The 72089-nt window shown below is 43.3% G+C and overlaps 2 protein-coding genes across 3 annotated transcripts in view; both read left to right on the top strand.

Annotated features, from left to right (window-relative positions):
- Positions 1 to 11009, top strand: part of cfap157 (cilia and flagella associated protein 157) — an 11186-nt gene extending 177 nt beyond the window's left edge. Inside the window, exons 1-9 of one of the 2 annotated variants that reach the window (XM_071403692.1) lie at positions 1 to 73; positions 486 to 757; positions 2538 to 2691; positions 2784 to 3051; positions 3213 to 3343; positions 3902 to 4052; positions 8037 to 8215; positions 9744 to 9902; positions 10147 to 11009. The exon at positions 1 to 73 is cut by the window's left edge and continues 177 nt beyond it. In XM_071403692.1, the coding sequence (XP_071259793.1) occupies positions 1 to 73; positions 486 to 757; positions 2538 to 2691; positions 2784 to 3051; positions 3213 to 3343; positions 3902 to 4052; positions 8037 to 8215; positions 9744 to 9902; positions 10147 to 10282 (1523 nt within the window). In that variant the 3' untranslated portion in view covers positions 10283 to 11009. Of the gene's footprint in view, positions 74 to 485; positions 758 to 2537; positions 2692 to 2783; positions 3052 to 3212; positions 3344 to 3901; positions 4053 to 8036; positions 8216 to 9743; positions 9903 to 10141 lie in introns of both variants that reach the window. The other variant, XM_071403691.1, reaches the window with a different exon arrangement.
- Positions 11010 to 15756: 4747 nt separating this feature from the next.
- Positions 15757 to 65108, top strand: LOC139577003 (spermatid perinuclear RNA-binding protein-like). Its single transcript, XM_071403689.1, has 18 exons — positions 15757 to 15986; positions 21059 to 21232; positions 29491 to 29729; positions 29950 to 30115; positions 30735 to 30879; positions 34504 to 34589; positions 37262 to 37357; positions 40860 to 40971; positions 41138 to 41235; positions 49259 to 49364; positions 49465 to 49548; positions 53938 to 54146; positions 55630 to 55794; positions 58490 to 58624; positions 58798 to 58938; positions 59049 to 59175; positions 59906 to 59956; positions 60820 to 65108. The coding sequence occupies exons 2-18, from the start codon at positions 21230 to 21232 to the stop codon at positions 60906 to 60908; spliced, it is 2052 nt and encodes a 683-aa protein (XP_071259790.1). The 5' UTR covers positions 15757 to 15986; positions 21059 to 21229; the 3' UTR covers positions 60909 to 65108.
- The last annotated feature ends 6981 nt before the right edge of the window (positions 65109 to 72089 follow it).

The raw sequence follows: 72089 nt of genomic DNA, 5'->3' as shown, positions 1-72089 counted from the left end.
ACGACGCATTGTCTGAAGGTGGAAAAGATTTCTACCGGTCGCAGATACGAGACTTGGAGGAACAATTGGAAAAGTGAGAGTTTTCTTTGGGTGGTCCGCACAGATCATTTCTATTCATATTTAGTCTAATCTCTGATCCTCTGAATAATAAATAATGTTGCGAGTCAACACGCACTGACACTATCAGATTATTGTTGGAACAATAGTTGGATAATATAACCACATAATGACAAAATAGAACCCATTGCCGTTACGAAAACTGCGGTGCATGTGCGTAAAATAGGCAATCTAACACGAATCAGTTAGGACTAATGCAAATCATTAAAATATGTGTTATTTATAAAATACTGCACATTTAACGTTAAAACAAAACACACCATAATAATATGAAACTAAATCATGTTAATTCCAAGCTTGTACCCTTCCAATCAAGTTTCCATGACTGAATCCCACTCTCATCCTATTTTCTCACCTCATATTTGCAGATATCAGCACAAATGTGATGAGTTGGAGGTGCAACAGAAGGACTTCTCCTCTCAGTATTTCACCATTGAGAAGGAGAAGAAAGACATTGTGCTCTACCTGAAGCGCTCCCTGGCCCAGAAGGAGGATGAGCTCACACACTTGTTGGAGAGACTGGTGGGACTGCAGCAGGCCAAGGATGCTGAGAAGGACTCCTTTGAGCTGCAGCTCAGTCAACTTCGCCAAGAGTTCCAGGAGAACAAGGACAAGCTCACCTCAGAGAACATGGTCCTTGGTAAGATACTAAGAACCTCGACACCATAACATTCCATCCACATGATCCACCACCAGACTTTTATTTAAAACCAGCTCAAAAATATCTGATCAAACTTTGATAATTTACAGTTGAAGTTGGAAGTTTACATACACCATAGCCAAATACATTTAAACTCAGTTCTTCACAATTCCTGAAATTTAATCCTAGTAAAAACTCCCTGTCCTAGGTCAGTTAGGATCACCACTTTATTTTAAGAATGTGAAATGCCAGAATAATAGTCGAGAGAATGATTTATTTCAGCTTTTATTTATTTCATCACATTCCCAGTGGGTCAGAAGTTTACACACACTCAATTAGTATTTGGTAGCATTGCCTTTAAATTGTTTAACTTGGGTCAAACATTTCGGGTAGCCTTCCACAAGCTTCCCACAATAAGTTCTGTGAATTCTGGCCCATTCCTCCTGACAGAGCTGGTGTAACTGAGTCAGGTTTGTAGGCCTCCTTGCTCGCGCACACTTTTTCAGTTCTGCCCATAAATGTTCTATAGGATTGAGGTCAGGGCTTTGTGATGGCCTCTCCAATACCTTGACTTTGTTGTCCTTAAGCCATTTTGCCACAACTTTGGAAGTATGCTTGGGGTCATTGTCCATTTGGAAGACCCATTTGCGACCAAGCTTTAACTTCCTGACTGATGTCTTGAGATGTTGCTTCAATATATCCACATCATTTTCCTTTCCTCATGATGCCATCTATTTTGTGAAGTGCACCAGTCTCTCCTGCAGCAAAGCACCCCCACAACATGATGCTGCCACAACCCGTGCTTCACGGTTGGGATGGTGTTCTTCGGCTTGCAAGCGTCCCCCTTTTTCCTCCAAACATAACGATGGTCATTATGGTCAAACAGTTCAATTTTTGTTTCATCAGACCAGAGGACATTTCTCCAAAAAGTACAATCTTTGTCCCCATGTGCAGTTGCACCGTAGTCTGGCTTTTTTATGGCGGTTTTGGAGCAGTGGCTTCTTCCTTGCTAAGCGGTTTTTCAGGTTGTGTCGATATAGGACTCATTTTATTGTGGATATAGATACTTTTGTACCTGTTTCCTCCAGCATCTTCACAAGGTCCTTTGCTGTTGTTCTGGGATTGATTTGCACTTTTCGCACCAAAGTACATCTATCTCTAGGAGACAGAACGCGTCTTCTTCCTGAGCGGTTGACGGCTGCATGGTCCCATGGTGTTTATACTTGCGTACTATTGTTTGTACAGATGAAAATGGTACCTTCAGGCGTTTGGAAATTGCTCCCAAGGATGAACCAGACTTGTGGAGGTCTACAATATTTTTTCTGAGGTCTTGGCTGATTTCTTTTGATTTTCCCATGATGTCAAGCAAAGAGGCAATGAGTTTAAAGGTAGGCCTTGAAATACATCCACAGGTACACCTCCAATTGACTCAAATTATGTCAATTAGCCTATCAGAAGCTTCTAAAGCCGTGACATCATTTTCTGGAATTTTCCAAGCTGTTTAAAGGCACAGTCAACTTAGTGTATGTAAACTTCTGACCCACTGGAATTGTGATACAGTGAATTATAAGTGAAATAATCTGTCCGTAAACAATTGTTGGAAAAATGACTTGTGTCATGCACAAAGTAGATGTCCTAACCGACTTGCCAAAACTATAGTTTGTTAACAAGCAAATTTGTGGAGTCGTTGAGAAACAAGTTTAAATGACTCCAATCTAAGTGTATGTAAACTTCCGACTTCAACTGTAATTGAATTACTCCTAACACCATCCACATGCAGCGGGTAAGCTAGCAGCTCTCGAGGAGTTCCGTGTGCAGAAGGAGGAGCTGATGGCCCACTTGGAAGGCCTGGAGGAGCAGCTTGGGAAGCAGAGACAGGAGCACCACACAGTCATCTACAGCCTGGAGAGGAAGGCTGTGCTGGACAATGACAGGTCAATGCCATTATGTTAAGAAGCCATTTGTACACTGTATGATCTGGTCATAAGCTCCTGCTCATGCTGTCCTCCCTCCCTGCTCCCTCTAGACTAAAGAAGGAGATGCAGCAGCACGTGGCGGCGGTGGCAGCCGAGTTTCGGCGCGTGTCGGACAGGAAGATGCCAGAGACGACCATGAGGGCCATCCATGAGAATGTGTCTGTGACGGCCCAGCTTAGTCAGCTGTCAGACAAGAGCAAGCAGCTGCTGGAGGAGAACGAGGATCTGAGGGATAGAGAGAAGCATATCCGCAGAGAGATGGAGGTCCTGGAGCCCTTGTTCAACAAGATGACCCGTAAGAGCCTCAGCAACCAGAAGGTACTGGGGAGAGATAAGGGGTGAGAGCGATGATTGTCAGCTTGCATGATTTTGGTGTATCAACATCTCCACATGATAATGACAGGACCTGTCTGAAGCCTGATTTGATTGCTGACAGGTTACCATGCTCTTCCTCTCTGCTCCTCTTCTCTTTTCATCAGGTGATCCATCAGCTCACAGAGAAGTGTAAGCAGATGCAGGCTGAGCTGGAGGAGTATGCTAGGGCTCAAGAGGAGCATCAACAACTGCAGAAGGATCATGTCGTACTGCTGGCAGAAATGCATGCCCTAAGGTCTGATGTTTCCATTCAGAATTCAAGAAGACTCCAGAGTTCCTGTTCTCTACATCAGGGGTCCACAATTCTGGTCCTGGTAAACCGCAGTGTCTGCTGGTTTTGTTCCTTGTCATTCAGTGACTGTTCTCTGAGCAGTCAGTGTAATTTACTGATCAATGCCTTGGAGAAACCAAAACCAGCAGGACTGCGGCCCTGTACATGATTTAATTAGTATTTTGCCTGGCTAACTGACATTAATGTGTAACAATGATACAGTATATCTTATTCATGTCAGACAAATAAATAATAATTAATTCAGCCTGTGACGGTGACATTTAAATGTCAGGTGCTCCCCTAGTCAGTTTATTGTTACATGAAGGCCTCAAATGCCAGCGACGAGTGAGAGATATGTTCAATTAACAGTCAAACTAATTCTCACAAAATCTATTGAATTTCAATGGAACTGCATGCATGGAACTTCCTGAAAAGTATGATTCCTGTCTTTTGTTTTTAAGCCATTTGATATTGAAGAACTGAATTAGTAAATAACCCCAAATTTCTGGTTTGTTCCTACAGGCAGGTGCAGGCCTCTCTGTTGGAGGAGACAGGGAGGAACTGTGCCGAGGCAAACAGGCTGGGGAGAGAGCTGGAGGAGGAGAGGGACGTGAGAGGACAACTGGAGACCATCCTACAGGCGGCTGCATTCGCCCTGAAACAGGCCCTCATGGTAAAGAAGTGCCTGGAATCAAAATCATAGCAGTGTAAACCAAAGGCGGTCGGTGCCGATTAAGATGAGGGAGGATTTTTTTATGAGCATGGCCTTATTTCTATTACAGCATATTGGATGACTCATTCATATTCCATTCACCCAGTTCAATGTAACATCAATAGGTTTAGGCTACTACATGATTCTGTAACGGTCGTCGTTGCATGAAGGAGGATCGGACCAAAGCGCAGCGTGGTAAGTGTTCATGATATTTATTAAATCAACAAACACTCGAACAAAATAAACAAAGTGAGAAACGAAACCGAAACAGTCCTGTCAGGTGCAGAACACTAAACAGAAAACAACTACCCACAAAACACAGGTGGGAAAAGGCTACCTAAGTATGGTTCCCAATCAGAGACAATGATAGACAGCTGTCCCTGATTGAGAACCATACCCGGCCAAAACAAAGAAATACAAAACATAGAAAAATGAACATAGAATGCCCACCCAAATCACACCCTGACCAAACCAAAATAGAGACATAAAAAGCTCTCTAAGGTCAGGGCGTGACAGTACCCCCCCTCAAATGTCACTATAACCATCATGAGGTTGCTACAACCTAACCTATGAATTAAAGTTTACAACGTAGGTGCACAGGTCGAGAGAAATTTGAGTAATCAAGGTGACAGACATCGACACATTCAGTACCGCCTTGCACAATCTTGCCTGCATCTAGCTGAACTAGGGTGTAATCATTAGTCCAACAGTTGCAAACGAGAGTTTCTATTGAACAAATTCAGGTATATTTATCCACGTTCCGTTTGCTTCGTTTAAGAAAGGGTTTTCAACAGAATAGGCGGAATGAATACACCCCTGATCACACGCAAACACAGTTCACTTTCATAGCAGCCGCATGCAAACAGCATGATCCCTTTGATCGTTGCATAATTCCTTCTCTCATCTACGCGCTCTCCTCTTCTCACCTTTTTCCTTCACTTGTGGACTTCAGTGCACAACACATCAGCTGTCTGTGACCAGGCGAGAAAACCTTTCAAAAGCCAAACCCTCATATCATAACCGCTAACCACTACACACAGCCTACATCGTTGTCACCATATTAGCTAAAGTCAAGTCAACATAGCTACTAAAACAAACGTGTTAGTAAACTAGCTACAATCATGCATCAGTGTACAGTTAGAAAGCAGTTTAGCAGTTACACCAGCGGGCCCCGGTGGCAATACATTTATAAAACTAAAAGCTTACCTTGACTTGGAAGAGTTCCAGTGCTGGATAGCCATAGCCAGCTAGGTAACATAGCATGGAAAAATACAAAATATAGCTCCCTCTTTCTTGCTGCTCCTTCATTTTTGAAGAAATTTATTTGTATTGTCTTTCTCTCTCTTTGAGTCAACCACATGTTATGCACTGCAGTGCTAGCTAGCTGTAGCTTATACTTTCAGTACTAGATTCATACTCTGATCCTTTGATTGGGTGGACAAGAGCTCTGATAGGTTGGAGGACGTCTTTTGGAAGTTGTCATAATTACTGTGTAAGTCTATGGAAGGGGGTGAGAACCACGAGCCTCCTAGGTTTTGTATTGAAGTCAATGTACCCAGAGGAGGACTGAAACTAGGTGTCCTCCGGCTACACCATGGTGCTATCCTACAGAGTGCTGCTGAGGCTACTATAGACCTTCATTGCAAAATAGTGTGTTTTAATCAATTATTTGGTGTCATGTGTGACAAGATGGAGGCGGAGAACAAGGCTGATGTTTTACGTATTCCTAACCAGTTATGCTTTCAAGGAGCGGGACTCTAACCCGGAAAGCTTATATGAAATCCCGCTATGCCCTCCGAAGAACCATCAAACAAGCAAAGCATCAATACAGGACTAAGATCAAACCGTACAACACTGGCTCTGATGCTCGTTGGATGTGGCAGGGCTTGCAAACCATTACAGACTACAAAGGGAAGCACAGCCGAAATTTGCCCAGTGACACCAGCCTACCAGATGAGCTAAACTACTTCTATGCTCGATTCGAGGCAAATAACACTGAAACATGCATGAGAGCACCAGCTGTTCCGAAAGACTGTGTGATCAGGCTCTCCCCAGCCGATGTAAGACCTTTAAACAGGTTAACATTCACAAGGCCGCAGGGCTAGACGGATTACCAGGACGTGTACTGTGCGAGCATGCGCTGACCAACTGGCAAGTGTCTTCACTGACAATTTCAACCTCTCCCTGTCCGAGTCTGTAATACCAACATGTTTTAAGCAGACCAGCATAGTCCCTGTGCCCAAGAACACTAAGGTAACCTGCTAAATGACTACCGATCCGTAGCACTGAAGTCTGTAGCCATGAAGTGCTTTGAAAGGCTGGTCATTGCTCACATCAACACCATTATCCCAGAAACTCTAGACCCACTCCAATTTGCATACCACCCTGACAGATTCACAGATGATGCAATCTCTATTGCACTCCACACTGCCCTTTCCCACCTGGACAAAAGAAACATCTATGTGAGAATGCTATTCATTGACTACAGCTCAGCGTTCAACACCATAGTGCCCTCAAAGCTAATCAATAAGCTAAGGACCCTGGGACTAAACACCTCCCTCTGCAACTGGATCCAGGTGGTAAGGGTAGGTAACAACACATCCTCCACTTTGATCTTCAACACCGGGGCCCCTCAGGGGTGCGTGCTCAGTCCTCTGCTGTACTCCCTGTTCACCCATGACTGCACTGCCAGGCACAACTCCAACACCATCATTAAGTTTGCCGATGACACAACAGTGGTAGGCCTGATCAATGACGAGAGAGCCTATAGGGAGGAGGTCAGAGACCTGGCCGTGTGGTGCCAGGACAATAACCTCTCCCTCAACATGATCAAGACAAAGGAGATGATTGTGGACTACAGGAAAAAGAGGACCGAGCACGCCCCCATTCTCATCGACGGGGCTGTAGGGGAGCAGGTTGAGAGCTTCAAGTTCCTTGGTGTCCACATTACCAACAAACTAACATGGTCCCAGCACACCAAGACAGACGTGAAGAGGGCATGACAAAACCTATTCCCCCTCAGGAGACTGAAAAGATTTGGCATGGGTCCTCAGATCCTCAAAAGGTTTTACAGCTGCACCATCGAGAGCATCCTGACTAGCTGCATCACTGCCTGGTATGGAAACTGCTCGGCCTCCGACCGCAAGGCACTACAGAGGGTAGTGTGTACGGCCCAGTACATCACCGGGGCCAAGCTTCCTGCCATCCAGGACCTCTATACCAGGCGGTGTCAGAGGAAGGCCCTAAACATTTTCAAAGACTCCAGCCACCCTAGTCATAGATTGTTCTCTATGCTACTGCATGGCAAGCGGTACCGGAGCGTCAAGTCTAGGTCCAAGAGGCTTCTAAACAGCTTCTGGGTAGCCATTTGATTAGATATTCAAATGGCTACCCAGACAATATGCATTGCCCCCTCTTTTACACCGCCGCTATTGTTATTTTACTGCTGCTCTTTAATTACATGTTACTTTTATTTCTTATTCACATATATTTTTTTAACTGCATTGTTGGTTAGGGGCTCGTAAGTAAGCATTTCACTGTAAGGTTTACACCTGTTGTATTTGGCGCATGTGACTAATACGATTTGATTTGAATATATTTAGTATAGTTTTATCTAAAAAAGACTTAACTTATTTTTTCAATTGAGATTTTTTCTGAAATTCACTGAGGATGGTTCTACCCTTCCTCCACTGGTGTAAACATTGCATGCGTGTAGATAGTCTTCTATGTATTATAAACTGTTTCCTGAAGCAATTATTGTGTCATTACATTGTAGTTATGAGTCAGAATTTTGTTACTTTAGTTATAAACACTTGTGTAAAATGTTTCCACGTTGAGATGAGTAATTAACACTTGTGGTTAAATTTACCTCACACTTGCTCACCAGTTGGAAATATCACATTGCGATTAGTAGCACTAACGTAAGTCCTTCGCCTATCATAACAGGAAGTGCCTAAAGAGGAGGACTCTGAGGTGAAGACTCTGGTCCGGAGGAACCAAATGATGCAGAAGCTGTTGGCTGTGTTGGACAGTGCTGCTCTGCTGGGGAAAGGGCCTGCCATGAAGGACTTCATTCCAGAGGGAGACTCCCTCCACGAGCTCAAGACCGGCCCTGGCCCAGGAAGGTACTGGAGGCTGCCTACATACTGCCTTCCTCTCATCTAATGCTAGTGTAGCAGATGTGAGCTAGTGCACTAGTAACCATTGTGCAGGTTTACTCTGTACATTAGCACTGTCTTGGAGAAAGCTGTCAATACAGAACTACAGCAACATAATTATTCCATAACAATGGAATTACTGTTTATTGTTTATTTTAAAAAAAATTATGTTGCAAGAGTTAGTACATTGTTTACATATGGTATGATTATCAAGAAGCTCAAGATACACTACATGGTCAACATCATCCAACATCACATTCCAAAATCATGGGCATTATAATGGAGTTGGTCCCCACTTTGCTACTATAACAGCCTCCACTCTTCTGGGAAGGCTTTCCACTAGATGTTGGAACATTGCTGCAGGGACTTGCTTCCATTCAGCCACAAGAACATTAGTGAGGTCGGGCACAGATGTTGGGCGATTAGGCCTGGCTCGCAGTCAGTGTTCCAAATCATCCCAAAGGTGTTCGATGGGTTTGAGGTCAGGGCTCTGTGCAGGCCAGTCAAGTTTTTCCACACAGATCTCGACAAACCATTTCTGTATGGAGCTCGCTTGTCCACGGGGGCATTGTCATGCTGAAACAGGATGACAATGCAGGATGAAGCAAACTGTTGCCACAAAGCACAGAATAGTCTAGAATGTAATTGTATGATGGCGTTAAGATTTCCCTTCACTGGAACTAAAGGGCCCAAACCATGAAAAACAGCCCCATACCATTATTCCTCCTCCACCAAACTTTACATTTGGCACTATGCATTCGGGTAGGTAGTGTTCTCCTGGCATCTGCCAAACCCAGATTCGTCCATCGGTCTGCCAGATGGTGAAGCACAATTCATCACTCCAGAGAATGCGTTTCCACTGCTCCAGAGTCCAATGGCGGTGAGCTTTACACCACTCCAGCCGACATTTGTCATTGCACATGGTGATCGTAGGCTTGTGTCCAGCTGCTCGGCTATGGAAACCCATTTCATGAAACTCCAGACGAACAGCTCTTGTGCTGACGTTGCTTCCAGAGGCAGTTTGGAACTCGGTAGTGAGTGTTGCAATCGAGGACAGACAATTTTTACGCGGTACGCGCTTCAGCACTCAGCAGTCCTGTTCTGTGAGTTTATGTGGCCTACCACTTCGTGGCTGAGCCGTTGTTGTGCCTAGTCATTTCCACTTCACAATAACAGCACTTAGTGTTGACCAGGGCAGCTCTAGCAGGGCAGAAATTTGTTGAACTGACTTGTTGGAAAGGTGGCATCCTATGACAGTGCCACGTTGAAAGTCACTGAGCTCTTCAGTAAGGCCATTCTACTGCCAATGTTTGTCTATGGAGATTGCATGGCATGTGCTCGATTTTATACACCTGTCAGCAACGGTTGTGGCTAAAATAGCCAAATCCACCAATTTTGAAGGAGTGTCTACATACTTTTGTATATATAGTGTATTTCTCTAGCTCACTATGTTTCTTAAATGACATGCATACTTGTCTCCTACACCCTCCTCCAGATCATCAGGGCTTCTTGGTCCTCTTCTCAAGGACACCACCCAGCTGTCTCACTTCAAGACAGGAGACCTGGGCCTCGTACCACGGCGGACACACAACTACAGCAACATCCTGTCCAAGATGGGACCCCTCTCCAAGAGCACCCGCCTTCAACTGCACAGGTGATTGAGCTGCATTTTATGCTTGCCAAAAATACTCTTAGATTAGGAAATGCAATGACGTCAGTGTATATATTAATATATATTGTAACTTAGTTACAGTAGATACAGAGAGTGGGGAATTTTTCATTTATTAATTCAATGGTCAGAAGTATGTTTTATGTTAAGTGGATTTTTTAAATGTAAACATGTAAACCGATTTGTGTCAATGTATTGGTGACCATAGCGCCTCTGTTTGTCAGGAAAGTCTCACCACCCCAGAAGAGGACCAGCCCATCCAAACCCTCTGGTCCAAAGAGCCTGGCTCCTCCGCTCAGGGACCATCCCAGAGGGAGCCTGCTTTCCCCCCACAGGCCCTTTCCAACCAGGGGCAGCGCCGCTGAACCCAACCTCAGATAGGCAGGACTGGGACTGGGATTTAAACCCCTTTTAATGGGACATTTCAACAAAAAATAAATGTTGCTACATGGTTATGCTCACTTTTTGGAATGACATGACTAATGCTGTTTCTTTTCCAGCCACTAGGTGGCAGGAGCAACTCTTAGAATATGTTGTACTGAAGCAGACAAAAACCAGACACTATACTTTTATCTCTAGAAATCTAATAAAGGCTCTGTTATTTTGTGTTATCATTTAGGTCAAATTCATTTGGAGACTAAAGCCAAACAATAAACATTTGAAATGTATACTCAAAATAATAAAGGTGGGAAAAAAATGAAAAAAAGATCAAGACATACTGTCACAAAGCCAATTGTCCATCTACTAAATCCAATATGTAGTTCATGAAGTAATAAACAGAGGAAAATACTTTAAAATGGCTGATCTTTATAAGGCTGACTTTACAAGGTTCAATGGTTGTTATGAGGGCAGAATGTGGGCTGTTGTACGGTACATCTGCCCATCTGTTACATTAAGTGAAGTCTGGTGTTTGACATTGTCAAAGTCTCTATAATGCAAATAAACACAAAGTCTATGAGGACATCTGGTTTATCAAATTAAAATGGGCCCTTCACTGCATTACCATCTGCCTTTTGAGATGTAAGCTTGTTAATTTATTAGGGTTTCATTTTCACTTGTTCAGACGAATAAAAGCTGTCATTGCACACCATGTACACTATACCTATCAAATCATTTTTAGACCTTCACAAGTTCCTAGGGTGTTAGAAACATATGATCATAGAGAGGATATTCTCCATGGAATATATATTTTAATAATGAGACAATGGCAATCTCACAGACCTTTTATTGTAGAGCTGACATGACGTCCTGATTTTATGCATTGACGTATTGATTAAATCCTGATGTTCTTATTCTCTAAACTCTTTGTCTTTGTATCCCTTTCTGATGGATGCAACGTTTTTTTTGAAGTGACACTACGGGACCCCAGATGATGTGAAACAATGGTGCTTGTGTTTCAACAGCAGCAATGTTTACATCTTTGTCATATTAAAGCTATGTGACTAGATGCATGTGAATAAGGGAATGTGGATGGGGACATTTCTTAGATATCTTTTTGTGAGCTCATTGCAAACATTTTGGGACTACTACCCTGTAAATGTGCAGCTGCATCGTATCTCTTTTTCACTGTCATAATTCAACATGCTTTTCATGATGTCTTTACCCGTCAAAGCTAGTTAAAAATATCTCTCCCTAAATTAATCAGTGTCTCATTTGTAGGGACATATAATTTGATGGGTCATGAGAAGACATCACAGGCAATAGCTATTTTTAATTGGTGTGATTTATCACCTTCCTCTGCAGTAATTCCCAGGTGAACATACCTGTCTTCTCAGCCCTGAAAATGATTTATTTCTTGGGCCAGTGAGGTTTTGAGAATGTAGATGTTTCCTTGCTGGATCCACACAATGTTTTGTCCCAGGCTGGACTATTAAAATGGATCCTGCCTCATTTTGCTGCTTGGAACCACCTAGGTGCAACTAGAGCTTAAAGGAAAACAAAAGGTTTGTATGAGCTGGCCAATGTCCTCTTTTATTTCCCTTCAACAGCAGACAGATGGACCTCTCAGTTCCTTTTAAAAGGCAGTCAGGCTGCATCTGAAATGGCATCCTATTCCCTATGTAGTGCACCACTTTTGTGCACATAGGGAATAGGTTGTGGGCCTTGGTCAAATGTAGTGCATTAAAAAGGTAACAGGGTTCCATTTCAGATTCAGAGCTATCAGAAGCTGTTATCACATTTTTTTTCAGTGTTTTGAAGTGTTGCTGCCTTATTTTTAAAACAGATTGGTAAGCTACCCACCGTTAGTCTGGCTGACACCAAACTCGAAGTCTTCCTGATTACAGTCTGGAATGGCTCCTTTATGTTGTAGACACAATGCATTGATAATGAAGGAGGCTGTGTTTTTTCTGATTGAGTGAGAAAGACAGGAGAACCAAACACCCACATGGACAGCCACACAGCCCCTGAGTACCGCCCCCTTCCAAAACAACTGTTGAATTTTCAAATCTAAACAATGAGAGGTCTCAACCCCAGGAAAAAAAAACTTTGAGAGAACCAAAGCTCAAGACAATTTCTGTGTGAATATTGCACCATCAACGGTCTCCTGTCCATACCAGTGTGTAACAGCACTCCCTTGCTGTGTACCACGTGGGTCGCATCAGCCAGGCTAACCCAGTGTAGGATGCACTCAGAAAAAAGGGTTACAAACGAGTTCTTCGACTGTCCCCATAGGAGGACCCTTTGGGTTTCATGTAGAACCCTCTGTGGAAAGGGTTCTTCAAAGGGTTATCCCATGGGGACAGCCGAAGAACCCTTTTAGGTTCTAGATAGCACCTTTTTTTCTTAGTGTGGGCATCTATACTAGATGCATGAGTGGCAACTGAACTGCAGTCTACTGAGACTGAGGCATTGGCATAGCAATCAAGTACATGGTTATTTTTATACCGTGCTCTCCAGCCATGCTTCAATTATGTATGTTTTCAGTATTGATGATACTTCAATGATGCATGAGTTCAGTACAGGTTTTGATTGAATGGATCAGGGATCTCTCATAGTCTTCACTCCTCAATCATACATTTTTCAATGGCTAGTGCGTTAGGTCAGTGCATGGTGTTTATAGCATCAGGGCTGTGAGTTCAAAGCTCTCATTGGCCACTTATGCTGAATATATGTGTCACTGTCAGTGTTGCCAGTACTGTAATTTGCTTTGGATAAAAGTGTCCATAATGATATTATTATCATATTATTGTCAGCTGAACAGCAGTGAGGTGTGTTAGCCATCCATCCTCTTTCCCTCCCTATAGCTGCAGTCATTTCCTCTTGACCTTGAATGCCCATGAAGCAGCAGAGTAGTTGTGAACATGCAGCAGCCCATCAAATATTTATACCCAGATCTAATTCAGGACTTCATGTGGTTTTCCTTTGATTTGGGGCCAGGGTCCATCTCTCTTGGGGTTGAGTAAAGTAAAAAGAAACAAATCTGTACGACTGCTCCAGCTTGCTTCAGAGTAAACATGGAGGAAAAGGGAATTTCTGGAGGAATGTATTTTATTAGATTTGTTTTTTATCTCCAATTCACATAGAAATCTGTTTTAAATACTCAAGCTCATTCGAAACATTGAGACGACCTCAATTGACTGGGAACCGCGATATCATTCACATCCCCTCCCTTCCACATCAACATGCTTCCTCCTTCTGTATCACATATTACAGCTTTTAATGTTACATGTAATGTGCTCACTGGCCTGGTAGAACCCCCCCCCCCCCAATGCAGTTGATGCCCTGTCATCACTCCAGTAGCAATCCCCTGTTGATTTAGCAGAGTGCTCTGCTCTGTTGCCTCTCTCTGTCCTGATCCCCTGATCCCCTGATCCCCTGATTGAACTCACAGCAGAGGTGAAGGCCAAGCTGCTGTGTAGGTATCTGGTAAGGAAAGACCAGGAGAAATTCTACAGTGGGTTGGATTGAAAAATAAATAAATAGGGTGACAGTGAAGATGACACTGATAAAGAGAGAATGAGCGAAATGTTTGTGTCAGAGAGAAAAAAGAGATTGGGGGTAGAGAGAGGGAGAGATGGAGAGGAAGCGAGAGAGAGAGGGAGAGAGAGAGAGAGGGAGAGGGAGGAATAAAGCAAGGCTGATCTCTGACATCTGGATGGGCTGTTCAGTGTTGTTGTTATTAGTTGTGTCACAGAGTTTCTAAACCCAGAGGCGCAACATCGCGAGACATCCGGGATCGCTTGCGAAGCCGTTATGAGTTCCCCTCTGCCGACCCCGAGCACCCCCTAGCCCCTAGTGCAGGCGACTGCCGACTGACTGTTCTACAAATCACCTTGCATCATAAATAACTCCTCAATCATTTTAAATCAGTCAATTTACCCATGATACATCACCCTTTGATGATCTCGAACACGGCCAATGACATCACATGATTAGTTGGACTAGACACACGTTTCATACCTGTTTATACCTGAGTTTTAATTTAGCTTTTGATAGAGGAATATGTCATGAAAATGAACTACATACAGACAATAATTGTAAGAGCCTGGAGATACTGCTGCTATTGACTTCAACAGAAATTTTGACAGCTACGATAAAGCCAGACAGTATCAGCCAGGTGTGTCTGCAGAAACACTCGGTGCTGGTGTGTGAAATCACACACTACAGGATAAGATGAAACACATTGCACTTCTATGTACTTTCTTTTTCACCTCATTTTGTAAGTGTTGAAAATAGCTGTTCCTTGTCTACTATCCTACAGAACACTCAGATGGTCGTATACGGTTCCTATAATTGCAGTGTTTAGCATTGAAAGATTCAATCATAGGAGTTATTATTTTTCGGACATCGTTGTATACACGCCGCATTCCATAACCTGTAGATATGAAGATGTGATGTGACTTGATTAATACCAGAGACACAACTACCTGTTTATCTAAGCACTGCAATGTGTCCTGTCTATACGCATTGTCAAACCCCTGCATGTTAGCTGATCTTGTTCTGTGGTGCAATGGCTGTCTCACCTTGAGGTACACCTGCTGCTGTCTGACGCAGGTTGAGAACACGTCATACTCCCTCCAGCCGAGCCTTCTGCTGATGGAGCTGAACCACAAGCAATCTCACTGCACTGAAATGAGACCGTTCTATAGCACAGTACTGTGCTATCATATGAAACAAGATACTATTATAATATGACAATTGAAAACCATAACGTCTAGCACAGTGAATCAAACAGTCATGGGCTTTCAGTGTATGAATGATCCTACACTGGCGATCAAGCAAAAAGCAAACTATTGATCCTTTGTTTCTTGATGATATTGCAGGCTAAGAGTCAATATCACCAATGCCTGCGTGTGTATGTGTGTGTGTGTGTCTGTGTGTTTGGAGGTGATGCACACGGGCTTAAATTATCAGCTGTCAGAGTGAGGCCAATAACTCATTCTTATAATCAGAGTGTATGTGAAAGGAGTGTGCAAGAGACTCTCAGCTGAAACTAAATACTAATGGTTGTTATTTAACAAACTGTATAATTATGCCTATTACTAATAGATGTCTATTACATCCACCCCTGACATTTTCCTACCATTTAGGTTTGACATTATGTCCTGGTCTTATTGTGCAAGGGTGGATGTAATTATTGTGCTGATTTACTTTGTTTTTAATAAGTAACACTGGTTAGTACCATGTCGTTTCTGTATGCCTAGCCTATGTTTTATTGGCTTGTTCGAGGTTGTGACTAATTACCACTGTGAAATGTTGGGACAAAAAGCAAGCACCCACTACTTATTTTCAGTCATATTAATTCTCACACAATCATATAGGCCTAGTCCAATTCTCCAAGGCATAATTTGTTTACCAAATGCAGTCATATGTCTTGCGTTTTAGCGCTGAACAACCATAACGCGCGTGCGCAACTATCCCGCTCTTCGTTGCTGCCACGGTCAGTGAGTGCGGCTGACACAGTTGTGACCAAAAAACAAGCGTGTGCTGTCGGGTGCTGAATCCACGTTGTCCCAAACCGAGATGAAAACGGAGTTGGTTGTGCAAACACGAAGTCCTACCAGTAAAAAGCTACCATTGAAATATTTGGGATGTGTTACCTTGGTTTGGTTCAAGAACTGTAACTATGTAAGTATTTACTCAATGCCAAATTTTGCTTGAAATAGCGCAGGCAAGGATGGATATCCTGCTGCACTGTTGGTCAGGGGTGCTGCTAGCAACTTAACAAGGCAGCATACAAATTCCGAACGTTTTCTAAACATGATAGGTAGCTACTTGTTATTTCCCCCTTTATATGACATGCACTCTTCTGGATGTTTTTATTTTCCAGTGACGTTCAGTGATCTAATCATTGATGTCTGTCAATGTAGGAAGCCATGCCATTTGGCTAGCTAGTTAACGTAATATCAGAATTCAAAAGGATTGTCAGAAACAAATTGAAAAGAGAACGACATGAACTTTTATGTTGGTTCGAGTTTTTGTATATTTATATTTTCACTTGCGGTTGTTTGATATATAAGTACACCTGTCATATCCATGCAACGTATCTCAATTTACTCCTGAAAGTTGTAATAGTAGAATGCACAAGGTACACTTTCAAATTGGGTAGTGCATCATCAGTTTTCTTCTTGTCATTATATACCTTAGAGAGCTATTTATAACTTGTCAGAAATGTACAGATCAACTTGCCCATGTCTGCAAAATAAATGTTGCTCTGTTTTTTTTGTCCATAGATGTTACAGTAATGTTTGTCACTCAAATAACACATGAACGCACATAAGACATGGCAAAACTGCAACATTTTATCTGCACCCCATGACAAAATGTGTAGAATTGCATAAAATGAGCTTTAAACCTGCAAAATGTTTTCCGCCAACAAGATGAGTGTGAACAGTTTTGGAATGTTCCCCAATGCTGGAAGGGGGCCCTGAGTGAAAACGTTTGGGAACCCCTGCTGTACAAGACTGTAGACTTGGGCGATATGAATGAAAATCCATATCTGGATAAAAAAAACATTTAAATTACCCTTTAAACCACTGCTACTACTAGTTTGATTGTAGCCATTAACAATCACCCATATTAGTAAACCTAAGGAACGATATCAGCAAAATGCCTGCGATAAGTGTTCGTTATGGTCGGTGTCGATAATGTTTGTTTTATCGTCCCAGCTTTACTGCAGAGTAAGCAGCAGAGTGCACAGACTGTAGCAGGTACTGGTCCTTGCCTATAGAATGGAAACAGTAACCGGAGCCTAATTTCCTCAGGCTTCCTGGCCCAGTCAAGCTAAACTAAACGGGCATAGAGTGCACGGCTTGTAAATGAGAAGTGTGTGAGTGACATTTTGTTTTGCAATTAGTGTTATATGTCTTGTGTATACAGAATACACCACTGTTTTCTCAACCACACATCTAACAGTGAGGCTACTGTCAACAGTGCCGAGGTGGCGGTGATGCACTTTTTGCTTGCCAGTCTTTTTGGGTGTTACTTTTTCAGTAATAGGAGAAGCCATACTATAACCAGCAGATATGTAATTGAAGAGCAGGATAGATGGATAGAAATTCGATTGGAAGGTTGAAAGGAAGAGTCCAGTAATGGACACCTCGGACTCGTAATATGACCCGTTTGAAATTGATTAATTGCATTCCATTGATCAACGGTACATCTACAATGACCACTAAACCATCTCAATGATTCTGTTTTTTTTCTCAATCCTTTTCACAATACATGATGGGTTGTCTGTTTGTGGGTGTGCATTGTTATACATTTTGAAAGCACCCAAATTCCCTGTTATCAACATATTCCAGTGTTCCATGCCCAAGGCTCCGCTGCTCAGAAGGGGATGTTTTGGAATTCAGTCGCTTCATAGCCTAACTGTTAAACTGAAACCATATCTGCCTCAGCTAAGTGTTGGCAGTCATCAAGGCCTAATCGATGGAATGTTCTCTCTCTCAACCTTGATGGGTAAGATGTCTTAAGATATTATTGCTGAATTGCTGTTTTTTATCTCCTCTTACACACACACACACGCGCGCGCACACACAATCTTTGAAGATTATTGTTGGTTTATTGTTGGGTGGCTGAATCCCAGACATCAAAGACAGTATCCCATAATGACTAATAAAATGTTGATCACTAGGTGTGCTCTTAGACATGACGCCCCCCCCCCCACCTTTCTACTCTCCACACACAGGGAGGAGGATGCCTGAAACAAGTGTATATGGTGTGGAATAGCGAAGTCTTACTTAGAACACTCATTTGGCCTTGTCTGAAATATGTGCTTTGCCCAAAGAGACGGCAGAATTGAATGACCTCGGGGCTTCTTTCTTCCTCAACTATTTAATGTGCTATGAAAACAGTTTGAGCGTGTGTGGGCAGATTATTCTCTACTGCACCTGTAAGAGGTTTGCAATGCATTATCATGCTCAGTTTGTAGTTACACTACTAGCCAGTGGCCACATTGTTTACCAAATTCCCAAATGAAGCTCCATATAAAGGCTCGTATTTGCCTCGTTACTGTCACAATGGTAGGCTAGGTTTGGAGCAGGTGTGGGCATAAATATGCCTACCTGAGGTGATGTCAAACCTCAGATAAACACCAGCTAGCTACGCCTCGACAGACTCTTTCCTTTGTTCTCCTCATATGTCTTCTTCAGCACTGTAATGTACTGCTCATGAAGTCTGCCTCTAACTGTTTTCAGCATCACTGACATAGGACCTTCAGAGCCAAAGAGGATTCTTTACTGACTGTTTTACTGGCACTGAAATATTCATGCCAGCGTTTTTGAACAGGCACAACGTTCTCCTCTTTCACTGTGTTTTGAACAAGCACCAAGAGGCTCTCCTCTTTCTGACACATTTAGCTCTCCCTTCAGCTCTCCCATGGAGGACTTTCTAGGTCCCTTGGGGTAGTCACTGACTCGCTGGTTGCTGCAGGCTAGTTAGTTGAAGGTTTGGTAGTGGTGGTGACAGTGGTTGAGTCTTTTACCTTGGCACCAGCTAAGTGGTAAAGCTATGTGAGCAGTGGTTTAAACTTTAGACACGCGCACGTAATCCAGAGTTGTTGTTGTAAAGATATCCCCCCAAGGTTGGCCTGCTGCTAGTCCAATGGACTTGGTGGATAATAGTCTCACGGATGGTGAATCTGAATCTGAAGCTCTGTATTGGCTTCTATCTCGAGGTCTACTAGCCTATATGTAAGCTGTCCTGATTGTGTCCACTTGATCTGCATGAAAGTTGTGTGTTTTGGGCACAGATTCATCTATGGTAGTCTCTCTGCCTTGTCCATGTAGGCCTACTTGCACAGTTTGCTGCCTGTTTGCTCTCTGTCCTCCCCAGTACTGTCATCAGAGCCAATGTGGCTCTGTCTGATGAGGTGTAGTGGATGGGACTGTGATTGCTGCTGTTCAGTGCTCACTCATGCATGTGAACATGATGTTTCCATTACCTGGGAAATAGACAATGATAGCTCTCAGGTCAGGACAGGGGTACTCTGCTGCAGCTCCTATAGACTCATAGACCCAAACCCAACCTTAACATTCAGATTTCTTACTGTGGTGTGTGTGAATAGGAAATCAGCTAGGCCTGAAACGAGGACACGAGCGTGCACACACGAACATGCATACACACGTCCTTTCTGAGCTGCTTTTAGGAACAGACCTTGATAAGAGCATTGTACGTATGCTGTATGCCTACAGCACATCGCACTGTTTTCTCATAGATCCATTAATGTATTAACGAAGGCATAATCCTAAATATAAAGTGTGTTTTCCTTTCAAGCCGACATTTCATAACAGATGCAGTTGTTTGTGCAGTCCCCATCAGGGACGTGTTGCCCAGTCTGACACAGCGGGACTCCATAAATACGCTTTTGAGAACAGATGAAACATTTGAGGGAACCACAACATCTTCTAGGCCAGTTGTTTCATTCAAATGAACATGCAAATTAAGTTACATTACTATAAGAATAGACAAAACTGTCCTCATGTAGCCTGTAAGTGAGTGGACTGGATAGTCCTTGGGCAGATGGTTTGGCCTTTGGAGAAGGAGATCTCCTGTGTCACTCTATCAAGACACTTTAGACTACTTTATCAATCTCGTTGAATAAGAGCAGTTGTTAGCTAACCAAAATGGAGAGCTCTATGCCTTGCTCGCTGCTCAAATTGTGTACCACTTAGCCTAATCTGTTTTTTAAAAAGCAGCCAGCTGTGCCTCTGTTACATAATGGCTAATTTCCCAGACAGATTAAAGCTTCCCCCCTGGACTAAATTGCACTAAGTTACTTTAAAATAGTTGGTTTCATGAACATGGATTAGGACTTTGTGTACTCTTAAGTCCCGGAATTTGACTAGTCCCCTAGTGCAGATTTGACAGTTAAATATTTTTTTTTGTCCAGTTATTTAAGATCTGACTCCAGGACTGTGTGATCCAAGGTTAGTTATGGAATTGGCGTAAGTCATAACTTTGAAATCACGTTAACAATGTGATTTACTAAGTGAGAAGTTGACATTGTCATACATCAAATGTTGAGCGACGCACCATTTGAAGTGGATAGCTATAGGCTAAATAGGCCTTTTTCAGTGAGCGCCCATCTGTCCTGGCCAGTAACATGGTGCAGACAGAATGTCATTTGGAAGAAGTGCTCTGCCAACATAAAACCCCAGCTCATAAAGTCTACTGCAGTGAAAATGACCTAAATAAACACAACCCCAAAATAAACCTCCCTGGGTTCACATAACCTTCCCCAAATAGAGGACAGGAAGGGGAAGAGCAGACAGACCACTTCTCTAAAAGTTGGAAATGAGGCTACCTGAGCAGTGACATCCTGGGTTTTAGATTTCAAGATCCTACACCGTTTGCTACCCTGGATCGGAGTACCCCTCTGACGATTTGTAAAACGCAAACACATTCTAACTGTTCCGATTGGTCCCAGAAACCGATGGATTGGGCCAGAGCCAGAACACACGTGGGTAAAGAGCCGTTAGGAAAATTCGGCATTGGCTTTGATACTCTGATTGGGTAGAGATTATCTAATCGCTAATTACTTTTTTTTTGTATAATACTCCTCATTTTGACATCACACCAACTAACTTCAGTGATTACAGTCTCAGACTGAAGTATGTAGCGAACGACAGAGCAGCAGAAGAATTCCATTTGTCGTCAGGCAATACAGTGTGCTAAATGCCTATCATTGTATCCCACAGCTTTTTCCACAGCTGTGCTGATTTACCTGTATCTCTGCCCCGTGGGACACAAGCTATCTGACGGGTCAGAGTTGACTGCATGAGGAGGCAGAGTTAAGGGAACCTGGTCCTGACCTAGACCCCAACCAGTCACACTTCTAGACCAGAGGTCTGTGGTCCTCTCCTCTAGAGATGGTGAGTGTTCTCTGTCTGTGTGTGTCTGAGGAGGCTGGTGGGAGGAGTTATAAGAGGACAACTCATAATGGCTGTAATGGATTCAATGGAATGGTACAAAACACATGGAAACAACGTGTTTGACTCCGTTCCATTGAATCCATTCCAGCCATTACAATGTGTCCGTCCTCCTATAGCTCCTCCCATCAGCCTCTGGTGTGCCTGTCTGAGTGTGAGGATGTCTGAGGTGGCAATCTTTGTCTGTGGCTATATTGTATTTTGGGTCTGACGGTCTGTGTGTATGTTTCTGTATGTCAGGTCTTGCATAAAGACAGGTTGTTTGAGAGGAAAGAGACAGGTGATGTGTAATGTATGTGTTGTGGTTGTTGATGTGTATCCCTCTCTCTGATGTAGAGGTGTGATTTTCCCTGCAGTGTTAATTTCACTTTAGTGAAATTTAACGAGACGATAATTCCATGTGAGACTAACGGACATTCAAGTAGACATGAAACTCTCATCTGTTTTGTCCAATCATAAGCATGCATCCCTGTGCAGAATATATCATGCAATCTTCTCATTGACTGATAACGTCTTTCTGTTTCACAGGATTTTTGCGTTGATCTGGCTCTCCCACACGCACACAGCTCCCGGACACTTCAGTCACTCGTCTCGGTCTCTTTTGAACTGATTATTTTGAATTGCTGCACAGCCGGGACAGTTCAATTGTAACAAACTAACCTCAATTAGAAACAATCATTTATTTGAAAGTCTTTGCTTTCATATATGCTACTTTTGCTCTGATCACATCGTAAGCTCTATTTTGCCATGTGCGCTGTCATTTATCTGCGAGTTGCCGTTGCCTTTTCTGATTGGAAAAACAAATAGTTTTCGCTGAAATATTCGGAGTACAGTAATACTTCTGGCTTTGTTGGAAGGCTCATATTCTCCCCTTCAAAAGGAAATCAATGTTATTTACCCCCCTCCGACGTATATTATCTTGAGAAAATCTGAGCTAAATTGAACCTGTAGGCTTTATATCCTATAGCCTGTGGTTAATTTTGGCTGGCGTTGGTTACAATGTTGTTACTTAAGGAATATGGATAATAGGCTGAGTGTGCACATGATGCAAGTAAGAGGTAAATCTAAATTATTTAATGGGGGGAAAATGCACTGACTAAAACTAGACAGTAAATAACTAAAACAAAGGATGAAATTACTAAAGTGACTAAGACCAAAGTATATTTTAAGACTTAAACTAAGAATAAAACTGAATCTAAAATAGCTGCTAAAAGTAGCCCTTTACACCTTTGAAAATTGGAGATTTGGATAAGCGTCTCAATAGTAACGCATTAGCTGTACCGGAATATTATATAAATGACATCAGCGCCCAGGCTGTGCTCTTCACATCGCTGTATGGGTTTTGACTGACAGCCGTTCTGAAATTGAGCACCTCACACGATAAGAAGTTGCCCCCATCTCTCCCGCTAATTGGGCAACTTTTGCAAAAAAAAATTGTCTGAGTGAGGAAAATGCTATAAATTAAGAGGACTCGATATATTTTGAAAGATGATACGTTGAGGATTATAATAAATACCTGCTTTGATGTCATACAGTGCCTTCAGAAAGTATTCATATCCCTTGACCTATTCCACATTTTGTTGTTATAGCCTGAATTTAAAATGAATTATATTTATTTTTCTTCTTACCAATCTACAATACCCCCATAACAACAAAGTGGGAAAACACTACTCAATACCCCATTACAACAAAGTGGGAAAAAAATTTTTGGGACATTTTGGCAAATGTATTAAATGAAATCAATCAATCAATCAATCAATTTTATTTTATATAGCCCTTCGTACATCAGCTAATATCTCGAAGTGCTGTACAGACACCCAGCCTAAAACCCCAAACAGCTAGTAATGCAGGTGTAGAAGCACGGTGGCTAGGAAAAACTCCCTAGAAAGGCCAAAACCTAGGAAGAAACCTAGAGAGGAACCAGGCTATGAGGGGTGGCCAGTCCTCTTCTGGCTGTGCCGGGTGGAGATTATAACAGAACTATGCCAAGATGTTCAAAAATGTTCATAAGTGACAAGCATGGTCAAATAATAATCAGGAATAAATCTCAGTTGGCTTTTCATAGCCGATCATTAAGAGTTGAAAACAGCAGGTCTGGGACAGGTAGGGGTTCCATAACCGCAGGCAGAACAGTTGAAACTGGAATAGCAGCAAGGCCAGGCGGACTGGGGACAGCAAGGAGTCACCACGGCCGATAGTCCCGACGTATGGTCCTAGGGCTCAGGTCCTCCGAGAGAAAGAAAGAGAGAAGGAGAAAATTAGAGAGAGCCAAGATTTTCAAAATGTTCATAAATGACAAGCATGGTCAAATAATAATCAGGAATAAATCTCAGTTGGCTTTTCATAGCCGATCATTAAGAGTTGAAAACAGCAGGTCTGGGACAGGTAGGGGTTCCGTAACCGCAGGCAGAACAGTTGAAACTGGAATAGCAGCAAGGCCAGGCGGACTGGGGACAGCAAGGTGTCATCATGCCCGGTAGTCCTGACGTATGGTCCTAGGGCTCAGGTTCTCAGAGAGAAAGAGAGAACGAGAGAATTAGAGAGAGCATACTTAAATTCACACAGGACACTGGATAAGACAGGAGAAGTACTCCAGGTAACCAACTGACCCTAGCCCCCCGACACATAAACTACTGCAGCATAAATACTGGAGGCTGAGACAGGAGCGGTCAGGAGACACTGTGGCCCCATCCGAAGAAACCCCCGGACAGGGCCAAACAGGAAGGATATAACCCCACCCACTTTGCCAAAGCACAGCCCCCGCACCACTAGAGGGAAATCCTCAACCACCAACTTACAATCCTGAGACAAGGCCGAGTATAGCCCACAAAGGTCTCCACCACAGCACAAACCAAGGGGGGGCGCCAACCCAGACAGGAAGATCACGTCAGTAACTCAACCCACTCAAGTGACGCACCCCTCCTAGGGACGGCATGAAAGAGCACCAGCAAGCCAGTGACTCAGCCCCTGTAACAGGGTTAGAGGCAGAGAATCCCAGTGGAGAGAGGGGAACCGGCCTGGCAGAGACAGCAAGGGCGGTTCGTTGCTCCAGAGCCTTTCCGTTCACCTTCACACTCCTGGGCCAGACTACACTCAATCATATGACCTACTGAAGAGATAAGTCTTCAGTAAAGACTTAAAGGTTGAGACCGAATCTGCGTCTCTCACATGGGTAGGCAGACTGTTCCATAAAAATGGAGATCTATAGGAGAAAGCCCTGCCTCCCGCTGTTTGCTTAGAAATTCTAGGGACAATTAGGAGGCCTGCGTCTTGTGACCATAGCGTACGTATTGGTATGTACGGCAGGACCAACTCGGAAAGATAGGTAGGAGCAAGCCCATGTAACGCTTTATAGGTTAACAGTAAAACCTTGAAATCAGCCCTTGCCTTAACAGGAAGCCAGTGTAGGGAAGCTAGCACTGGAGTAATATGATCAAATTTCTTGGTTCTAGTCAGGATTCTAGCAGCCGTATTTAGCACTAACTGAAGTTTATTTAGTGCTTTATCCGGGTAGCCGGAAAGTAGAGCATTGCAGTAGTCTAACCTAGAAGTAACAAATGCATGGATTAATTTTTCTGCATCATTTTTGGACAGAAAATTTCTGATTTTTGCAATGTTACGTAGATGGAAAAAAGCTGTCCTTGAAACAGTCTTGATATGTTCGTCAAAAGAGAGATCAGGGTCAAGAGTAACGCCGAGGTCCTTCACAGTTTTATTTGAGACGACTTTACAACCATCAAGATGAATTGTCAGATTTAACAGAAGATCTCTTTGTTTCTTGGGACCTAGAACAAGCATCTCTGTTTTGTCCGAGTTTAAAAGTAGAAAGTTTTCAGCCATCCACTTCCTTATGTCTGAAACACAGGCTTCTAGCGAGGGCAATTTTGGGGCTTCACCATGTTTCATTGAAATGTACAGCTGTGTGTCATCCGCATAGCAGTGAAAGTTAACATTATGTTTTCGAATAACATCCCCAAGAGGTAAAATATATAGTGAAAACAATAGTGGTCCTAAAACGGAACCTTGAGGAACACCGAAATGTACAGTTGATTTGTCAGAGGACAGACCATTCACAGAGACAAACTGATATCTTTCCGACAGGTAAGATCTAAACCAGGCCAGAACTTGTCCGTGTAGACCAATTTGGGTTTCCAGTCTCTCCAAAAGAATGTGGTGATCGATGGTGTCAAAGGCAGCACTAAGGTCTAGTAGCACGAGGACAGATGCAGAGCCTCGGTCTGACGCCATTAAAAGGTCATTTACCACCTTCACAAGTGCAGTCTCAGTGCTATGATGGGGTCTAAAACCAGACTGAAGCATTTCGTATACATTGTTTGTCTTCAGAAAGGCAGTGAGTTGCTGCGCAACAGCTTTTTCTAAAATCTTTGAGAGGAATGGAAGATTCGATATAGGCCGATAGTTTTTTATATTTTCCGGATCAAGGTTTGGCTTTTTCAAGAGAGGCTTTATCACTGCCACTTTTAGTGAGTTTGGTACACATCCGGTGGATAGAGAGCTGTTTATTATGTTCAACATAGGAGGGCCAAGCACAGGAAGCAGCTCCTTCAGCAGTTTAGTAGGAATAGGATCCAGTATGCAGCTTGAAGGTTTAGAGGCCATGATTATTTTCATCATTGTGTCAAGAGATATAGTAGTAAAACACTTAAGTGTCTCTCCCGATCCCAGGCCCTCGCAGAGCTGTGCAGATCCAGGACAGCTAAGCCCTGGAGGAATACGCAGATTCAAAGAGGAGTCCGTAATTTGCTTTCTAATGGTCATGATCTTTTCCTCAAAGAAGTTCATGAATTTATTACTGCTGAAGTGAAAGCCATCCTCTCTTGGGGAATGCTGCTTTTTAGTTAGTTTCGCAACAGTATCAAAAAGAAATTTTGGATTGTTCTTATTTTCCTCGATTAAGTTGGAAAAGTAGGATGATCGAGCAGCAGTGAGGGCTCTTCGGTACTGCACGGTACTGTCTTTCCAAGCTAGTCGGAAGACTTCCAGTTTGGTGTGGCGCCATTTCCGTTCCAATTTCCTGGAAGCTTGCTTCAAAGCTCGGGTATTTTCTGTATACCAGGGAGCTAGTTTCTTATGACAAATGTTTTTCGTTTTTAGGGGTGCAACTGCATCTAGGGTATTGCGCAAGGTTAAATTGAGTTCCTCAGTTAGGTGGTTAACTGATTTTTGTCCTCTGACGTCCTTGGGTAGGCAGAAGGAGTCTGGAAGGGCATCAAGGAATTTGTGTTGTCTGAGAATTTATAGCACGACTTTTGATGCTCCTTGGTTGGGGTCTGAGCAGATTATTTGTTGCGATTGCAAACGTAATAAAATGGTGGTCCGATAGTCCAGGATTATGTGGAAAAACATTAAGATCTACAACATTTATTCCATGGGACAAAACTAGGTCCAGAGTATGACTGTGGCAGTGAGTAGGTCCAGAGACATGTTGGACAAAACCCACTGAGTCGATGATGGCTCCGAAAGACTTTTGGAGTGGGTCTGTGGACTTCTCCATGTGAATATTAAAATCACCAAAAATTAGAATATGATCTGCTATGACTACAAGGTCTGATAGGAATTCAGGAAACTCAGAGAGGAACGCTGTATATGGCCCAGGAGGCCTGTAAACAGTAGCTATAAAAAGTGAATGAGTAGGCTGCATAGATTTCATGACTAGAAGCTCAAAAGACGAAAACGCCATTTTTTTGGGGGTAAATTGAAATTTGCTATCGTAAATGTTAGCAACACCTCCGCCTTTGCGGGATGCACGGGGGATATGGTCACTAGTGTAACCAGGAGGTGAGGCCTCATTTAACACAGTAAATTCATCAGGCTTAAGCCATGTTTCAGTCAGGCCAATCACATCAAGATTATGATCAGTGATTAGTTCATTGACTATGACTGCCTTTGAAGTGAGGGATTTAACATTAAGTAACCCTATTTTGAGATGTGAGGTATCACGCTCTCTTTCAATAATGGCAGGAATGGAGGAGGTCTTTATCCTAATAAGATTGCTAAGGCGAACACCGCCATGTTTAGTTTTGCCCAACCTAGGTCGAGGCACAGACACAGTCTCAATGGGTATGGCTGAGCTGACTACACTGACTGTGCTATTGGCAGACTCCACTAAGCTGGCAGGTTGGCTAACAGCCTGCTGCCTGGCCTGCACCCTATTTCATTGTGGGGCTAGAGGAGTTAGAGCCCTATCTATGTTGGTAGATAAGATGAGAGCACCCCTCCAGCTAGGATGGAGTCCGTCACTCCTCAGCAGGTCAGGCTTGGTCCTGTTTGTGGGTGAGTCCCAGAAAGAGGGCCAATTATCTACAAATTCTATCTTTTACAGAAATATCTCACAGAAATACAGAAATATCTCATTTACATAAGTATTCACACCCCTGAGTCACTACATGTTAGAATCAATCTTTCTAAGTAAGTCCCTCTAAGAGCTTTCCACACCTTCATTGTGCAACATTTGCCCATTTTTTATTATTTTCAAAATTCTTCAATCTCTCATTTGGTTGTTGATCATTGCTAGATAACCATGCTCCATCCGCAGTCCTTTACGATTACAAGCAAACCCATAACATGACACAGTCACCACTATGGAGTTGTACTTAGTAATGTGTTGTATTAGAATTACTCCAAACATTAGACCTTTGTATTAAGGACCAAAAAGTTAATCGCTTTGCCACATTTTTTGCAGTATTACTTTAGTGCCTTGATGCATGTTTTGGAATATATGTTGTATTCTGTACGTGTTTCCTTTTTAGGTTAGTATTGTGGAGTAACTACGATGTTGATCCATCCTCAGTTTTTTCCTATCACAGCTATTTAAACTTTAACTGTTTTAAAGTCCCCATTGGCCTCATGGTGAAATAAATCTCTGATCGGTTTCCTTCCTCTCCGGCAACTCAGGAACTGAGCAAAATGTAATTCCTCTAACATTATGGGGTATTGTGTGTGTGTAGGCCATTGATATAAAAAAAGCTATTTATTCCATGTTAAATTCAGGCTGTAACTCAACAAAATGTGGAAAAAGTCAAGGGGTGTGAATACTTTCTGAAGCAAGCCAAACAGTCCAAATGTGCACTTTTGGACGCAGATGTACAAGATCAGGAACAGGCCGCCTACCTCACATGGGTCAGGAAGCAGGGCGCATTTGGACTAAGCTACAAATATTCCCTGGGGTGGTTTGGCATTAAAAATGATTTGTAGATCAATGACTGTCAACACAGTTACATGATTAGTTCAACATTGAAGGAGAGGAAGCATCAGTTGTCCCAAAACACGGGGTATTTTCGGAAGGTAGAATGTAATATATATATTTTTTTATATGTGTATGTATGTGTGAATTGGCGATTCGTAACGTTTGAATCGATTTTCTGACCAATGCATGCTACATTTGGATCGGTTTGGGCTCCGCGGACCGATGCAGTCAACTTTGAATCGGGGACCGATACGTATCAGTGAATTGTTACACCCCTAATGTTACTATGTATCCACTAGTATTTTCTGATTTTGTTATCAACAAATGCGGCAAAGTACAGTAAATGTAAAATGAACAGTAATGTTTGAATTCAGTCTTGTCACGTGAACTATTGTCCTCAACTTTGGTCTAATAATTTTCCCATAATCACAACTTTTCCCTTTCAATTGCTACCATGATTATGCATATGCTTTTCATATTTGTTCTCTAAGAATATAGTTTAGCCCTATCTCTATAAGCTAATTCTCATGAGTGTAAAGTGTTAACACTGATGCAGACAGGCAGTGCAATGTATGTTTCCCATGCCACTAAAGCCCATTTGAATTGAATAGAGAGGGGGAGAGCGATGGAGAGGAATAGAGACTGACCTTGGGCTCAAAGCTCCACATGGTGCTCTCTACTGTGTGCAGTTAGGCTTGCAAATCGGCACACATTAGCTGACGCAGCTTATTTCTAGGCAAGCACGCTATCCCTACGAACATGTCGTAATGTTAATATTGTATAGAGCAATATTGGCTTTTTAAGTAGGACAAATGGAAATATGCCGCAGCACCTGTTGCTAGGAGGTGTTACTGTCAAGTATATGCAGTGTAAGATGGCTTGTCTGGTTCAGCAAACAAATGCCTAACTGTAATTGGCAAAGTCATTTGGAGTTTTTCTTCAGACTTTTTACAAGGATCATGTTCTCAATGACTTTGTTCTTCCTTCCTCTCAGAGGTCCATCCGATTGTTTGCCAATGACGACCGCCACGTCATGGCAAAGCACGCCAACATCTACCCTTCGCCAGAGGAGCTGGAAGCTGTCCAGAAGCTGGTGTCCACCGTGGAATGTGCTCTCAAGCAGGTATCAGACTGGATGGACAACCTCAACACCTCCCTAAGCAAGGTCCCGACCCCCACCACCAGCGACGCCAAGGATGTTGAAGACTCTACCGGCAGCCGCAGGACCACAAAGTGAGTCTTCCTCTCCCATGTTGCAAAAGCTTGAGACACTCTACATGGTAGGTTTTAACAAAGCACTTATACATTTACTGCCACCTATGTTCTGGTGAAAATGTGTGGGCTACATCAATTTAATTTTGAGCGTCTGAAAGCAAAACATTTGAGTAAAAAATGACATCCTTAGAAACTAGTGTTATGTGGTTGATCTACTGCTCTGCTCTATCCTCACCAGGCCCCAGAATGCGTCGATCCTGTGTGGGGTGATGCGTGTTGGTCTTGTGGCTAAAGGCCTCCTGGTTAAAGGAGACATGGACTTGGAGCTGGTCCTGATGTGCAGAGACAAACCCACCAAGCTACTGCTGTACACTGTCAGCGCCAACCTGCCAGTGCAACTACAGGTCTGTTTTCACTCAAGCATTTTACATGAGCAAACTAACTAACATTTAAAAATTGATGGGATGGCACATTATCCTAATTTAAAAAAAACTATTTTTACAATTTTCCAATGCGAGTTTTGAATACCACTACTTTAGGTCGTGCAGATCTGAGCCTACCACCATTGCTTTCTGTAATATAGTGCAGACCTAACTACATCCACAACTGCAGTCTCTAGTGCATTGCAGAGCTGACTACTGTACTGTACATGGTCTCCTCGTCCTCCCCATCAGCCAGTTAAATACCGCTCCAGCCTGCTGTGAAGGTTATCATCAAGGGACGATTCTATTAGCACCTTTCGGCTTCACAGCACAGGGGGTGGAGATAGGTTGTCACAGAAGTAGAGCGATGATGCATTCTTCAAAGGAACTAGCTACAAGACTAGATAGTACACCTGAATCTTTCTCCCTTTGAACATAATCACTACAAAATAAAATGCCATGCATAGAAAATTGAATTGGAAGTTTCTTAGTATGTTGCCTGTAAAGTTGAAACATTAGTAATATAATAGTGTGTGTGTGATGTTGAACGTACCACAGCTGGCTTATGATCTGCCTCAACCCTGGTTGGTTGCCCTTTCAGACGCTGACAGAGGACAAGTATGAGGTGCAGTCGAGTGTGTCGGAGTCAGCCATCCAGGTGGTCAACACCAACAACCCCAAATTCACCCTGAAGATTACCCTGTCCTCTCTGGCCATGAGAGAAAAACACACTGCCACAGAACAAGGTATTTACCCCTTCTGTTTGTCCTTGCCATGAGATGTTTTTTCTCTCTTATTTAACTTTTTAATAGAGTTTAAAAGTATATTATGTTGTTTCCAGCTGAAACAGTTTTATGTTTTAATTGTTTGGTAAAATTCATACATTAATATCTTTAATTCCTTAAAGATGTACACAGTAAAACTTTAACCCTTATTTCCGTTGTGGTCTTCTCCTTAAATTAGCAAGGCAGAGTTGAGAGAGGGAGTGGAGGGAGAGCAAAGGAAGAGGAGGGAGATGGCAGGAATGAGGGTAGTACAAAGCAGAGGTGAAAGATAAGGGGAATGGGGTGTGGAGAAAAGAGACAAGGGAGGGTGATTGAGGAGCGTTAAAAGCGGACAGGAGGGGGTTGTAGGTGGTCAGGAGAAAGGGGAGGGACGGGAGGGGGTTGGAGGTGGTCAGGAGAAAGGGGAGGGACGGGAGGGGGTTGGAGGTGGTCAGGAGAAAGGGGAGGGACGGGAGGGACGGGAGGGGGTTGGAGGTGGTCAGGAGAAAGGGGAGGGACGGGAGGGACATGAATCTGTTAAGTGTCTCCATAGTAAGATCTGGAAGCGTATCTCCGTTGGGATACAGCCAAGTGTAAAAAGAGCCGTCTCTGCTCAGGTTTCTCCTACAGCGTTCTGTCATCATTCTTGTCTAACAGAGTCAGGATGCTTATTTTTTCCTTGCCCAACATCCAGTTAGTAGGAAACTGGAGAGTGAGAGGAGTGCTTATGCTGTGGTTTTTAAAAAGGGAATGAATGAAAGGTGAGTCAGACATGAAGAGCAGCCATTATGTAACACCTACTGTTGTCAACCCCACTGGGGGAGACTGAAAGAAAGGTTTTCACCATTCTGTACAAAAGGTCGTTTCAGCATAAATATTGCATTGAGTGTTAAGTGTAATACTGGAGCAAATACATTCTAGGAGAGAAAGATTTCGTCCTGAGCCTCCAAATAATCCAAACAGCACAAGCAAAGAAGTAACCAATACAATATGCCAGCACAAGTTCTCCGGCAACCTCTAGTTTTGGGGAACAACCCGAGCGGAACATTGACTGACTAAACTGTAGTTTGTTCTATCCATAGAATTTAAATTAGGATTACATTTCTAAGGTTCCATCTGGCCTCACAACTAGTTACCGTAGCATCCTCAACCCTGAGGAAGGCACATTGCCCTTGAAACAGTTCTCTCCATTGAATGTTTGGGAGTATATGTGCAAATGTCTGTATTTTACCACAGCACTCCAGCCCAGCGTCTGTGGATTATTAAACCTGGGAGCTCCGGGCTGGGAGCCAGCCTAGCAACGAGGCCCAGCGCAGGACGCCCGGGGACAAGGGGCTCCCCCTTAAACCACTCTGTCTAGCCCTAGACATGGCTCCTCTCCCCCCTTGTGTTCACTGTACTTCTCTTCACTGGTTTACTGCAAACCATGAAATTTTGGTCCATGTCCATTTCAGAGCTGACCAAAGACAGACAAACTGGTATCCAACTGCCTTATTGACTCCTGATATTCACCATATTTTGTCATTCGTTGGAGACTGATGGTCTATGCCCATTGATAATTGAGGCCTCTCTCTAACGTTGCAGTTGATTTGCTCAGAATGACATCCCATAACTTCATGTTGTAAAGTCAGTGGTATTAATTTTCTTTGGTTTTTGGTCACTAATCAAAATCTAAATTGATGACGTGTGGGAGAGCTCATTGGCGTTGTCTTATTGGAATGTGGTACTTATGATTGATGGCTTCTTCATGACCTGCCGCTGGTGGAGAGCATAGGAAGGGCTCATGAGGTTCCATTCGCTCGGTTTCTTGGACAATCTCATTTCTGCAGAAATATCACAAAATCCCTGCGAAATCCTGAAAGGGCTGAGATTTAGTGTGTATTCAGTGCCTCTATTGTCCTATTTATGTCCTTTCAGTCTCTGGGCCAAGATCCTTATCAGATGCCTGTATTTTATTTCCCAGATCTCCCCTGGCTCAGACCATGAAGGCCCTCAGTCTAATATTAGGAGGTGGGACATGGAATGACCCTGTGTTGTGATACGGGTTGACCCTGGCCTGTGTCGCTCATTGGCTTGTCTGTTAGTCCTACACCTCTTCCAACCTGTTCAGCTTTCACAATGGACTCTACAGCAACGATCTGCAAAACCACACACACAGTGCTCTTACAAACCCTTCCGTAAATACAGTATACTACCGCACATGGCTACTAGCCATGCATTTGAAATGGCCAGTGTGGCCACTAAATTAAAAAGCTTATGATCTTAGAACAAGAATTTGCCATTTTAAAGAAATCAGAAAAGCAATTTGATTTCCAATTTGCTCTATTCTCCCCATCTCAATAAACCAAACAAGGAATTAACATTTAAAACCTAAAAAGAAGTGGCTCTTACTATCCAATTTCATTAGTCTTATTCATATAAATATTTGCAGGAAAATCTGTCCCAACGTTTGGACTCAATTATCCACCAAAAAATACAATTACTAATTCTAAAATAAGAGGTACGACCTAATATAATTACTGTCGAAAAGACATTTGATTGTGATGAGTGGGGCTATCTTTTTGTACCTTTTTGAAATAGCCAGTGTCATTTGTGGTTCTAGCTGTAGGCCAATATACAGTAGATGATGTAATTGAATGTGAATTCCATTGCCAATTTGCCACGGTAATTATTTGGGAGAGATGGAGAGGTTCTCTTACTAAGCTCGGAGCTCTTTAGTGTGATCTGCAGTACGTTTGCTCGGCCCAGAGTAATCACCTCCTGGCTAGTTGCTCCCGAGAAACTGAGCCTTCACTTTCTTTCCAGGGTGGCGTCCTCACTCTGATGTTTATGTTCTGCCGTTGCTTTTTATTTTCTCCCACGGCTCAGTTCCAGCCATGGCACGGCACGGTTGATCCCACAGGAAGCCAGTGTGGAAACTTTTTAATTAACATAAACATCTGATCAACCTGCAAGACAGAAAATACTAGCATGGCATCCCACTACAATACATTACAAACTAATTGAATTATGACTAAATTCCATTTTTACAATTTCAATTCCAAGGCTTTCCAACTACTTCTCTAAACATCCTATAGTTACAGAACTAATCTCCAGACATTATCCCCTTACATTCTTCTCATCTAAAAGTCTGTCGTGTGTCCTGAGATGTGGCCATGCTCTCATTTTCGTTGTCCTGCACTGAACTGACAACACACTATTCTGGTGGTGAAGTTATCTCAGTGCCACTGATCTGCATCCAGACTGAGTGTCCATCCGGCAGAGCCACAGCAGAAGCATGCACTCACATTTACTTCTGTTACAGTTCTGTAACACTTCTGTCAGCTTCTGTGCAGGAGGGGGGGGGAAAATCTAACTTTCAAACTTAAACATTTCCCCTCAACTCATTCTATCAGATCAGTGGGATGCTAATTATAGCCGGCCACCCTACTTGCCTGTGTGTCGGTCCTAAATGACAGCCTATTCCCTAAACGTGCTCTACTTTTGACCAGCGCCCGCATGGGTAATAGGGTACCATTTCAGATGCAGCCCGTGTCTGTGTGGCAGTCTTTCTGAAGGTCCCCTAGGCCAACACAATGTGTGTCCTCATCCTGTCCCTCTCTCCAGAGGAAGGCGTGGAGGAGCTTGAGGTGCTGGACGGGCGGCGGTGCCAGGCTGCACTGGCAACACTCAGACACACCAAATGGTTCCAGGTGGGACATCTGATTTCATATTCTGTTTGATATTCAATTCATATCTCATTCAGATAGAACAGTTTGCTCCCTGGGAGATATCTAGGGAACATTAAATGGCTGAGGGGAGAGTGGGCTATGTTTAGAAATGCTTTGTCAAGTGATTCTTTCTAACAAATATATATATATACAGTGGGGCAAAAAAGTATTTAGTCAGCCACCAATTGTGCAAGTTCTCCCACTTAAAAAGATGAGAGAGGCCTGTAATTTTCATCATAGAGAGGCCTGTAATTTTCATAATTTCTTCAACTATGACAGACAAAATGAGGGAAAAAAATCCAGAAAAACACATTGTAGGATTTTTCATGAATTTATTTGCAAATGATGGTGGAAAATAAGTATTTGGTCAATAACAAAAGTTTATCTCAATACTTTGTTATATACCCTTTGTTGGCAATGACAGAGGTCAAACGTTTTCTGTAAGTCTTCACAAGGTTTTCACACACTGTTGCTGGTATTTTGGCCCATTCCTCCATGCAGATCTCCTCTAGAGCAGTGATGTTTTGGGGCTGTTGCTGGGCAACACAGACTTTCAACTCCCTCCAAAGATTTTCTATGGGGTTGAGATCTGGAGACTGGCTAGGCCACTCCAGGACCTTGAAATGCTTCTTACGAAGCCACTCCTTCGTTGCCCGGGCGGTGTGTTTGGGATCATTGTCATGCTGAAAGACCCAGCCACGTTTCATCTTCAATGCCCTTGCTGATGGAAGGAGGTTTTCACTCAAAATCTCACGATACATGGCCCCATTCATTCTTTCCTTTACACGGATCAGTCGTCCTGGTCCCTTTGCAGAAAAACAGCCCCAAAGCATGATGTTTCCACCCCCATGCTTCACAGTAGGTATGGTGTTCTTTGGATGCAACTCAGCATTCTTTGTCCTCCAAACACGACGAGTTGAGTTTTTACCAAAAAGTTATATTTTGGTTTCATCTGACCATATGACATTCTCCCAATCTTCTTCTGGATCATCCAAATGCTCTCTAGCAAACTTCAGACGGGCCTGGACATGTACTGGCTTAAGCAGGGGGACACGTCTGGCACTGCAGGATTTGAGTCCCTGGCGGCGTAGTGTGTTACTGATGGTAGGCTTTGTTACTTTGGTCCCAGCTCTCTGCAGGTCATTCACTAGGTCCCCCCGTGTGGTTCTGGGATTTTTGCTCACCGTTCTTGTGATCATTTTGACCCCACGGGGTGAGATCTTACGTGGAGCCCCAGATCGAGGGAGATTATCAGTGGTCTTGTATGTCTTCCATTTCCTAATAATTGCTCCCACAGTTAATTTCTTCAAACCAAGCTGCTTACCTATTGCAGATTCAGTCTTCCCAGCCTGGTGCAGGTCTACAATTTTGTTTCTGGTGTCCTTTGACAGCTCTTTGGTCTTGGCCATAGTGGAGTTTGGAGTGTGACTGTTTGAGGTTGTGAACAGGTGTCTTTTATACTGATAACAAGTTCAAACCGGTGCCATTAATACAGGTAACGATTGGAGGACAGAGGAGCCTCTTAAAGAAGAAGTTACAGGTCTGTGAGAGCCAGAAATCTTGCTTGTTTGTAGGTGACCAAATACTTATTTTCCACCATAATTTGCAAATAAATTCATTAAAAATCCTACAATGTGATCTTTTTAAGTGGGAGAACTTGCACAATTGGTGGCTGACTAAATACTTTTTTGCCCCACTGTATATTTCAGGATGTTTTGTATCCCTGGAAATAATCAGAATGAATGTAAACATTATAGTTTGTATAACATGCTTGTCCAAAAAAGTGGTCTCTTGGCACCACTTACCCCAGGTATGGGGTAAGTTTAAACCACCTACACATTTCTGTACTGAGTAAAATATAAATGCTACCTTTTTTACAACCATGTCCATCTTTATTTCTCAAACACAATTCAACACAGTCACAATTGCATTTTTGTCGATTTTAATAATTGTAACACTTAACATAGGCCAGACCTTATTACCTCATATCCCAGTGATGTGGCAAAAAACAGGTTACGCCTCGGAAGAAAACACTTCAATTTGCTGATCAGAGGTGTGTGAGGCTGCCTTAATCGACATCCATGTCTTCAGCGCCCGGGGAACAGTGCTTAGGAGCAGAACCACAGATTTTTACCTTGTCAGTTCGGGGATTCGATCCAGCAACCTTCTGGTTACTGGCCCAACGCTCTAACCACTAGGCTACCTGCCACCCTTGTATATTAGCCCACACAGCTACAAGAATGCACTTTTTATTGTAGCTTATAGCGATCAATCTACACTGAACAGGAATATAAATGCAACATCCATCAATTTCAAAGATGCGAGCATCATGAAAACGCTAACACAAATTAATTTGACTTGGTAAATAATTTTTGTGAACCTAACTTGCTTACTACTTTTTCCATGTGTTTTCTTCCTTCACACTCCTTGAAATGATGACCTCTTCCTAAATATTTGGTCAGATTTACAAATTTTCTGTATGGTTTCCTACAAACAAGACTGGCTCAACTTACCCCACTCTCCCCTAATATCCATTGTATGACTGAAGGATTGAGTAATCCTTTTGGTAGACTGTACATGTTGTTTTTAGCATCACTGGACTTTGAAGGTATATATAGAGTATGTTCACATTGTCTTGTCTGTCCCCCATGTAGGCCAGAGTGACAGATCTGAAGTCGTGTGTCATCGTCATGCGTATTCTCAGAGACATGTGCAACAGACTAATTGTGTGGGAGCCTCTCAAAGGATGGGTAAGTGGTCCAGGAAGAGGTGCATGTGTGTGACAGAGTACATCATGTATCTTTGGTGCCCCCCCCCCCAATAGAGCTGATCTCTCTCTCTCTCCCTCTCTCTCTCCCCCCACAGCCCATGGAGCTGATCTGTTCTCTCTCTCTCCCCCCACAGCCCATGGAGCTGATCTGTTCTCTCTCTCTCTCTCTCCCCCCACAGCCCATGGAGCTGATCTGTTCTCTCTCTCTCTCTCCCCACACAGCCCATGGAGCTGATCTGTTCTCTCTCTCTCTCTCTCCCCCCACAGCCCATGGAGCTGATCTGTTCTCTCTCTCTCTCTCCCCACACAGCCCATGGAGCTGATCTGTTCTCTCTCTCTCTCTCCCCCCACAGCCCATGGAGCTGATCTGTTCTCTCTCTCTCTCTCCCCACACAGCCCATGGAGCTGATCTGTTCTCTCTCTCTCTCTCTCTCTCTCCCCCCCACAGCCCATGGAGCTGATCTCTTCTCTCTCTCTCTCCCCCCACAGCCCATGGAGCTGATCTCTTCTCTCTTTCTCCCCCCACAGCCCATGGAGCTGATCTCTTCTCTCTCTCTCTCCCCCCACAGCCCATGGAGCTGATCTCTTCTCTCTCGCTCTCTCTCTCCCCCCACAGCCCATGGAGCTGATCTGTTCTCTCTCTCCCCCCCACAGCACATGGAGCTGATCTGTTCGCCCCCCCCACAGCCCAAGGAGCTGTTCTCTCTTCTCCCCCCCACAGCCCATGGAGCTGATCTGTTCTCTCTCTCTCCCCCCCACAGCCCATGGAGCTGATCTGTAAGCTCTCTCTCCCCCCCACAGCCCATGGAGCTGATCTGTTCGCTCTCTCTCCACCCCACAGCCCATGGAGCTGATCTGTTTTCTCTCTCTCTCTCTCTCTCTCCCCCCACAGCCCATGGAGCTGATCTCTTCTCTTTCTCTCTCCCCCCACAGCCCATGGAGCTGATCTCTTCTCTCTCTCCCCCACAGCACATGGAGCTGATCTGTTCGCCCCCCCCCACAGCCCATGGAGCTGTTCTCTCTCTCTCTCTCTCCCCCCACAGCCCATGGAGCTGATCTGTTCTCTTTCTCTCCCCCCCCCACAGCCCATGGAGCTGATCTGTAAGCTCTCTCTCCCCCCCACAGCCCATGGAGCTGATCTGTTCGCTCTCTCCCTCCCCCCACAGCCCATGGAGCTGATCTGTTCTCTCTCTCTCTCTCTCTCTCTCTCTCTCTCTCTCTCTCTCTCTCTCTCTCTCTCTCTCTCTCTCTCTCTCTCTCTCTCTATACCCAACAGCCCATGGAGCTGATCTCTTCTCTCTCCCCCCACAGCCCATGGAGCTGATCTCTTCTCTCTCTCTCTCTCTCTCCCCCCACAGCCCATGGAGCTGATCTCTTCTCTCTCTCTCTCCCCCCACAGCCCATGGAGCTGATATCTTCTCTCTCTCTCTCCCCCCACAGCCCATGGAGCTGATCTCTTCTCTCTCCCTCCCCCCCCACAGCCCATGGAGCTGATCTCTTCTCTCTCTCTCTCTCCACAGCCCATGGAGCTGATCTGTTCTCTCGCTCTCTCTCCCCCCCACAGCCATTGGAGCTGATCTGTTCTCTCGCTCTCTCTCCCCCCCACAGCCATTGGAGCTGATCTGTTCTCTCTCTCTCTCCCCCCCCACAGCCCATGGAGCTGATCTCTCTCTCCCCCCACAGCCCATGGAGCTGATCTGTACGTTCGCTCTCCCCCCCACAGCCCATGGAGCTGATCTGTTCTCTCTCTCTCTCTCCCCCCACAGCCCATGGAGCTGATCTGTTCTCTCTCTCCCTCTCCCCATAGCCCATGGAGCTGATCTGTTCTCTCTCTCTCTCTCCCCCCACAGCCCATGGAGCTGATCTGTTCTCTCTCTCCCTCTCCCCCCACAGCCCATGGAGCTGATCTGTTCTCTCTCTCCCCCCCCCCCACAGCCCATGGAGCTGATCTGTTCTCTCTCTCCCTCTCCCCATAGCCCATGGAGCTGATCTGTTCTCTCTCTCTCTCTCTCCCCACAGCCCATGGAGCTGATCTGTTCTCTCTCTCCCCCCCCCCCACAGCCCATGGAGCTGATCTGTTCTCTCTCTCCCCCCCCCCCACAGCCCATGGAGCTGATCTGTTCACTCTCTCTCCCCCCCACAGCTCATGGAGCTGATCTGTTCTCTCTCTCTCTCCCCCCACAGCCCATGGAGCTGATCTGTTCTCTCTCCCTCTCCCCCCCCCCACAGCCCATGGAGCTGATCTGTTCTCTCTCTCTCTCTCCCCCCACAGCCCATGGAGCTGATCTGTTCTCTCTCTCTCTCCCCCCACAGCCCATGGAGCTGATCTGTTCTCTCGCTCGCTCTCCCCCCCCCACAGCCCATGGAGCTGATCTGTTCTCTCGCTCGCTCTCCCCCCCACAGCCCATGGAGCTGATCTTTTCTCTCGCTCGCTCTCCCCCCCACAGCCCATGGAGCTGATCTGTTTTCTCTCTCTCGCTCTCCCCCCACAGCCCATGGAGCTGTTCTCTCTCTCTCGCTCTCCCGCCCCACAGCCCATGGAGCTGATCTGTTCTCTCGCTCGCTCTCCCCCCCACAGCCCATGGAGCTGATCTTTTCTCTCGCTCGCTCTCCCCCCCACAGCCCATGGAGCTGATCTGTTCTCTCTCTCTCGCTCTCCCCCCACAGCCCATGGAGCTGTTCTCTCTCTCTCGCTCTCCCGCCCCACAGCCCATGGAGCTGATCTGTTTGCTCTCTCCCCCCCACAGCCCATGGAGCTGATCTGTTTGCTCTCTCTTCCCCCCCACAGCCCATGGAGCTGATCTGTTTGCTCTCTCTTCCCCCCCACAGCCCATGGAGCTGATCTGTTTGCTCTCTCTCCCCCCTACAGCCCATGGAGCTGATCTGTTTGCTCTCTCTCCCCCCCACAGCCCATGGAGCTGATCTGTTCGCTCTCTCTCCCCCCACAGCCCATGGAGCTGATCTGTTCTCTCTCTCTCTCTCTCTCTCCCCCCACAGCCCATGGAGCTGATCTGTTCTCTCTCTCTCTCTCTCCCCCCACAGCCCATGGAGCTGATCTGTTCGCTCTCTTCTCCCCCCCACAGCCCATGGAGCTGATCTGTTCGCTCTCTCTCCCCCCCACAGCCCATGGAGCTGATCTGTTCGCCCCCCCCACACCCCATGGAGCTGATCTGTTCTCTCTCTCTCCCCCCACAGCCCATGGAGCTGATCTGTTCTCTCTCTCTCCCCCCACAGCCCATGGAGCTGATCTGTTCGCTCTCTTCTCCCCCCCACAGCCCATGGAGCTGATCTGTTCGCTCTCTTCTCCCCCCCACAGCCCATGGAGCTGATCTGTTCGCTCTCTTCTCCCCCCCCCACAGCCCATGGAGCTGATCTGTTCGCTCTCTTTTCCCCCCCACAGCCCATGGAGCTGATCTGTTCGCTCTCTTCTCCCCCCCACAGCCCATGGAGCTGATCTGTTCGCTCTCTTCTCCCCCCCACAGCCCATGGAGCTGATCTGTGAGAAGGCCATTGCCACCTGTAACCGGCCCCTGGGGCCCGGAGAGGCCCTGCGCAGGGTCATGGAGTGCATCGCCTCAGGGATCCTCCTCCCAGGTTAGCCACAGGGACTAGGTTTTATATCCAGGCCTCCCTGGGAAAGAGGTCTGCATTTAACTGGGACTTTCCGGTTAAATAAAAATATTACTTGCCTGTTCACTAGCCCAGTAAGCCCATACAATGTAAGAAGCTTTTTGAATGTTGATTTTGACTGCTGTTCCAGATGGGCCGGGAGTTCACGACCCCTGTGAGAGAGAGCCAACAGACACCTTGTCAGTGATCACTGGCCAACAGGCTGAGGCTATCACTCACAACGCACAGGTGAGACACATTAACAATACATCTACAATACTGTAAAGTCAGACTTGTATACAGTTGAAGTCGGAAGTTTACATACACTGAGGTTGGAGTCATTAACTCATTTTTCAACCACCACAAATTTCTTGTTAGCCTCATTAACATCCTACCTCGTCAACAGCCAGTGAAACTGCAGGGCGCCAAATTCAAAACAACAGAAATCCCATAATTAAAATTCCTCAAACATACAAGTATTTTAGTCATTTTAAAGATACACTTGTTGTAAATCCAGCCAGTGTCCGATGTCCGTTGTAAACACAGCCATTTTTCCAGCCAAAGAGGAGTCACAAAAAGCAGAAATGGAGATAAAATTTATCACTAACCTTTGATGATCTTCATCAGATGACACTCATAGGACTTCATGTTACACAATACATGTATGTTTTGTTCGTTAAAGTTCATATTTATATCCAAAAATCTCAGTTTACATTGGTGCGTTATGTTCAGTGGTTCCAAAACATCCGGTGATTTTGCAGAGAGCCACATCAATTTACAGAAATACTCATAATTAACATTGCTAAAAGATACAAGTGTTATACATGGAACTTTAGATAAACTTCTCCTTAATGCAACCGCTGTGTCAGATTTAAAAAAAACTTAACGGAAAAAGCACACCATGCAATAATCTGAGTACAGCGCTCAGACACAAAACCAAGCCATACAGATATCCGCCATGTTGTGGAGTCAACAGAAGCCAGAAATAGCATTATAAATATTATCTTACCTTTGATCTTCATCAGAATGCACTCCCAGGAATCCCAGTTCCACAATAAATGTTTGATTTGTTCGATAAAGTCCATCATTTATGTCCAAATACCTCCTTTTTGTTCGCGCGTTTAGTACACAATCCAAACTCACGAGCCGCAGGCAAGTCCAGGCGAATGTTCAGACAAAGTCATATTACAGTTCGTAGAAACATGTCAAACGAAGTATAGAATCAATCTTTAGGATGTTTTTATCATAAATCTTCAATACTGTTCCAACTGGAGAATTCCTTTGTCTGTAGAAATGCAATGGAACGCAAGCTAACTCTCACGTGAACGCGCGTGGTCAGCTCATGCTACTCTGGCAGACCTCTGACTCATTCAGCTCCCATTCCCCCCTCCTTCACAGTAGAAGCATCAAACAAGGTTCTAAAGTCTGTTGATATCTAGTGGAAGCCTTAGGAAGTGCAATATGACCCCATAGACACTGTATATTCGATAGGCAATGGCTTGGAAAAAGTACAACTCAGATTTCCCACCTCCTGGTTGGATTTTTTTCTCAGGTTTTTGCCTGTCATATGGGTTCTGTTATACTCAAAGACATCATTCAAACAGTGTTACAAACTTCAGAGTGTTTGCTATCCAAATCTACTAATTATATGCATATTCTAGCTTTTATGGCTGAGTAGCAGGCAGTTTAATTTGGGCACGCTTTTCATCCAAAATTCTGAATGCTGCCCCCTACCCTAGTGAAGTTAACAGACCATAGTTCTGGCATGTCAGTTAGGACATCTACTTTGTACATGACACAAGTAATTTTTCCAACAGTTGTTTACAGACAGCGTATTTCACTTATAATTCACTATATCACAATTCCAGTGGGTCAGAAGTTTACATACACTAAGTTGACTGTGCCTTTAAACAGCTTGGAAAATTTCAGAAGATTATGTAATGGCTTTAGAAGCTTCTGATGGGCTAATTGACATAATTTGAGTCAATTGGAGGTGTACCTGTGGATGTATTTCAAGGCCTACCTTCAAACTCAGTACCTCTTTGCTTGACATCATGGGAAAATGAAAAGAAATCAGCCAAGACCTCGGAAAAATATTGTAGACCTCCACAAGTCTGGTTCATCCTTGGGAGCAATTCCCAAATGCCTGAAGGTACCACGTTCATCTATACAAACAATAGTACGCAAGTATAAACACCATGGGACCACACCGCCGTCATACCGCTCAGGAAGGAGACGCGTTCTGTCTCCTAGAGATGAATGTACTTTGTTGCTAAAAGTGCAAATCAATCCCAGAACAACAGCAAAGGACCTTGTGAAGATGCTGGAGGAAACAGGTACAAAGTATCTATATCCACAGTAAAAACGAGTCCTATATCAACACAACCTGAAAGGCCGCTCAGCAAGGAAGAAGCCACTGCTCCAAAACCGCCATAAAAAAGCCAGACTACGGTTTGCAACTGCACATGGGGACAAAGATTGTACTTTTTGGAGAAATGTCCTCTGGTCTGATGAAACAAAAATAGAACTGTTTGGCCATAATGACCATCGTTATGTTTGGAGGAAAAAGGGGGAGGCTTTCAAGTCAAAAAACACCATCCCAATCATGAAGCACGGGGGTGGCAGCATCATGTTCTGGGGGTGCTTTTCTGCAGGAGGGACTGGTGCACTTCACAAAATAGATGGCATCATGAGGGAGGAAAATGTGGATATATTGAAGCAACATCTCAATTCATCAGTCAGGAAGTTAAAGCTTGGTCGCAAATGGGTCTTCCAAATGGACAATGACCTCAAGCATACTTTCAAAGTTGTGGCAAAATGGCTTAAGGACAACAAAGTCAAGGTATTGGAGTGGCCATCACAAAGCCCTGACTTCATACCTATAGAAACTTTGTGGGCAGGACTGAAAAAGTGTGCGTGAGCAAGGAGGCCTACAAACCTGACTCAGTTACACCAGCTCTGTCAGGAGGAATGGGCCAAAATTCACCCAACTTATTGTGGGAAGCTTGTGGAAGACCACCTGAAACATTTGACCCAAGTTAAACAATTTAAAGGCAATGCTACCAAATACTAATTGAGTGTATGTAAACTTCTGACCCACTGGGAATGTTATGAAAGAAATAAAAGCTGAAATAAATCATTCTCTCTATTATTCTGACATTTCACATTCTTAAAATAAAGTGGTGATCCTAACTAACCCAAGACAGGGAATTTTTACTTGGATTAAATGTCAGGAATTGTGAAGAATTGAGTTTAAATGTATTTGGCTAATGTGTATGTTAACTTCTGACTTCAACTGTACATCAGGAAAGAAATGACACTGCTCTCCTCATTGTTACCTTCCCCCTAGCGTTGATTGGATGATGAGGTTTATTTAAAGTGGGCTACGGCCACTCCAGAGGCCCAGTCCAGGTCTATAGTTAGATCAGTGCTGCTGCAGCACTTCAGACTCCACCTCTACAGCCCCTTGGAGCTGAGGAGACTGACGATGAGCCCACTAATGAGCGTGGGAAAGCACTCCCAGCACACCAGCAGTGCTTAGTGTTGCTTACTACATGAAACACTTCTAGACTGCCCCTGGCCCTGAGCAGAATGCAATGTGATGGTATAGGGAGGTTAGAGGAAGGTGAGGATCTCTCCATTTCTCGCTCCAGGCAGGAGGAAATCTGTTCGTCCTTGCACTATGCAGTAAGTAAGTTTTTTGTGAGTGTGAATCTGCTCCCAATGTAAAAATTCTCTCCAATGCCCAAAAATCACTTAAGGACATTGACCTTAAAAATCCCCCCCTCGGTGTAAAGGTGAGACACCCACAGGCCTCACGACTCGTCTGAAGGTCCCTGGTACCAGTTCAAAATTTATGGAAGTACTGTGTATACAGTTGAAGTCGGAAGTTTACATACAACTTAGCCAAATACATTTAAACTCAGGTTTTCACATTCTTGACATTTTAATCCTTGTAAAAATTAGGGTCACCACTTTATTTTAAGAATGTGAAATGTCAGAATAATAGTAGAGTGATTTATTTCAGCTTTTATTTATTTGATTGCATTCCCAGTGGGTCATAAGTTTACATACACTCAATTAGTATTTGGTTGAATTGCCTTTTAAATGGTTTAACTTGGGTCAAATGTTTCAGGTAGCCTTCCACAAGCTTCCCACAATAAGTTGGGTGAATTTTGGCCCATTACTTCTGACAGAGCTGGTGTAACTGAGTCAGGTTTGTAGTCCTCCTTACTCGCACACGCTTTTTCAGTCCTGCCCACAGATTTTCTATAGGATTGAGGTCAGGGCTTTGTGATGGCCACTCCAATACCTTGACTTTGTTGTCCTTAAACCATTTTGCCACATCTTTGGAAGGATGCTTGGGGTCATTGTTCACTTGGAAGATCCATTTGCGACCAAGCTTTAACTTCCTGACTGATGTCTTGAGATGTTGCTTCAATATATCCACATTTTCTATCCTAATGATGCCATCTATTTTGTGAAGTGCACCAGTCCCTCCTGCAGAAATGTACCCCCACAACATGATGTCCCCACCCTGTGCTTCACGGTTGGGATGGTTTTCTTCGGCTTGCAAGCCTCCCCCTTTTTCCTCCAAACATAACGATGGTCATTATGGCCAAACAGTTCTATTTTTGTTTCATCAGACCAGAGGACATTTCTCCAAAAAGTACAAACCTTTGTCCCCATGTGCAGTTGCAAACCGTAGTCTGGCTTTTTTATGGCGGTTTTGGAGCAGTGGCTTCTTCCTTGCTGAGCGGCCTTTCAGGTTTTTTATTTAATTTATTTATCCGTTATTTTACCAGGTAAGTTGACTGAGAACACGTTCTCATTTGCAGCAACGACCTGGGGAATAGTTACAGGGGAGAGGAGGGGGATGAATGAGCCAATTGTAAACTGGGGATTATTAGGTGACCGTGATGGTTGAAGCCAGATTGGGAATTTAGCCAGGACACCGGGGTTAACACCCCTACTCTTACGATAAGTGCCATGGGATCTTTAATGACCTCAGAGAGTCAGGACACCCGTTTAACGTCCCATCCGAAAGACGGCACCCTACACAGAGCAGTGTCCCCAATCACTGCCCTGGGGCATTGGGATCTTTGTTTAGACCAGAGGAAAGAGTGCCTCCTACTGGCCCTCCAACACCACTTCCAGCAGCATCTGGTCTCCCATCCAGGGACTGACCAGGACCAACCCTGCTTAGCTTCAGAAGCAAGCAGGTTTCAGGTTGTGTCGATATAGGACTCGTTTTACTGTGGATATAGATACTTTTGTAGGAGACAGAATGCGTCTCCTTCCTAAGCAGTATGACGGCGGCGTGGTCCCATGGTGTTTATACTTGCATACTATTGTTTGTACAGATTAATGTGGTACCTTCAGGTGTTTGGAAATTGCTCCCAAGGATGAACCAGACTTGTGGAAGTCTCCAATTTGTTTCTGAGGTCTTGGCTGATTTTTCGTTTGAATTTCCCATCTTGTCAAGCAACGAGGCACTGAGTTTGAAGGTAGGCCTTGAAATACATCCACAGGTACACCTCCAATTGACATCAATTAGCCTATCAGAAGCTTCTAAAGCTATGACATCTTTTTATGGAATTTTCTAAGCTGTTTAAAGGCACAGTCAACTTAGTGTATGTAAACTTCTGACCCACTGGAATTGTGATACAATGAAATAATCTGTCTGTAAACATTGTTGGAAAAATGACTTGTCATGCACGAAGTAGATGTCCTAACCGACTTGCCAAAACTATAGTTTTGTTAACGAGAAATTTGTGGAGTGGTTGAAAAACAATTTTTGTGCAAGTTAACTTCCGACTTCTACTGTATATGGAGACTGTTTAGTGACGACAAATTGAAAGCAGACCACTACCTGAAATCTACTTCACAAAATGTAAGTAATCCATCCAAATTTTGGCAAGTAGTGAAGGGTTTGGAGTGCAAAAAAAATACACAGCTTCCCAAACAATTGTTGGTCGATACACAGATTGTAACTGAGAGAACCTCCATTCTGAAAGCTTTGAATCAGCATTTTTTAGATGCAGGCAGTTTATTTGAAAAGGTCAAAGGTATAATTGAGCCCCCTATGAATTTACCTGACATCCCTGTGCACTCCTTCACCAAGTTCTCCTTTTCATCCTTCTCTGTTTCAGAAGTGTGTAAAGCCCTGAAAGAAATTGATTTAAAGAAAATCCCCTGGCCCTGATGAACTAGACCCCGCCTCCTACACCTAGCCGCAGAGATCATTGCTCCCCCTTAACATGTATTTTTAACCTCACGCTTGATGTTAAGGAAATCCCCAAGTTATGGAAATCTGCTTTTGTACTGCCTCTCCTGAAAGGTGGAGATCCTTCACTACTTGACAACTATCGACCCATATCAAAATTGTCTGTACTGTCAAAGGTACTGGAGTCCTTAGTAAGTAGGCAGCTTCCAAGAAAACATCTTAAATGGAATGCAATCAGGTTTTAGGTCTGGCCACAGCACTGTTTCAGCAACATTGAAGGTTTTAAATGACATCCACTGTGCTCTTGATAAGAAGTTAGATTGTGTGTCTGTTTTTATTGATTTGTCGAAGGCTTTTGACACCGTGGACCATGCTGTGTTAGTGCAAAGGTTGAAATGTTGTGGAATTACTGGTCATGCTCTAGATTGGTTTATAAATTACCTATCAAATCCTACACAATGTGTAATGGCGGGTGGTTGTAAATCTGAGTCCATAGAGGGGTGCTCAGGTGTTCCGCAAGGTTCTATTTTGGGCCCACTGTTGTTCATTTTGTATATCAACAACATTGGGGATCTTATTGAAACCGTGGATGTTCATTTTTATGCAGATGATACTGTTCTTTATTCAAGTGGTAGTAGTTTATATTTAGCTTTTGAAAATGCCCAAAGAGCATTTAACATCATATAACAAGATCTGTATGATTTAAAGCTGATTCTAAATTCGGGTAAATCAAAATGCATGGTATTTTCAATTGCCAGGCATGTTACAAATCATGTCATTGCTACATTGGCTGGACATACTATAGAGCAAGTTAAAGTGTACAAATTTTGGGGTGTGTGGGTTGATGATAAGCTGAGCTTCACTGTGCATGTAGAGAACTTGATAAGGAAGCTCAAGCTGGAAATAGGATTTTATTACCGGCATAAGGCTTGTTTTTCTTTTGAGGCCAGGAAGGAGCTGGTACGATGTACATTACTGTCGGTTTTAGATTTTAGTGATTATTTATATATATATATATATTTATATATATATATATATATATATATATATATGTGCAGGCCTCAGCGTAGGCTTGAACACTGGTATACACTGATTTATAAGGCAATATTGGGTAAAATGCCATTTTATCTCTGTTCTTTTTTTTAGTCAGGTCAGTAAATAAATATCAATTACGGTCCCATTCTGATTTGCTTCTAACATTACCAAAAATTAGAACAGGTCATGGTAGAAGTTAGATTTAGTTACTTAGCTCCGTGGTCCTGGAATTCCCTCCTGAACATTTTAAAATGTGATGATCTAGTTTCGTTGGTGGAGTTTAAACACTTGATCGATGTATATCATAGAAGAGTGTAATTGTTTTTAGGCCAGCTGTTTTTAGTCAAGACGTTTGTTTTTAATGTAAAATGTTTTTGTTGTACTGTATGTGTGTTTATAGTTTTGTTTAATGTTGTGTTAGTGTATGTAAGTTGTTTTGTCTGAAACGTTGTTCCCTCCCTGCTATTGGACCAGGTCTCTCTTGGAAAAGAGATGTTATCTCAATGAGAAAAAACCTGTATAAATAAATTAAAAAATAAGGGGTTAAATACACATAATAATAAGAGAGAATCCTGATCTTATCTCTCAGATGTAGGATAGACACTTAAGAACAACCTTCCTTTAGATCTGTTTTTCCATGTAGTGAAACTGTTAATCAATGCTTTTGTATGGGCTAATGGCAGTAAGGTCAAATTAAAATGTTCATCTAATTATTTTTTTCTTTCTTTTTTTCTTCTTCAAGGGATCTTTAAATTCTAAATCAAATAGCAAAATGATCCTTGGTATCACCTGCTTAAAACAATTCCATATAGCTTAGTAGTATCCCCCCGGCTTAGACGGTGCTTAGACTCTTATGGGTTAAATACACACTATTGATTGATATTTATATTTAATTAATCAGTTGATTACATCCTAGTAGATATTTCTAGCATCACTCTTTCCTAGAGGAGTTGTGGGTGTGTTTGACTAGTTTTGTGCGGTTTCATACTGTGTTTCTGCTGTGTGTTTCAGCATGCCCTACGTCTCCTGGCCTTCGGACAGCTTTATAAGGTTCTGAATATGAATCCTCTCCCTCCAACCAAACCATCACACAGACTCTCAGGGTCAGACAAAAAAGGTGTGTGTGTTCAAACTTGAGTGTATGTGCTAGTGCGTAAACTCCGAGATCTCAGGTGGTCTCTGCTCTCCTGAAGGTGAATCCATACTTTGTTCCACAGGAACCTGCCGGAAAAGGCAGCATGAAGATGAACACACTAACGACAGACAACTCTTCAAGAAGATGAAACGCAACCTGATGAGAGGTCAGATTCACTGTTGCTCTGACTCAACATCTCTGAATCCTTTTCCTCTCTACTCAGCCTGGAGAACAACTTGAAGTAATGTAGATGCATAGTCTTTCTAAAGGTCAGCTTATGCCCGTTGACCATACAGGAACTCTAGAATAGAATGCTGGTACATTCCAGAATGTCATTACTCAAAAACAGCATTTTGAGTGGGGTATTCATACCATCTCTCACTCACCCCTCACGGCCAGTACGGATGTAGTTAAATCCCCCCTCACTGTGACACCAATCCCACAGGGCTTTAATCTCCCACAGTTCAAAGCAGGGAGTTGGAATGCATTGGGGATTAATCTCCCCCTCCAGGCAGTCTCACACATAATTATCTATCTACCTCTCTCAGGAAACCCTACCTACATTATAGAAAACCCTACTTACAGTGCACTCAAAGTATTCACACCCCTTGACTTTTTCCAAATTTTGTTACATTAGTCTTATTCTAAAATGTATACAAATATTTGTTTCCTCATCAATCTACACACAATACCCCATGATGACAAAGTGAAAACTGTTTTTTAGACATTTTTGCACATTTATTATTTTTTAACAGAAATACCTTATAAGTATTCAGACCCTTTGCTATGAGACTTGAAATTGAGCTCGGGTACGTCCTGTTTCCATTGATCATCCTTGAGATGTTTCTACAACTTGATTGGAGTCCACCTGTGGTAAATGTAATTTCAATTGATTGGACATGATTTGGAAGGCACACAACCTGTCTATAAGGTCCCACAGTTGACAGTACATGTCAGAGCAAAAACCAAGCCATGAGGTGGAAGGAATTGCCTGTAGAGTACCAAGACAGGATTGTTTCAAGGCACAGATCTGGGTAAGGGTACCAAAACAATTCTGCGGCATTGAAGGTTCCCAAGAACACAGTGGCCTCCATTATTAAATGGAAGTAGTTTGGAACCACCAAGACTCTTCCTAGAGCTGGCCACCGGCCAAACTGAGCAATCGGGGGAGAAGAGCCTTGGTCAGGGAGGTGACCGATGGTCACTGACAGAGCTCCAGGGTTCCTCTGTGGAGATGGGAAAACCTTTGAAGAGGCAGGAAGGAGATGCGTTCTGTCTCCTAGAGATGAACGTACTTTGGTGTGAAAAGTGCAAATCAATCCCATGCAATAAAATGGAAATTAATTACTTAAAAATCATACAATGTGATTTTCTGGATTTTTGTTTTAGATTCCGTCTCTCACAGTTGAAGTGTACTTATGATAAAAAATTACAGACCTCTACATGCTTTGTAAGTAGGAAAACCTGCAAAATCGGCAGTGTATCAAATACTTGTTCTCCTCACTGTATATATATATTTTTAAATGTAAACCTGTTTTTGCTTTGTCATTATGGGGTATTGTGTGTAGATTGACGAGGGGAAAATAAGGCTGTAACTTAACAAAATTGGGGGGGAATTCAAGGGGTCTGAATATTTTCCGACTGCATTTTTTTTTGTTTTACAGGACACCCTACTTACAGGACACCCTACCTACATTACAGGACAATCCATGTATTACCACCTCCCACTCTGACACACCTGTTCCCTCCCTCAATATCACTCCTCGTCGGTCTGGGCATTTAGATTAGAACACACCTTGAACACCTGCCGTGCTGATCTAGTACAGAATCAGAATCCTCTGTATAGAATTAGACCTAGAAAGTACTGTACAGAATGAAACTACTCAGTTGTTCAGAATCACAATGTACCACATACAGTTGAAGTTGTAAGTTTACATTCACTTACGTTGGAGTCATTTAAAACTTGTTTTTCAATCACTCCACAAATTTCTTGTGAACAAACTATAGTTTTGGCAAGTCGGTTAGGACGTCTACTATGTGCATGACACAAGTAATTTTTCCAACAATTGTTTACAGACAGATTATTTCACTTATAATTAATTCAATATCACAATTCCAGTGGGTCAGAAGTTTACATACACTAAGTTGACTGTGCCTTTAAACACCTTGGAAAATTCCAGATAGGAATTTGATAGGCTAATTGACATAATTTGAGTCAATTGGAGGTGTACCTGTGGATGTATTTCAAAGCCTACCTTCAAACTCAGTGCCTCTTTGCTTGACATCATGGGAAAATGAAAAAAAATTAGCCAAGACCTCAGAAACAAAGTTGTAGACCTCCACAAGTCTGGTACATCCTTGGGAGCAATTTCCAAATGCCTGAAGGTACCACGTTCATCTGTACAAACAATTGTACGCAAGTATAAACACCATGGGACCACGCAGCCGTCATACTGCTCAGGAAGGAGATGCGTTCTAACTCCTAGAGATGAACGTACTTTGGTGCGAAAAGTGCAAATCAATCCCAGAACAACAGCAAAGGACATTGTGAAGATTCTGGAGGAAACGGGTACAAAAGTATATATATCCACAGTAAAACGAGTCCTATATCGACACAACCTGAAAGGCCGCTCAGCAAGGAAGAGGCCACTGCTCCAAAACCGCCATAAAAAAGCCAGGCTACAAGTTTGCAACTGCACATGGGGACAAAGATTGTATTTTTTTGAGAAATGTCCTCTGGTCTGATGAAACATAAATTGAACTGTTTGGCCATAATGACCATCGTTATGTTTGGAGGAAAAAGGGGGAGGCTTGCAAGCCGAAGAACACCATCCCAACATCATGTTGTGGGGGTGCTTTGCTGCAGGAGGGACTGGTACACTTCACAAAATAGATGAGGGAGGGAAATGATGTGGATATATTGAAGCAACATCTCAAGACATCAGTCGGGAAGTTAAAGCTTGGTCGCAAATGGGTCTTCCAAATAGACATTGACCCCAAGCATACTTCCAAAGTTGTGGCAAAATGGCTTAACTTCTCTGCGCTACAGATCCCTTTTACGGGATCATTTTCCTAAACAACCACTGAATTGCAGGGCGTAAAATATTTATAATCATGCAATCACAAGTGAAATATACCAAAACACAGCTTAGCTTGTTGTTAATCCACCTATCGTGTCAGATTTTGAAAATATGATTTGCAGCGAAAGAAATCTAAGCTTTTGTGAGTGTATCAATCAATGCTAGAACAGTTAGCCTTATATTAGCTTGGTCACGAAAGTCAGAAAAGCAATAAAATTAATCGCTTACCTTTGATAATCTTCGGATGTTTGCACTCACGAGACTCCCAGTTACACAACAAATGTTATTTTTGTTCGATAAATATTACTTTTATAACAAAAAAACGCCATTTGGGTTGCGCGTTATGTTCAGAACCAAAGCCTCGTTCCGTTCGACGAAAATTCCAAAAAGTATCCGTAATGGTCGTAGAAACATGTCAAATGTTTTTTATAATCAATTCTCAGGTTGTTTTTAACAAACATAATCGATAATATTTCAACCGGACCGTAACCTATTCAATAAGAGAGAAAAAGAAAATGGAGAGCTACCCTCTCGCGCGCAGGAACTAATCAGAAGACACCTGACTACTTTTGAGAAATCTCGCTCATTTTTCGAAATAAAAGCCTGAAACTATGTCTAAAGCCTGGTCACAGCCTGAGGAAGCAATTGGAAAAGGAATCTGGTTGATACCCCTTTAAATGGAAGAAAGACGGGCCAGGAAACACTTTTTTTTTTTTTTTTTTTAAATCACTTCAGGTTTTCGCCTGCAGAATCAGTTTTGTTATACTCACAGACAATATTTTGACAGTTTTGGAAACTTTGGAGTTTTCTATCCTAATCTGTATTATATGCATATTCTACGACCTGGACCTGAGAAATAGTCCGTTTACCTTGGGAACGTTATTTAAAAAAAAATATATATATAATAATAATAATCTGACCCCTAGCGGTCAGATTATTCAAGAGGTTTTAAGGACAACAAATTCAAGGTTTTGGAGTGGACATCACAAAGCCCTGACCTCAATCCTATAGAAAATTTGTGGGCAGAACTGAAAAAGTGTGTGCGAGCAAGGAGGCCTACAAACCTGACTCAATTACACCAGCTCTGTCAGGAGGAATGGGCCAAAATTCACCCAACTTATTGTGGGAAGCTTGTGAAAGGCTACTCGAAATGTTTGACCCAAGTTAAACAATTTAAAGGCAATGCTACCAAGTACTAACTGAGTGTATGTAAACTTCTGACCCACTGGGAATGTGATGAAATAAATAAAAGCTGAATTAAATCACTCTACTATTATTCTGACATTTCACATTCTTAAAATAAAGTGGTGATCTTAACTGACCTAAGACAATTTTTACTAGGATTAAATGTCAGGAATTGTGAAGAACTGAGTTTAAATGTATTTGGCTAAAGTGTATAAACTTCTGACTTCAACTGTGTACTTTTGATTGATGTTATTGAAGGCCTGTATGGTCTCCATGTTTCCTCCTCCTAGTTCTGGACAGTGAGATGATGGACCCCAACCACCCCATGAACGCCCTGATGAGACTGAACCAGGTCCACCCGGGGCTGCAGTATAAGCTGTTGTCCCAGTCTGGCCCGGTCCACACTCCAGTTTTTACCATGTCTGTGGACGTACAGGGCACTGTCCATGAGGCCTCTGGCTCTTCTAAGAAGACTGCCAAACTCAAAGTAGCACTTAAGGTAACAAACCTATTTCTGTAAATGTCACAGGATTAGCAAATGGAGTAACTTGAGGTTCGTCCGAAGCTAGGGGGCAGTATTTTGATGTTTGGATAAAAAACGTTCCCAAAGTAAACTGCCTATTTCTCAGGCCCAGAAGCTACAATATGCATATAATTGGCAGATTAGGATAGAAAACACTCTAAAGTTTCCAAAACTGTCAAAATATTGTCTGAGTATAACGGAACTGATATTGCAGACGAAAATCCAACCAGGAAGTGCTGTTTTTCTGAAACTACTCTGTTCCATTGCAAGCCTATCCTTCATTTTTAAAGGGATATCAACCAGATTCCTTTCCCTATGGTTTCCACAGGGTGTGAACAGTCTTTAGACATAGTTTCAGGCTTTTATTCTGAAAAATGAGCGAGAATGATCACATCGCGTCAGTGGATAGCCAGATGTCCTTAGATTTGTTCATGCGCGCGCCACTGGAGCGAGACCTTTTCTTTCTCTCTTGTATTGAAAAGTTTACCGTCCGGTTGAAATATTATCGATTATTTATTGTAAAAACAACCTGAGGATTGATGATAAAAAACGTTTGACATGTTTCTACGAACTTTACGGATACTTCTTGGAATTTTCGTCTGCCCGTCGTGACCTGCACGAGCCTGTGGATTACTAAGCAAAACGCGCCAACCAAATGGAGGTTTTTGGATATAAAGAGAATCTTTATGGAACAAAACTAACATTTATTGTGTAACTGGTAGTCTCGTGAGTGCAAACACACGAAGATCATCAAAGGTAAGCGATTTATTTTATTGCTTTTCTGACTTTCGTGACCAATCTACTTTGCTGCTAGCTATTTGTAATGTTTTGTCTGCTGAGAGCTGTCCTCACATAATCGCATGGTTTGCTTTCACCGTAAAGCTTTTTTGAAATCTGACATGCCAGGTGGATTAACAACAAGCTAAGCTGTGTTTTGGTATATTGCACTTGTGATTTCATGAAAATTTAATATTTTTTGTAATTTAATTTGAATTTGGCGCTCTGCAATTCACCTGATGTTGACACAAATGATCCTGCTAAAGGGATCGGTGCGCCAAGAGGTTTTTAATTTGGGAGAACGGGCTTGTGGTAATGGCTGGAGCGGAATCAGTGGAATGGAATAAGATGCCATTCCATTTGCTCCGTTCCGGACATTATTATGAGCTGTTCCCCTCAGCAGCCTCCTGTGAATGGGCAACATGTTATGAGAGGATGAAGATTAACAGTTAGGACAGGCAGAGGACAGAAGTGGATTTTGAACAAAGACGTAGAATCATCTGTACATGTACTGTAGCACTGTGACACGGACAGTATTACATGGACTCATGGCAGATATGACAAAACGTTTGGGTGCTCTCTATCATGATAGCACACCGTGTCCAAGTAAGTGCTGCTCCTCTAGATCTTACAGTCCATATTATTTGACCACCCCTTTGTTTCTCTTGCTCATGGTCTCCAGGTCCTACAGGCTCTTGGTTACCCAGCTGGCTTCGAAGTGGACCTGGACTCCCTGAGCGCTGATGAGAGATCTGACGGCGAGGGACGCAACCACAGAAGTGAGAGAAACGACAGAATGTCCACCAGCTCCAGAAGCAACTCTGTCACCTCCACAGACACATGCGAGGTAACCACACAACCGTCACACTGACAACACGAGGTAACCTCACAACCTTCACACTAGGGCTGGGCGGTATACCGTATTTTACTATATACCGGTATTGATGCACGGACCGGTTTGGGTTTTTACTTTATCTTCTATAACGTTATTTGAATGTTTGGTTTGTTAAATGTGATACGCCGCGTGTAACGTCCATTTTTATAGTTTACTCCGCTACTTGAGTCATCCCGCTCCGCTCTCTCTCTCTCCACACAGACCTAGTCCCTCCCCCTGTCACTCAAGGAGCGCATTTGTTGTTGCTTGACCACGAGACACTTGTTCAGTCTGCATGGTCAATGCAGCACATGCAACAATGTTTCCAATTTGATCTTAATATAAATCCACAAGCATTCTATAAATACAATATTAGTTTGTGTTTCTTACATCTGCTAACAGCTAGTTTGTATTTTCTTATTAAGTTAAGCTAAACCGTGTAGCTAGCTAACTAGCTAATAAAAGTACTGAGTCAGAGCAAACGTAGCTAGCTAATACAGCCTGATACCAGTACTGGTGGAGGCCTAAATCAGCATGTTGTTTGTGCAACAGTATCTTCTAAATCAAAGAGGAATAGGCGAAGCATGAATATGTTGGCTATATGAATAAAGATTTAATGTAGCCAAAGATTATAGAGTCCCCTAGGAAACACGGAACATCACTTTGGTTCCTACCCTGTCACAATAACTCGTCCATGGCATTTTCATTCGTTGTCATGTCAAACAACACTGTATTCAAAGTGCCCACTATTATTTATATTCTAACTATAGAATTATAATAAACATTCTATTTCCATGATTCCAAAAGTTCACCCAAGTGTTTTGATGTAAGTCGCAATTTCAACATTGGGTTAAAAATAAGGCCTAGTATTTTTGCCCGTATTGGGGCAGTGTGAAAATGATCTCAAATGAGTGCAGGAAATGCAGAAATTGATGGAAATGCAGGAAATTATTTTAGGTTGAATTGAATAGTATAAAACAATCAGAATGGAGAAAGACCCATTTAAAATAATTTAGAATATATGTGTTGCCACCCAAGGGTCACGCACTTCTCATAAAGCAAATGTATTACTTGTATTAATCAAAACATAAAATACCGTAAAAAAATTGAAAAATACCATGATATATTTTGGCCATCTCGCCCACCCCTATATCACACTATAACCGCTCGAGGTAACCACACAACCGTCACACTAACCGCACGAGGTAACCGCATAACCGTCACACTAACCTGACGAGGTAACCACACAACCGTCACACTAACCTGACGAGGTAACCGCATAACCGCCACACTAACCTGACGAGGTAACCGCATAACCGTCACACAAACCTGACGAGGTAACCGCATAACCGTCACACTAACCGCACGAGGTAACCACACAACCGTCACACTAACCGCTCGAGGTAACCGCATAACCGCCACACTAACCTGACGAGGTAACCGCATAACCGGCACACTAACCGCACGAGGTAACCGCATAACCGTCACACTAACCTGACGAGGTAACCACACAACCGTCACACTAACCTGACGAGGTAACCGCATAACCGCCACACTAACCTGACGAGGTAACCGCATAACCGCCACACTAACCTGACGAGGTAACCGCATAACCGTCACACTAACCTGACGAGGTAACCGCATAACCGTCACACTAACCGCACGAGGTAACCGCATAACCGTCACACTAACCTGACGAGGTAACCGCATAACCGTCACACTAACCGCACGAGGTAACCGCATAACCGTCACACTAACCGCACGAGGTAACCGCACAACCGTCACACTAACCTGACGAGGTAACCACACAACCGCCACACTAACCGCACGAGGTAACCGCATAACCGTCACACTAACCGCACGAGGTAACCGCATAACCGTCACACTAACCGCACGAGGTAACCGCATAACCGTCACACTAACCGCACGAGGTAAACCCGCATAACCGTCACACTAACCGCACGAGGTAACCGCACAACCGTCACACTAACCTGACGAGGTAACCGCATAACCGTCACACTAACCTGACGAGGTAATCGCATAACCGTCACACTAACCTGACGAGGTAACCGCACAACCGTCACACTAACCTGACGAGGTAACCGCACAACCGTCACACTAACCTGACGAGGTAACCGCATAACCGTCACACTAACCTGACGAGGTAACCGCATAACCGTCACACTAACCGCACGAGGTAACCGCATAACCGTCACACTAACCGCACGAGGTAACCGCATAACCGTCACACTAACCGCACGAGGTAACCGCACAACCGTCACACTAACCTGACGAGGTAACCGCATAACCGCCACACTAACCTGACGAGGTAACCGCATAACCGGCACACTAACCGCACGAGGTAACCGCATAACCGTCACACTAACCTGACGAGGTAACCGCATAACCGTCACACTAACCTGACGAGGTAACCGCATAACCGCCACACTAACATGACAACCTGTTCTGTCATAACAGAATTTGAAAGCTCAGTATTCAGGTCCAGATTGTCTGACTTTCATTGTGTTTGCTTATAAGTGAGAATGATGTTAGATTGGTGTACATCCCTGATTTAATGTTTTGTGTGGTTCACCGACTGGACTCATCCCTAACCGTGCTCAGTTCAACTATACGGAGGTAGTGATTTCCCCCAAATTATCATCCCTAGTCCCGCATCCCAGGCCCTCTCCTCACGGCAGGTGGCAAGAACCCAGTGATGGAGCTGAACGAGAAACGCAGAGGCCTGAAGTATGAACTCCTATCAGAGACTGGTGGCAGCTACGACAAACGCTTCATCATAGAGGTCTTTATCCACACACACCACAGCCTTGCACCTGCTTGACCTTTCACTTTACATTATTTTCATCTGACTTATCTATTTTTTTTAAATGAATCTAGAGCTTTGCTATTTCACTGGGCAGTGAAATGGCCCTAGTGTAGTTCTGAATGATTGACAGTGTGTGGTGTGTACTGTAGGTGGAAGTTGATAAACAGAAGTTCAGAGGCTCTGGGCCCAATAAGAAAGCAGCGAAGGCTAGTGCTGCTCTCTCTGCTCTGAAGAGACTCTTCTCTGACTCAAAAGACCCCCGCAACAAGAAGAGGGTGCCCAGGACACTGGTGGGTGGACAAACATCACTGTCAGCACATCCATAGAATTCATATTAGTCGTGCAGCATACGTCCGAATGTATGGAAAGGTGACGCCATAACGAATGTGTGTGTTTGCAGGTGAAGAGAACTGTGTCGTCAACCGTGTCTATCCCAGTCCATGCCCACAGCAGGCCTAGAACCAGGCCAGTGATGCACAGAGCACCTTACATCAGCGCTCCTCCTACCCATGGGTACCTCCCACCAGGTAAGACCCGGGGCTTGGTGTGTAAGTGCGTGGTTCGTCAGGTTTGGTGTCAAATTCATTTAAATTCCAGTCAATTCAGGAACAACACTGAAATTCCATTTCTCTTCAATGCTTTAAAATTGGGACCATTTGGAATTTGGTGAATTTTCTGAATTGACTGGAATTTAAATTGGATTGACAACAATCCTGGTGTCTGTTAGGTTGTTGCTATACACTGAGTATATAAAGCATTAAGAACACCTGCTCTTTCCATGACATAGACTGACCAGGTGAATCCAGTTGAAAGCTATGATCCCTTATTTATGTCACTTGTTAAATCCACTTCAAACAGTGTAGATGAAGTGGCGGAGACAGTTTAAAGAAGGATTTTTAAGCCTTGAGACATGGATTGTGTGTATGTGTGCCATTTGATGGTGAATGGGCAAGAGAAAAGATTTAAGTGCCTTTGAATGGGGTATGGTAGTAGGTGCCAGGCACACTGGTTTGTATCAAGAACTGCAACGCTGCTGGGTTTTTCTTGCTGAACAGTTTCCTGTGTGTATCAAGAATGGTCCACCACCCAAAGGCGCTTTTGACGCCTTGTAGAGTCCATGCCCTGACAAACTGAGGCTGGTCTGAGGACAAAAGGGAGGGGGGGCAACTCAATATTAGGAAGTTGTTCCTAATGTGTGGTATACTCGGTGTAGAAGTACTGCTCCTGTAACCCAAGTTCCTTGACCTCTGTTTTCAGGCTATGGAGCTCCATATGGCTATGGTCCTGCCGCTGCCTTCCCTGCCTATGGTAAGCAGGGGCCAGCAGCTACTAGACCGTGTCATGCATGTGCTTGTTGTTCCACCTCACCTTTCCATTTCCTGATTTCTTATTGAGGGTGGTCAGACATAGAACAGTCAAATGTGAGATCAGCATTTTATCCGCACTTTTCCATTTTTGATCTCTTGAGTGGTACAGTCCACTTGACTGATACACAGGGCTAGACTATGTTCTAAGTTTAATTTGAATGGATAGATTACGTTTTTTTAAATTTTCTTTGTAGGTTTTTGCTCGAATGCCCGCTGTAATGTTCCCTGTTCTACAATTGTCCCCTGTCTTCCATCTCTCACCACGACTCTCCGATTTAGGACGGCTGTTCACCCCCATGTGTACAACTTAGACAGAGACTTTAAAAAATATGATATGATTGTTTTTATTTTATACTTTGTATAGTTTGTTTTGTATGATGTTATATTTTTAATGGTACAAAAATACTTGCTTGAATGCACTGTAAAATCTTTCTTGTTCAATGGATATTGATTGTCCATACATTTTTGTTATTAATACGTCTTTTGTTCCTAATCTATACATTTAATTGGTTACTTGAGTTGTTTGAGACGTATTTTGAGATATACAATTGAAAAAAATAAATGAATATTATTTATCAGTTGAGTACCAGTACTTCTTGACTTGCCTAGCGTTCTGAAATTCACAGCTAGACCAATGTCACCACTTTTTTATATCCACCGCAATCCTCCCATTCTTCACCTAATCCAACACAGCAAATCATGACCAAAAATGGCGTCATGTCTAGTGTGTAACACTGATTCCTACAGGCCACGGTCGTAACTACAGTCTCTCTGCTCCCTCCCCTTCTTTCTCCCTCTCTGTAGGTGGATTGTACATTGACGGTGCCTTTTACCAGCCACAGACAATTGCCACTCCTATTATAATTCACCTGGGTCCTCAGGATTTCTTTTGATCTCGCAGCCAGTGGGGGATGACTTGACATTTTGAAACTTCCCGTTTCCTGTCTGACCAGGTTTTATCTACCTTACTAATGCTGTCCAAATTCTCCACCCTTTTCACGTATTGTGCAAGTGCACACAAGGGTGGAGAATCGGGACCCATCTTTCTGAGCAGACATCAATCCAAGAAGGAGAAGAAGCACAACATTGTCAGGGTTGGAACTTTCCTGTGTGTTGCAATACTTGACTATCTTTTATATCTACTTGAAATAGTGGAAATGTGCTGTTTGGGAATTGTCGTTGCATAACACTGCAATATTTGTGTGATATGAACTCAGCAAAAAAGGAAACGTCCTCTCACTGTCAACTGTGTTTATTTTCAGCAAACTTAACGTGTAAATATTTGTATGAACATAACAAGATTCAACAACTGAGACGTAAACTGAACAAGTTCCACAGACATGTGACTAACAGAAATGGAATAATGTGTCCCTGAACAAAGCAGGGGAGGGGGTCAAAATCAAAAGTAAGTCAGTATCTGGTGTTGCCACCAGCTGCATTAAGTACTGCAGTGCATCTCCTCCTCATGGACTGCACCAGATTTGTCAGTTCTTGCTGTGAGACTCTTCCACCAAGGCACCTGCAAGTTCCTGGATATTTCTGGGGGGAATGGCCCTAGCCCTCACCCTCCGATCCAACAGGTCCCAGACGTGCTCAATGGTATTGAGATCCGGGCTCTTCACTGGCCATGGCAGAACACTGACATTCCTGTCTTGCAGGAAATCACGCACAGAACGAGCAGTATGGCTGGTGGCATTGTCATGCTGGAGGGTCACGTCAGGACGAGCTTGCAGGAAGGGTACCACATGAGGGAGGAGGATGTCTTTCCTGTAACGCACAGCGTTGAGATTGCCTGCAATGACGACAAGCTCAGTCCGATGATGCGGTGACACACCCCCCCAGACCATGATGGACCCTCCACCTCCAAATCGATCCCACTCCAGAGGACAGGCCTCGGTATAACGCTCATTCCTTCAACGATAAACGCGAATCCGACCATCACCGCTGGTGAGACAAAACCGCGACTCGTCAGTAAAGAGCACTTTTTGCCAGTCCTGTCTGGTCCAGCGATGGTGGGTCTGTGCCCATAGGCGACGTTGTTGCCGGTGATGTCTGGTGAGGACCTGCCTTACAATAGGTCTACAAGCCCTCAGTTCAGCCTATTGAGCACTGATGGAGGGATTGTGCGTTCCTGGTGTAACTCTGGCAGTTGTTGCCATCCTGTAACTGTCCCGCAGGTGTGATGTTCGGATGTACCGATCCTATGCAGGTGTTGTTACACGTGGTCTGCCACTTTGAGGACGATCAGCTGTCCATCCTGTTTCGTTGTAATGCTGTCTTTGGCTTTTCACAGTACGGATATTGCAATTTATTGCCCTGGCCACATCTGCAGTCCTCATGCCTCCTTGCAGCATGCCTAAGGCACATTCATGCAGATGAGCAGGGACCCTGGGCATCTTTCTTTTGGTGTTTTTCAGTCAGTAGAAAGGCCTCTTTAGTGTCCTAAGTTTTCATAACTGTGACCTTAATTGCCTACCGTCTGTAATCTGTTAGTGTCTTAACGACCGTTCCACAGGTGTATGTTCATTAATTGTTTATGGTTCATTGAACAAGCATGGGAAACGGTGTTTAAACCCTTTACAATGAAGATCTGTGAAGTTAATTCGTAAAAATACAAATATATTTGAAAGACGGGGTCCTGAAAAAGGAACGTTTTTTTTGCTGAGTTTTATATATATATCACACACACACACACACACACACACACACAGTACCAGTCAAGTTTGGACGCAGTTACTCATTCAAGTTTTAATTATTCTTTTTTTTACCATTTTCTACATTGTAAAATAATAGTGACAACTTCAAAACTATGAAATAACACACATGGAATCATGTAGTAACCAAAAAAGGGTTAAACAAATTAAAATATATTTGAGATTATTCAAAATAGCCCCACTATGCCTTGACAGCTTTGGACACTCTTGGCATTCTCTCAACCAGCTTCACCTGGAATGCTTCTCCAACAGTCTTGAAGGAGTTTCCACATGCTGAACACTTGTTGGCTTCTTTTCCTTCACTCTGCGGTCCATCTCATCCCATACCAATTGGGTTGAGGTCAGGTGATTGTGGAGGCCAGGTCTCTCCTTGGTCAAATGGCCCTTACACAGCCTGGAGGTGTGTTGGGTCATTGTCCTATTGAAAAACAAATGATAGTCCCACTGAGCGCAAACCACTGGCGTATCGCTGCAGAATGCTATGGTAGCGTGCCTTGAATTCTACATTTTTCACTGACAGTGTCACCAGCAAAGCACCCTCACGACACCTCCATGCTTCATGGTGGGAACCACACATACAGAGGTCATCCGTTCACCTACTCTGCGTCTCACAAAGACACGGCGGTTGGAACCAAAAATCTCAAATTTGGACTCATCAGACCAAAGGACAGATTTCCACTGGTCTAATGTCCATTTCTCGTGTTTCTTGGCCCAAGCAAGTCTCTTATTCTTATTGGTGTCCTTTTAGTAGTGGTTTCTTTTCAGCAATTTGACCATGAAGGCCTGGTTTACGCAGTTCCCCTAAACAGTTGATTGTTGAGATGTGTCTGTTACTTGAACTCTGAAGCATTTACTTGGGCTGCAATTTCTGAGGCTGGTAACTAATGAACTTATCCTCTGCAGCAGAGGTAACTCTGGGTCTTTCTTTCCTGTGGCGGTCCTCATGAGAGCCATTTTCATCATAGCGCTTGATGTTTTTTTGCGACTGTATTTGAAGAAACGTTCAAAGTTCTTGACATTTTCCGGATTGACTGACCTTCATGTCTTAAAGTAATGATGGACTGTCGTTTCTCTTTGCTTATTTGAGCTGCTCTTGCCATAGCCCTATTTGGTAAAATACCAAGTATATACTATCTTCGGTATACCACCCTTGTCACAACAGAACTGGTTGGCTCAAATGCATTAAGAAGGAAGCAAATTAACTTTTAACAAGGCACAACTGTTAATTGAAATGCATTCCAGGTGACTACCTCATGAAGCTGGTTGATAGCTTTGCACACTCTTGGCATTCTATCATCAAGGGAAAGGGTGGTTACTTTGAAGAATCTCAAATCTAAAATATATTTTGATTTAAAACTTTGGTAACATGATTCCATATGTGTTATTTCATAGTTTTGAGGTCTTCACTATTATTGTACAATGTAGGAAAGTGTACAAATATAGAAACCCATGAATGAGTAGGTGTGTCCAAACTTTTGACTGGTACTTTGTGTGTGTATGTATGTTGTTACGAGTTTAATTTGTAAGTTCTGTAAAAACAATTTTCACATTTTAAGTGTTAGGAGAGCGTAGACTAGTATTAGTCTACGCTTTAAAAAATGTCCTAGTAGCAGTTAATAGCATAACTCTACTCAGGCCAGCACATCTTGAATGATATCTACAACCAGGAAGTAAAACTCTCAATTTCTGTCTCCATCTTTCTCTCTCACACACACACACACGCACCTAATCCTGTAACAGTGGGCAAGACATGCATGTACTTTTCAAGTTTTCTCTGTAATTGATGTATCTATCTTCAGAAAGTCTTAGATCCTGTTTGTTGTGGTTTAATGGCATTGCCTGCACTTGATCAAATGCTGCTGGTATTGAATGTCCTCCAAAGTTTGTGCACACATCTATGTAGTGTGCTTATGGTATTACGTGTTCTATCCATTATTTTCTCAGAACAATATTTAGATGGACTTGTGATTGATTTTTGTTTAAAATAATATATATTTCTCTGTGAGAATGATTTCTTTGTAAAAACACAACACAACTTTCTGAAACCTGAGCGCTCCTTCAATGGCAGCTTTCTGTTATACCCTCCAGTTCAATTATTTGTCGTTTTCTGGACATTCTCTTTTCTTATCTTTTTGTGAATGTACTGTCTCATTGCACTCAACTATTTCTACAGTCTTATGAGTGTTGTCTCAATCCTAGAATAAAGGGCTGACTATACCTGTTATTAGTGATTTACTGCTCTTGGACCCATTCATCCATCCGTTTCCTCTTGAGCTGTTACTGCTTACCACAGGATTCTGTTTTGTATGAGCATGCAGTGGGGAGTATCTATGTACAGTACAAATTTAATTTAGCATTAAAAAAAACTTTTAAAGAGAGTATTGGACATGTGCGCTAGTCTGTTTTATAGGCCTTGTCACCTGGAGTCAAGCTCTCCATGGTAGCCACTAGAGCCCCTTGCTTTCAGCCTTACCCACTTAGCAGCTTGTCCTGACGTTGGCCCCGAATGGGACTCAAAATAAGCTCTAGTTGCATCGGCACACACTGGGCAGGCTAGCGACTGCTTGACACAGAGGAATGGTGAAGTCATTTGATCCTAGACACACATGATCATATCGGATGGATCTGCAGAGACGCTGGTATTTTTAGCAGTGTGAGCCAAGCAGGAGGTGGCGTACAATTATGCAACGCTGGCACTTGCGTTAGTGGTGGTAGCTTTGCTGCGGTCTGTCATCCTATCTTTCCACTGACTGTCCCAATAAAAAATATAAATGTATATTAATCTCCTTTTGGTCTGTGACCACTGATAGATGAAAGTGCATTTTGGCGCACCAGTTGGGTAAAATTTTATAGGATTTCCCTTACTTTACAGTGCTGTATTGTCCTTTTGAGATCAGTGGTCACGAAGTAGTCAGACCAGAACTATATATGTATATATCACAGGAGGTTGGTGGCACCTTTTTTAATTGGGCTCCCGAGTGACGCAGCGTTCTAAGGCACTGCATCTCAGTGCTAGAGGTGTCACTACAGACACCCTGGTTCGGTTCCAGGCTGTATCACAACCGGCCATGATTGGGAGTCCCATAGGGCGGCGCACAATTTGCCCAGCGTCATTAGGGTTTGGCCGTCATTGCAAAGAATTTGTTCTCAACTGACCTGCCTAGTTAATTAAAGGTTAAATAAATAAAATAAAAAAAGATGCTGGGCTGTCAGTTTTTCAGGGCCTCCATCTCAATCCTCCTGCCCCTAACGGGGGGCAGGCTGTGTTTAAAGACATGGGTTTAAGAACAAGATAATTTATTCATTTTTAGCATGTGGAAGGTGCATTATAGCACTTCCAAGCCAAAGCCTATGGCATTGTTTTGTAAATAATATAGACTGCTTCAAACATTGATAACTGAAAGGGCCCAGTTTGATAGTTTTTTTACCTTTATTTAACCAGGCAAGTCAGTTACGAACAAATTCTTATTTTCAATGACGGCCTAGGAACAGTGCGTTAACTGTCTTGTTCAGGGGCAGATCCTTCAGGACAGATCCTCATGAGTTGTGGCACAAATTAATCTCCGTCCCCTTATAAATCCTCTGATCATGTAATTACCTTCTGGTTCGTCATTTTTTCAATGACTTCCAATGCATCCCGTACCCAGATTAACCCTAGTCCTGAATTACATTCTTCTCAATGGATTAATCTGGGTCTGGGAAAGTGGCCCATAGAGTCTGCAGAGGCCCAATAATTGATTTCTACTGTGCAGAGAGTAATGAGATTTGTAATATGGTTCCATTCCAGAGCAGCAGTGGTCTCCAAATCACTTTACAGCTAGCTCTCTGGTCAATCATTTTCCTTTATTTTTAATCAGGGTTTAATTAGTAATTATAAACATTAGCTTTCAACCTCTACTTAGTAAAAGTAGCACACCAACACACCTGATTCAACTAATGTCAACTTCTCAAAGGCTTGATTATTATACATTTTTTGTTGAATCAGGTGCTGCTCTGGAACCAAAGCCTGCACATCTGGGAAAAGCATGTGGAGTGTGGCAGCAGCACCCTCTACTGGCCTTTAGCCTCTACACGATCAGGGTCGTCAGTGGAGGTACCAGTTTAGGTTTCTCTCCAAAAATTGACTCCACTTTCAAATATACTGAACAGAAATATAAACACAAAATATTAAGTGTTGGTCCCATGTATCATGAGCTGAAATTAAAGCTCCCAGAAATGTTCCATATGCACAAAAATGCTTATTTGTCTAAAATTTGGTGCACAAATTTGTGTACATCCTTGTTGTGAGCATTTCTCATTTTCAAAGATAATCCATCCACCTGACAGGTGTGGCATATCAAGAAGTTGATTAAACAGTATGATCATTACACACACCTTATGCTAGGGACAATAAAAGTCCACTTTAAAATGTGCAGTTTTGTCACACACCATGCGACAGATCCTTCAAGTTGAGGGAGCATGTAAATGGCATGCTGACTGCAAGAATGTCCACCAGAGCTGTTGCCTGAGAATTTAATGTTCATTTCGCTACCATAAGCCATCTTCAACATTGTTTTAGCGAATTTGGCAGTACGTCCAACCAGCCTCACAACCGCAGACCACGTGTAACAGCGCCAACCCAGGACCTCCACATCCGACTTCACCTGCGGGATCGTCTGAGATCAGTCACCCAGACAGCTGATGAAATAAAGCATCATTCTGATTGGCTAAGTCAGGCTCCCAAGTTGGTGGGCCTATGCCCTCCAAGGCCCACCAATGGCTGCACTCCTACCCAGTCGTGAAATCCATAGATTAGGGCCTAATTCATTTATTCCAATTGACTGATTTCCTTATACGAACTGTAACTCAGTAAAATCGTTGAAATTGTTGCATGTTGCATTAATATTTTTGTTCAGTATTGATACAGTTGAAGTCGGAAGTTTACATACACTTTAGCCAAATACATTTAAACTCAGTTCTTCACAATTCCCTGTCTTGGGTTAGTTAGGATCACCCCTTTATTTTAAGAATGTGAAATGTCAGAATAATAGTAGAGGGATTTATTTCAGCTTTTATTTATTTCATCACATTCCCAGTGGGTCAGAATTTTACATTAACTCAATTAGTATTTGGTAGCATTGCCTTTAAATTGTTTAACTTGGGTCAAACATTTCGGGTAGCCTTCCACAAGCTTCCCACATTAAGTTTGGTGAATGTTGGCCCATTCCTCCTGACAGACCTGGTGTAACTGAGTCAGGTTTGTAGGCCTCCTTGCTCGCACATGCTTTTTCAGTTCTGCCCACAAATTTTCTATAGGATTGAGGTCAGGGCTTTGTGATGGCCACTCCAATACCTTGACTTTGTTGTCCTTAAGCCGTTTTGCCACAACTTTGGAAGTATGCTTGGGGTCAATGTCCATTTGGAAGACCCATTTGTGACCAAGCTTTAACTTCCTGACTGATGTCTTGAGATGTTGCTTCAATATATCCACATAAATTCCATTCCTCATGATGCCATCTATTTTGTGAAGTGCACCAGTCCCTCTTGCAGCAAAGCACCCCCACAACATGATGTTGGGATGGTGTTCTTCGGCTTGCAAGCGTCCCCCTTTTTCCTCCAAACATAACGATGGTCATTATGGCCAAACACAATTATTTTTGTTTCATCTGACCAGAGGACCTTTTTCCCCATGTGTAGTTGCAAACTGTAGTTTGGCTTTTTTATGGCAGTTTTGGAGCAGTGGCTTCTTCCTTAATGAGCGGCCTTTTCAGGTTATGTTGATATAGGACTCGTTTTACTGTGGATATAGATACTTTTGTACCTGTTTCCTCCAGCATCTTCACAAGGTCCTTTGCTGCTGTTCTGGGATTGATTTGCACTTTTCGCACCAAAGTATGTTCATCTCTAGGAGACAGAACGCGTCTCCTTCCTGTGCGGTATGATGGCTGCGGGGTCCCATGGTGTTTATACGTGCGTACTATTGTTTGTACAGATGAACGTGGTACCTCTAGGCATTTGGAAATTGCTCCCAAGGATGAACCAGACTTGTGGAGGTCTACAATTTTTTTTCTGAGGTCTTGGCTGATTTCTTTTCATTTTCCCATGATGTCAAGCAAAGAGGCACTGAGTTTGAAGGTAGGCCTTGAAATACATCCACAGGTACACCTCCAATTGACTCAAATGATGTCAATTAGCCTATCAGAAGCTTCTAATCCATGACATTATTTTCTGGAATTTTCCACGCGGTTTAAAGGCACAGTCAACTTGTATTTAAACTTCTGACCCACTGGAATTGTGGTACAGTGAATTATAAGTGAAATAATCTGTCTGTAAAAAATTGTTGGAAAAATGACGTGTCATGCACAAAGTAGATGTCCTATCCAACTTGCCAAAACTATAGTTTGTTAACAAGAAATGTGTGGAGTGGTTGAAAAATGAGTTTTAATGACTCCAACCTAAGTGTATGTAAACTTCCGACTTCAACTGTAGGTAGGTTGTATCCTCCCCCTTGTCACCCTAAGGTAACAGTACAGAGTTTGGTTTAGTATTGGTTACAATCAGAGAAAGAAATGGGAGGATGTGGATATTTTTTTACTGGAGGTGGGCTGTGTACCAAAGCACATACTGCACAGTAGTGCAAACTGTAAACATGCATAATGTGTGAGAAAATGTTCAGTTTACTTATGGTATATAGTAGGAAAAAGTTCGGAACAAATACAGTGGCTTGCGAAAGTATTCACCCCCTTGGCATTTTTCCTATTTTGTTGCCTTACAACCTGGAATGAAAATAGATTTTTGGGGAGTTTGTATCATTTGATTTACACAACATGCCTACCACTTTGAAGATGCAAAATAAGTTTTACTGTGAAACAAACAAGAAAACAAGACAAAAAAACTGAAAACTTGAGCGTGCAGAACTATTCACCCCCCCAAAAGGCAATACTTTGTAGAGCCACCTTTTTCCAGCAAATACAGCTGCAAGTTTATTTGGGTATGTCTCTATAAGATTGGCACATCTAGCCACAAGATTTGTCCTTTCTTCAAGGCAAAAGTGCTCCAGCTCCTTCCAGTTGGATGGGTTCTGCTGGTGTCCAGCAATCTTTAAGTCATACCACAGATTCTCAATTGGATTGAGGTCTGGGCTTTGACTAGGCCATTCCAAGACATTTAAATGTTTCCCCTTAAACCACTCAAGTGTTGCTTCAGCAGTATGCTTCGGGTCATTGTCCTGCTGGAAGGTGAACCTCCGTCCCAGTCTCAAATCTTTGGAAGACTGAAACAGGTTTCCCTCAAGAATTTCCCTGTATTTAGCACCATCCATCATTCCTTCAATTCTGACCAGTTTCCCAGCCCCTGCAGATGAAAAAACATCCCCACAACATGATGCTGCCACCACCATGCTTCACTGTGGGGATGGTGTTCTCGGGGTGATGGGAGGTGTTGTGTTTGCAGCAGACAGAGCGCTTTCCTTGATCGCCAAAAAGCTACATTTTTGTCTCATCTGACCAGAGTACCTTCTTCCATATGTTTGGGGAGTCTCCCACATCCCTTTTGTCGAACACCAAACATGTTTGCTTATTTTTTTCTGTCCAGTCTTCCATAAAGCCCAGCTCTGTGGAGTGTACGGCTTCAAGTGGTCCTATGGACAGATACTCCAATCTCCGCTGTGGAGCTTTGCAGCTTCTTCAGGGTTATCTTTGGTGCCTCTCTGATTAATGCCCTCCTTGCCTGGTCTGTGAGTTTTGGAGGGCGGCCCTCTCTTGGCAGGTTTGTTGTGGTGCCATATTCTTTCCATTTTTTAATAATGGATTTAATGGTGCTCCGTGGGATGTTCAAAGTTTCTATAACCCAACCCTGATCTGTACTTCTCCACAACTTTGTCCCTGACCTGTTTGGAGAGCTCCTTGGTCTTCATAGTACTGCTTGCTTGGTGGTGCCCCTTGCTTAGCGGTGTTGCAGACTCTGGGGCCTTTTTGAACAGCTTTATATAAACTGAGATCATGTGACAGATCATGTGACACTTAGATTGCACAAAGGTGGACTTTATTTAACTAATTATGTGACTTATGAAGGTAATTGGTTGCGCCAGATCTTTTTTAGGGGCTTCATAGTGGGATTCATAGCAAAGGGCTGAATACCTTTGCAAGACCATGTAGAACTCACCTCATTGTATCCTGAACATGTTTAGTAGGCTAATGGTGGGTTCATGCCACAGTAATAAGTTATGTCCACTAGATGGCTCTCGATTTCTCCAGTTTTTTTATTAACTGTTTAATAACAATGTAAATGTTATGTAAACAATGTAAACCTCTGTGCTTTTGTTATATAACCTATACAATCCACAGTACAATACATGATCTCATCATCCCCTTTCAACGGATAGCATACAAAGTCTATTCAAATCTTACTCAATTTTAGTAACATGAAGTCAGCAGCAAGGGAATATGCTGCTTTGTTTTTGCACTATAAATAACTAGCGCTGTGTTTATAAGAAGTCCTTTTAAACCAGAAAGAGATACAGTATGATGTTTGCACTTGAAAATGATGAGACTGGACTCAAGACTGGACACAAGAAACCCCAACACCATTAGGACAATGACAAGCAGAAGACCAGAAAAGCCTGTTGAAATCTTCCCACGATAGTTGTTCTGTTATAACGTCAACATCAATTAGTTGAATGAGCTGCTTTGTTTTGCTCTCTAAATGATGTAGTGTTTCTGGTGCTTCTAATTTACTGCACCTAGAGATCATGAGACAAGCCTTACTGGATAGATAAAGGAGAGAAATAGCATCATCAACAGCCGCTCTCTGTCACGTCATTAATACTGGTCACTGTTGTGTGGTGTAAGGGAGCCGCTGGACAGTCTGGGCAGCTAGGAAGCCTCAGGCAAATTGATTTGGTCTAGAGTCAAAGTCTTCATGGCTCCATCTACTGCCTCCTCTCCCTCAGGGTGTGTAAAAAGAAGGGCAGTGGGGAAGAACCTGCAGCTCTGTCCCAGTTGCCTGGACAGAGCCTGCCGCCTTCTAAGAGATGTGTAACTATTGAGGTGTAGAATCTCATGATGTAAAGAGATAGCATGTCAGGTATCAGGACTTAACTGGCTCAGGGATCGGATCAAGCTATAGGTCCGAGATTGGTTGATTAGAAGGGAAGAATGAAACCCAGTGGTGCTATGGGACCATGAGGGCCCGAATTTGAATACTTTGCTCTGAAGGGTTGTTACAGTATAAAAATATGAAAATGTGAAACTTAGCCGTGGTGACTGAGGCAGGGAGATTCATGCTTTAAATGGCATTGTTGAGTTGGGGGCATCATGTATTAGTTTTCCTCCCATTAGATCTTACCTTTTATGTACAGTGGCTTCAGAAAATGTTCATACC

This window comes from Salvelinus alpinus, chromosome 5, assembly GCF_045679555.1.
Source record: "Salvelinus alpinus chromosome 5, SLU_Salpinus.1, whole genome shotgun sequence".
Lineage (NCBI taxonomy): Eukaryota > Metazoa > Chordata > Actinopteri > Salmoniformes > Salmonidae > Salvelinus > Salvelinus alpinus.
This window is presented reverse-complemented; position numbering and strand designations above follow the sequence as displayed.

Coding starts and splice junctions, on each gene's coding strand:
- LOC139577003 (XM_071403689.1), top strand. Junction 55,795..58,489: donor CCTCCACAGACACATGCGAG/GTAACCACACAA, acceptor TATCATCCCTAG/TCCCGCATCCCAGGCCCTCT. Junction 59,176..59,905: donor CCATGGGTACCTCCCACCAG/GTAAGACCCGGG, acceptor CTCTGTTTTCAG/GCTATGGAGCTCCATATGGC.